At 54.6% G+C, this 69,861-nt stretch overlaps 1 protein-coding gene across 1 annotated transcript; it reads right to left on the bottom strand.

Annotated features, from left to right (window-relative positions):
* Window positions 1-5,987: 5,987 nt before the first annotated feature.
* Window positions 5,988-42,452, bottom strand: LOC147111371 (hyaluronidase-Ba-like). The gene is made up of 3 exons (XM_086002194.1): window positions 41,240-42,452; window positions 16,282-16,371; window positions 5,988-7,933 (listed from the first exon to the last, which is right to left on the bottom strand). The coding sequence occupies exons 1-3, from the start codon at window positions 42,221-42,223 to the stop codon at window positions 7,538-7,540; spliced, it is 1,470 nt and encodes a 489-aa protein (XP_085858320.1). The 5' UTR covers window positions 42,224-42,452; the 3' UTR covers window positions 5,988-7,537.
* Window positions 42,453-69,861: the final 27,409 nt, after the last annotated feature.

Genomic DNA, 69,861 nt, shown 5'->3' on the forward strand with positions numbered 1-69,861 from the left:
CAGGGCAGGTACAGCACGGGTTAGATACAGAGTAAAGCTCCCTCTACACTGTCCCATCAAACACTCCCAGGGCAGGTACAGCACGGGTTAGATACAGAGTAAAGCTCCCTCTACACTGTCCCATCAAACACTCACAGGGCAGGTACAGCACGGGATAGATACAGAGTAAAGCTCCCTCTACACTGTCCCATCAAACACTCCCAGGGCAGTTACAGCACGGGTTAGATACAGAGTAAAGCTCCCTCTACACTGTCCCGTCAAACACTCCCAGGGCAGGTACAGCACGGGTTAGAGACAGAGTAAAGCTCCCTCTACACTGTCCCATCAAACACTCCCAGGGCAGGTACAGCACGGGTTAGATACAGAGTAAAGCTCCCTCTACACTGCCCCATCAAACACTCCCAGGGCAGGTACAGCACGGGTTAGATACAGAGTAAAGCTCCCTCTACACTGTCCCATCAAACACTCCCAGGGCAGGTACAGCACGGTAGCAAAATACTGCAGATGCTGGAAATCCAAAATAACGACAGAAAATGCTGGAAAAACTCAGCAGGTCAGCCAACATCTGTGGAGAGAAATTAGAGTCAATGTTTCGGGTCGAAACCCTTTTTCAAAACCGGAAAGGAAATAAAATAGATCGAAGGCAGGGCTGCAATAGAACAAAAGAGGTAAAGAGGTATTCAAAACCAGACGAGATGGTGATAGGACAGTGGAGACAAAAGACGGCTCAGATTAGGTGTGAAGTGTACTGGCAGGATGAGAGACAGCTGCCGTGTGGGAGAGAGAAAAAAAAGGAGGGGGGGGAAGGGAAGACCCAAAAACAAAGGGGTGGAAAAAAAATATAAGTAAAAATGTAATAGGGGCCGAGGTTATGATCTGAAATTGTTGAACTCGATATTAAGTCCGGAAGGCTGCAGAGTGCCTAATCGGAAGATGAGGTGCTGTTCCTCGAGTTTACGTTGAGCTCCGTGGAACAATGCAAGAGGCCAAGGACGGTGAGGTCCGAGTGGGAATGGAGCGCTGAATTAAAATGACAGGCGACCGGAAGCTCGGGGTCACCCTTACGGACTGAACGGAGGTGTTCCGCAAAGCGGTCACCCAATCTGCGTTTGGTCTCCCCAATGTAGAGGAGACCGCATCGTGAGCAGCGAATACAGTATACTAGATTGCAAGAAGTACAAGTAAATCGCTGTTTCACCTGGAAGGGGTGTTTGGGGCCCTGGACAGTGGGAAAGGGGGAGGTATAGGGACAGGTGTTACATCTCCTCCGCTTGCATGGGAAGGTGCCAGGCGAAGGGGAAGGGCTGTTGGGGGTGATAGAGGAGTGGACTAGGGTGTCTCAGAGGGAGCGGTCCCTACGGAATGCTGAAAGGGGAGGGGAGGGGAAGATGCATTTGGTGGTGGGATCACTTTGGAGGTAGCGGAAATGGCGGAGGATGATCCGTTGAATGTGGAGGCTGGTGGGGTGAAAGGTGAGGACAAGGGGAACCCTATCGTGGTTCCGGGAGGGAGGGGCAGGGGTGAGGGCAGAAGTGTGGGAGATAGAACGGACACGGTCGAGGGCCGTGTCAACCACGGTAGAGGGGAATCCTCGGTTGCGGAAAAAGGAAGACATGTCGGAAGCACTGGTGTGGAAGGTGGCATCGTCGGAGCAGATACGGCGGAGACGGAGAAACTGGGAGAATGGAATAGAGTCCTTACAGGGGGCTGGGTGGGAGGAAGTGTAGTCCAGGTAGCTGTGGGAGTCAGTGGGCTTGTAGTGAATATTGGTCGATAACGTAGCCCCAGAGATGGAGACGGAGAAGTCGAGGAAGGGAAGGGAAGAGTCAGAGATGGACCATGTGAAGGTGAGGGAAGGGTGGAAATTGGAGGCAAAGTGAATGAAATTGTCTAGTTCGGGGCGAGAGTATGGGAAAAAGAGGTGAGGGAGGGGACCTGAGTAGGACTGGAACAAAGAGTGTTCCACATATCCCACGATAAGGCAGGCATACCTAGAACCCATGCGGGTACCCATAGCAACACCTTTGATTAAAGCTCCCTCTACACTGACCCATGAAACACTCCCAGGGTAGGTACAGCACGGGTTAGATACAGAGTAAAGCTCCATCTACACTGTCCCATCAAACACTCCCAGGGCAGGTATAGCCCAGGTTAGATACAGAGTAAAGCTCCCTCTACACTGTCCCCATCAAACACTCCCAGGGCAGGTACAGCACGGGTTAGATACAGAGTACAGCTCCCTCTGCACTGTCCCATCAAACACTCCCAGGGCAGGTACAGCACGGGTTAGATACAGAGTACAGCTCCCTCTACACTGTCCCATCAAACACTCCCAGGGCAGGTACAGCACGGATTAGATACAGAGTAAAGCTCCCTCTGCACTGTCCCATCAAACACTCCCAGGGCAGGTACAGCACGGATTAGATACAGAGTAAAGCTCCCTCTACACTGTCCCCATCAAACACATGGGAGTACGATATTGTTGCTATCACGGAGACATGGTTGAGGGAGGGTCAGGACTGGCAGCTCAATATTCCGGGGTATAGAATCTTCAGGCGAGACAGAGGGGGGTGTAAAAGGGGAGGGGGTGTTGCAATATTAATTAAGGAGTCAATTACTGCTGTAAGGAGGGATGATATATTAGCGGGTTCCTCTAATGAGGCCATATGGGTAGAACTTAAAAACAAAAAGGGGGCAAGCACTTTGCTGGGAGTGTACTATAGGCCCCCAAACAGTCAGGGGGAGATAGAGGAACAGATATGTAGGCAAATCTCAGAAAAGTGCGAAAATAATAGGGTAATAATAGTGGGGGATTTCAACTTCCCCAATATAAATTGGGATAGTCAGGGTGTGAAAGGCTTAGAGGGTGCAGAATTCTTAAAGTGCATCCAGGAGAGCTTTTTGAGCCAACATGTAGAAAGTCCTACAAGAGAGGGGGCGGTACTGGACCTAATTCTAGGGAATGTAGCCGGGCAAGTGGTGGAAGTGTCAGTAGGAGAGCATTTTGGCGACAGTGACCATAATTCGGTGAGATTTAAGCTGGTCATGGAAAAGGACAAAGACGGCCCGGAAATAAGGGTTCTAAATTGGGGGAAGGCCGATTTTAATATGATAAGGCAGGATCTGGCCAAAGTGGACTGGGAGCAGCTACTTATAGGAAAATCCACATCAAAACAGTGGGAGACTTTCAGAAGGGAAATAGAGAGAGTACAACGCCAACATGTTCCTGTAAAGGTCAAGGGTGGGACCAACAAGCAAAGGGAACCTTGGATGACAAGGGATATACAAAAATGCATTAGGAATAAAAGGGGGGCTTTTGGCAGTTACAAAAGACTAAAGACGGAAGAAGCCCTAGAGGAGTATAAAAAGTGCAGGGGCGTACTTAAAAAAGAAATTAGGAGGGCGAGGAGGGGCCATGAAATAACACTGGCGAGCACAATAAAGGAAAATCCTAAGATGTTTTATAAGTATATTAAGGGCAAGAGGATAACCAGGGAAAGGGTAGGGCCCATTAGGGACCAAAGTGGCAATCTGTGTGTAGAGCCAGATGAGGTAGGCGGGGTTTTAAATGAATTTTTTGCATCTGTGTTCACTATGGAGAAAGACGATGCAGACATCGAAATCGGGCAAGGGGACTGTGACATACTTGAACATATTAGCATCGAGAGGGAGGAGGTGCTAGCGGTTTTAGCAGGCCAAAAAGTGGATAAATCCCCAGGCCCGGACGAGATGTATCCCAGGCTGCTGTGGGAGGCAAAGGAGGAGATTGCAGGGGCTCTGACACAAATTTTCAGAACCTCTCTGGCCACAGGGGATGTACCAGAGGACTGGAGAACAGCTAACGTAGTACCATTATTCAAGAAGGGTAGCAGGGATAAACCAGGGAATTACAGGCCAGTGAGCCTAACATCTGTGGTCGGGAAATTATTGGAAAAAATTCTGAGGGACAAAATTAGTCTCCACTTGGAGAGGCAAGGATTAATCGGGGATGGTCAGCATGGCTTTGTCAAGGGTAAATCATGTCTGACAAATCTGATTGAATTTTTTGAGGGGGTGACTAGGGGGGTGGATGAGGGAAATGCTGTGGATGTGGTTTACATGGACTTCAGTAAAGCTTTTGACAAAGTCCCGCATAGGAGACTGGTCAAGAAGGTAAGAGCCCATGGGATCCAGGGTGCCTTGGCGCGTTGGATCCTAAACTGGCTGAGTGGCAGGAGGCAGAGGGTGATGGTCGAAGGTTGCTTTTGTGACTGGAAGCCTGTGTCCAGTGGGGTACCTCAGGGATCGGTGCTGGGTCCCTTGTTGTTTGTGATCTACATAAATGATTTGGATGAGAATGTAAAAGGTATGATCAGTAAGTTCGCAGATGACACGAAAATTGGTGGGGTGGTAAATTGCGAGGAGGAAAGCCTCAGGCTACAGGACGATATAAACGGGTTGGTCAGATGGGCGGAAAAGTGGCAAATGGAATTTAACCCTGAAAAGTGCGAGGTGATGCATTTTGGACGGACAAATAAGGCAAGGGAATACACAATGAGTGGTAGGACCCTAGGAAGTACAGAGGCTCAGAGGGGCCTTGGTGTACATGTACATAGATCCCTGAAGGCAGCGGAACAGGTAGATAAAGTGGTTAAAAAGGCATATGGGATACTTGCCTTCATTAGCCGAGGCATAGAATATAAGAGCAGGGAGGTTATGATGGAGCTGCACAAAACGCTGGTGAGGCCACAGCTGGAGTACTGTGTGCAGTTCTGGTCGCCTCACTATAGGAAGGATGTGATTGCTTTGGAGAGGGTGCAGAGAAGATTCACCAGGATGTTACCTGGGATGGAGCGCCTCAGCTATGAAGAGAGGCTGGACAGGCTGGGGTTGTTTTCCTTGGAGCAAAGAAGGCTGAGGGGGGACCTGATTGAGGTGTACAAAATGATGAGGGGCATAGATAGGGTAGATAAAGAGGAACTTTTCCCCTTAGTAGGGGGGTCAATAACAAGGGGGCATAGATTCAGGGTAAGGGGCAGGAGATTTAGAGGGGATTTGAGGAGGAACTTTTTCACCCAGAGGGTGGTTGGAATGTGGAACTCAATGCCTGAAAGGGTGGTAGAGGCAGGAACCCTCACAACATTCAAGAAGCATTTGGATGAGCACTTGAAATGCCATTGCATACAAGGCTATGGACCAAATGCTGGAAAATGGGATTAGACTGGACAGGGATGGATGGGCAGCGCAGACACGATGGGCCGAAGGGCCTCTTTCTGTGCTGTAAAACTCTATGACTCTATGACTGAACACTCCCAGAGCAGGTACAGCACGGGTTAGATACAGAGTAAAGCTCCCTCTACACTGTCCCGTCAAACACTCCCAGAGCAGGTACAGCACGGGTTAGATACAGAGTAAAGCTCCCTCTTCACTGTCCCATCAAACACTCCCAGGGCAGGTACAGCACGGGTTAGATACAGAATAAAGCTCCCTCTACACTGTCCCCATCAAACACTCCCAGGGCAGGTACAGCACGGGTTAGATACAGAGTACAGCTCCCTCTACACTGTCCCATCAAACACTCCCAGGGCAGGTACAGCACGGATTAGATACAGAGTAAAGCTCCCTCTGCACTGTCCCATCAAACACTCCCAGGGTAGGTACAGCACGGGTTAGATACAGAGTAAAGCTCCCTCTCCACTGTCCCATCAAACACTCCCAGGGCAGGTATAGCCCGGGTTAGATACAGAGTAAAGCTCCCTCTACACTGTCCCATCAAACACTCCCAGGGCAGGTACAGCACGGGTTAGATACAGAATAAAGCTCCCTCTACACTGTCCCCATCAAACACTCCCAGGGCAGGTACAGCACGGATTAGATACAGAGTAAAGCTCCCTCTACACTGTCCTACCAAACACTCCCAGGGCAGGTACAGCACGGGTTAGATACAGAATAAAGCTCCCTCTACACTGTCCCATCAAACACTCCCAGGGCAGGTACAGCACGGTACAGCACAGGTTAGATACAGAATAAAGCTCCCTCTGCACTGTCCCATCAGACACTCCCAGGGCAGGTACAGCACGGCCCAGTCCTCAATGAGTCTCATTGGCCAGGAGGAAGAAAATGGAACTTTGGTTTAAAGCAGGAATGAGTCGGTGAGGTTTGGGGATATTATCGAGCACCCAGGGACAGAGCAGGGAGGAAGCACTCGATGGAACAAGGCTCTCCTGTCTTAAGCATCTTGCACCAGTATTTAAAGTTTCTGTAAATTCCCCACTATCCAAAGCCCCTCCCCTGAAGGTGTTGAATCTTGCTGCGCTCCAGTCCCACAAGCCTCCAGTGTCAAACGCTGTTCGTGTTCAGACAGGGAGTCTCGGTCCAGTCCTCACATCGCAGCAGCAGTCACTGGATGCCGATCAGCAGCAGGCTTGACTCGCCCCTCCTGACCCACAACAGACAGCAAGGGCTGAATGGGCTCCTGCCCTCTGGGCCTCGGTGGTTCCAGTGCAGTCCAGGCAGCGTCGAGCTGTCTGTGGTTCGATACAAAGCTTGTTGTAAATGTCCTGGCCGCGCCAGCGGGGTCCAGTCGCAGCGATTGGACTCGGCGTGTCTGGGTGTCGAAGTCCCACTCGGCAGGAACCAACACAAACCGCTCCGGGACCAAACCACTGCCATTTTCCTGCTTAAACTGGTGATGGGCTCTTCGCCCAAGTTGGAAAGTAGCTGTGTGCTGGGACCGGGGTCTCTCCGCTCGTTCAGTGACCCCAGCCATAACTTGTACAAATCACAATGAATATGATCCACGGGATTCTCCCCGTCTCAGGCCGGCTGAGATTTCGTTAAATTCCATGACTAAAAATGGAATTCCGACTTTATTTATTGAGTAATTGCCCCAGCCTCACTCACTACTGTTCATTCAAGTGATTTACTTGGAGATAGTCTAACTAAGTTTAACTAGGTCTAAATTTCCGAGCGTGTCCTGTCCATTCCCATGTGCTCGGCTTGTGAACTCGCAGATAATGTAATCTACGATTCAATGTGATTTACAGCAGCTCAGAATCCCCCACAACAGTTCGATACTGTCTGGATCTGATTTACACGGTGCAGTGTACCCGCCATTATCTGGGGACTGTCCTCTCGGTGACTCACTGCCAATCGCCTTTTAACTGCTGCAATTAATTTACATTTTGAATCATGGAATTACAGTACCACCAAACACAACAAGAAAACCTTTCATCTTGTTCAGGTGTCCCACCTGCTATTCAGTCCAAACCCCAGGCACTGTTGTAAGCCCTGTGTGTAACACTAAACCACTCGCCCAGTCACACACAATCACCTTTAAAAGGCAGCAACTTAAAACCAGACAACGTCTATCCGATTTCCTATCAGGTTTTCCGGGCGAAAAGCTAGAAACCGAATCCAGGTCAAAACCTGACATTTGGTCCCATCTCCACTGGCGCGGTCTCATTCAGCCTCAGTCGCTGGTGTGTGTGCCGACACACTCAGGGTGAGTTTTTCAAGTTTCAGGAAAGTGCACTTCATTGTGTAAAGTTTTCACGTGTCAGGAGAGGAACCACATTACCAGCAAGGAGAGAGCAGCGATGAACAGGGTGCTTTCTCCCCGACACACTGGCCCGGTGCTTTTCGCCTTATTGCAGTATTTCCCCCTCCAGCCCTTGTAACACTGACAAACAAATTCTTCTTTCAATCGGCGCTTGTCCAGATAGCTTAACTGGCCTTTCGTGAACACCCTGAATATCCCGCGATCGGTCCGTGTGATTATCCGAAAGGACCTTTTGCTCAAGTGTAAGTAAGTGTTATCCTCAGGATGCTTGCGGTAACATCGACCACGTTTGCTGCACAGGTATTGACTGCAGCTCTGAGCAGCCATGGTGACATTGACAACATACGGCCCCAGGATTCGCTTCACGTAATCCCTCACATGTAGGCAGTTATCCTGCAGAGAGAGAGAGAGAGAGGAAGAAATAGAGCGCGTTACTTACAGGGAAGGCAAGGTCCCGGCAATTGTACCAACATTAGGAGCAGGGGGAGGCCATTCAGCCCCTCGAGCCTGCTCCCCATTGGCCCCATTATACGGGGAGCGAATGCACTTCTCCCGATAGTCTCTGCATCAGTCGCCCCCTGCGGTAAAACATTCGCTGCTCTAATAAAACATTTCTTCTACCTTCCCCCTTTAGGAATATTAGGAACAGGAGAAGCCATTCAGCCCCTCGATCTGCACCTCAACCCCATTTACCCGCCTTTGCCCCGTGCCCCTCCATACTCTTAACCAACAAAAATCCATCAATCTCAGATTTGACATTTTCAATTGACCCCCAGCTTCTACAGCTTTTTTGGGGAGACAGTTCCAGATTCCCACCCCACTTTGTGTGAAGAAGTGCTTCCTGACATCACCCCTGAACGGCCTGGCTCTAATTTTAAGGTTCTGCCCCCTTGTTCTGGACTCCCCCCACCAGAGGAAATAGTTTCTCTCTATCCACCCGATCAACTCCTTTAATCATCTTAAACACCTCGATTAGACCATCCCTTAATCTTCTAAACTCGAGGGAACACAAGCCCAGTCTGCAACCTGTCCTCGTAATTTAACCCTTTCAGCCCCGTCCCATTCTGGTGAATCTCCGCAGCTCCCTCAGAACTTTGCTGTTCATCAATTGTCAGCCATGGCTCAGTGGGTTGCACTTTCACCTCAGAGCCAGAAGGTCATGGGTTCAAGTCCAGCACTGCACTGTCGGAGGGGCAGTACTGAGGGAGCGCTGCACTGTCGGAGGGGCAGTACTGAGGGAGTGCTGCACTGTCGGAGGGCAGTACTGAGAGAGCGCTGCACTGTCGGAGGGGCAGTACTGAGGGAGCGCCGCACTGTCGGAGGGGCAGTACTGAGGGAGCGCCGCACTGTCGGAGGGGCAGTACTGAGGGAGAGCTGCACTGTCGGAGGGGCAGTACTGAGGGAGCGCTGCACTGTCGGAGGGGCAGTACTGAGGGAGTGCTGCTTTGTCAGAGGGGCAGTACTGAGGGAGTGCTGCACTGTTAGAGGGGCAGTACTGAGGGAGAGCTGCACTGTCAGAGGGGCAGTACTGAAGGAGCGCTGCACTGTCGGAGGGTCAGTACTGAGGGAGTGTTGCACTGTCGGAGGGGCAGTACTGAGGGAGCGCTGCACTGTCGGAGGGGCAGTATTGAGGGAGAGCTGCACTGTCTGATGGGCAATACTGAGGGAGTGCTGCGCTGTCGGAGGGACAGTACTGAGGGAGCGCCGCACTGTCGGAGGGGCAGTACTGACGGAGCGCCGCCCTGTCGGAGGGTCAGTACTGAGGGAGCGCCGCCCTGTCGCAGGGAAGTACTGAGGGAGCACCGCCCTGTCGCAGGGGAAGTACTGAGGGAGTGCCGCCCTGTCGCAGGGGAAGTACTGCGGGAGCGCCGCACTATCAGAGAGGCAATACTGAGGGAGTGCCGCACTGTCAGAGGGGCAGTACTGAGGGAGCGCCGCACTGTCGGAGGGGCAGTACTGACGGAGCGCTGCACTGTTGGTGGGGCAGTACTGAGGGGGCGCTGCACTGTCGGAGAGGCAGTACTGAGGGAGCGCTGCACTGTCGGAGGGTCAGTACTGAGGGAGCGCTGCACTGTCGGAGGGGCAGTATTGAGGGAGAGCTGCACTGTCTGATGGGCAATACTGAGGGAGTGCTGCACTGTCGGAGGGGCAGTATTGAGGGGGCACTGTACTGTCGATGGGGCTGTAATGAGGGGGCGCTGCACAGTTGTAGCATTGCACTGTTGGAGGGGCAGTACTGAGGGAGCGCTGCACTGTCGGTGGGTCAGTACTGAGGGAGTGCTGCACTGTCGGAGGGGCAGTACTGAGGGAGCACCGCCCTGTCGCAGGGGAAGTACTGAGGGAGCGCTGCCCTGTCGCAGGGGAAGTACTGAGGGAGTGCTGCACTTTCAGAGGGGCAGTACTGAGGGAGTGCCGCACTGTCGGAGGGGCAGTACTGAAGGAGCGCTGCACTGTCGGAGGGGCAGTACTGAGGGAGCGCCGCACTGTCGGAGGGGCAGTACTGAGGGAGCGCTGCACTATCGGAGGGGCAGTACTGAGGGAGCGCTGCACTGTCAGATGGGCAGTACTGAGGGAGTGCTGCACTGTCGGAGGGGCAGTACTGAGGGAGCGCTGCACTGTCGGAGGGTCAGTACTGAGGGAGTACTGAGGGAGTGCTGCACTGTCGGAGGGGCAGTACTGAGGGAGCGCTGCACTGTTGGAGGGGCAGTATTGAGGGAGAGCTGCACTGTCTGATGGGCAATCCTGAGGGAGTGCTGCACTGTCGGAGGGGCAGTATTGAGGGGGCGCTGTACTGTCGATGGGGCTGTAATGAGGGGGCGCTGCACTGTTGTAGCATTGCACTGTTGGAGGGGCAGTACTGAGGGAGTGCTGCACTGTCGGAGGGGCAGTATTGAGGGAGTGCTGCACTGTCGGAGGGGCAGTACTGAGGGAGTGCTGCACTGTCGGAGGGGCAGTACTGAGGGAGTGCTGCACTGTCAGTGGGCAATGCTGAGGGAGTGCTGCACTGTCGGAGGGGCAGTACTGAGGGAGTGCTGCACTGTCGGAGGGGCAGTACTGAGGGAGTGCTGCACTGTCAGTGGGCAATGCTGAGGGAGTGCTGCACTGTTGGAGGGGCAGTACTGAGGGAGCGCTGCACTGTCGGAGGGGCAGTACTGAGGGAGTGCTGCACTGTCAGTGGGCAATGCTGAGGGAGCGCTGCACTGTCGGAGGGGCAGTACTGAGGATGCTGTGCAATGTCACGGGTGGTTTTAAACCGAGGGCCCATCTGCCCTCTGAGTTGGACATAACACGGTCACTATTCTGAAGAAGAGCAGGGGAGTTCTCCCTGGTGTCCTGGTCAATATTTATCCCTCAACTAACATCACTAAAACAGATTATCTGGTCATTTATCTCATTGCTGGAATCTTGCTGTGCGCTAATTGGCTATTGTGTTTCTCCTTAAAACAAAAGACTACACTTCAGAATAATTAATTGGCTGTAAAGCACTTTGGGGCGTCCTGATGTTGTGACAGGTGCTATATAAATGGAAATCCTTCCGTTCTCTAAAGATAATCCTCAGTCTTGTTCCAATTCATGAACCAATTGAAACACGCTTTCACTCTTTACCCTCTCGAAACCTTTCAAAAAGCTTTACTAAATCCTCGCTGTATTGACACTTCGACAAGCAACAGATATCCGCAACCAGCTCCTGTCACATTGAAGTACTGTAACCTGCTGGGCTGCGGACCAAGAGCTGGACAGTGGGATTAGGCCGGACAGTGGGATTAGGCCGGTCAGTGGAATTAGGCTGGTCAGTGAGATTAGGCCGGACTGTGGGATTAGGATGGTCAGTGGGATTAGGCCGGACAGTGGGATTAGGCCGGACAGTGGGATTAAGCCGGACAGTGGGATTAGGCCGGACAGTGGGATTAGGCCGGACAGTGGAATTAGGCCGGACAGTGGGATTAGGCCGGGCAGTGGGATTAGGCCGGTCAGTGAGATTAGGCCGGACTGTGGGATTAGGATGGTCAGTGGGATTAGGCCGGACAGTGGGATTAGGCCGGACAGTGGGATTAGGCCGGACAGTGGGATTAGGCCGGACAGTGGGATTAGGCCGGACAGTGGGATTAGGCCGGGCAGTGGGATTAGGCCGGGCAGTGGGATTAGGCCGGTCAGTGGGATTAGGCCGGACAGTGGGATTAGGCTGGACAGTGGGATTAGGCCAGTTAGTGGGATTAGGCTGGACAGTGTGATTAGGCCGGTCAGTGGGATTAGGCTGGTCAGTGGGATTAGGCCGGTTAGTAGGATTAGGCCGGTCAGTGGGATTAGGCCGGACAGTGGGATTAGGCCGGACAGTGGGATTAGGCCGGTCAGTGGGATTAGGCTGGACAGTGGGATTAGGCCGGTCAGTGGGATTAGGCCGGTCAGTGGGATTAGGCCGGTCAGTGGGATTAGGCCGGTCAGTGGGATTAGGCTGGACAGTGGGATTAGGCCGGTCTGTGGGATTAGGCCGGTCAGTGGGATTAGGCCGGTCAGTGGGATTAGGCCGGTCAGTGGGATTAGGCTGGACAGTGGGATTAGGCCGGTCTGTGGGATTAGGCCGGTCTGTGGGATTAGGCCGGTCAGTGGGATTAGGCCGGTCAGTGGGATTAGGCCAGTTAGTGGGATTAGGCTGGACAGTGGGATTAGGCCGGTCAGTGGGATTAGGCCGGTCAGTGGGATTAGGCCGGTCAGTGGGATTAGGCCAGTCAGTGGGATTAGGCCAGTCAGTGGGATTAGGCCGGTCAGTGGGATTAGGCCGGTCAGTGGGATTAGGCCGGACAGTGGGATTAGGCTGGACAGTGGGATTAGGCCGGTCAGTGGGATTAGGCCGGTCAGTGGAATGAGGTCGGTCAGTGGAATTAGGTCGGTCAGTGAGATTAGGCCGGTCAGTGGGATTAGGCCGGTCAGTGGGATTAGGCCGGTCAGTGGGATTAGGCCGGTCAGTGGAATGAGGTCGGTCAGTGGGATTAGGCCGGTCAGTGGAATGAGGTCGGTTAGTGGGATTAGGCCGGTCAGTGGGATTAGGCCAGTCAGTGTGATTAGGCTGGACAGTGGGATTAGGCCGGTCAGTGGGATTAGGCCGGTCAGTGGGATTAGGCCGGACAGTGGGATTAGGCTGGACAGTGGGATTAGGCCGGTCAGTGGGATTAGGCCGGTCAGTGGGATTAGGCCGGTCAGTGGGATTAGGCCAGTTAGTGGGATTAGGCCGGTCAGTGGGATTAGGCTGGACAGTGGGATTAGGCCGGTCAGTGGGATTAGGCCGGTCAGTGGGATTAGGCCGGTCAGTGGGATTAGGCCGGTCAGTGGGATTAGGCCGGTCAGTGGGATTAGGCCGGTCAGTGGGATTAGGCCGGTCAGTGGGATTAGGCCGGTCAGTGGGATTAGGCCGGTCAGTGGGATTAGGCCGGACAGTGGGATTAGGCCGGACAGTGGGATTAGGCCGGTCAGTGGGATTAGGCCGGTCAGTGGGATTAGGCCGGTCAGTGGGATTAGGCCGGTCAGTGGGATTAGGCCAGTCAGTGGGATTAGGCCAGTCAGTGGGATTAGGCCAGTCAGTGGGATTAGGCCGGTCAGTGGGATTAGGCTGGACAGTGGGATTAGGCCGGTCAGTGGGATTAGGCCAGTCAGTGGGATTAGGCCGGTCAGTGGGATTAGGCTGGACAGTGGGATTAGGCTGGACAGTGGGATTAGGCCGGTCAGTGGGATTAGGCCGGTCAGTGGGATTAGGCCAGTTAGTGGGATTAGGCCGGTCAGTGGGATTAGGCTGGACAGTGGGATTAGGCCGGTCAGTGGGATTAAGCCGGTCAGTGGGATTAGGCCAGTCAGTGGGATTAGGCCGGTCAGTGGGATTAGGCCGGTCAGTGGGATTAGGCCGGTCAGTGGGATTAGGCTGGACAGTGGGATTAGGCTGCTCAGTGGGATTAGGCCAGTCAGTGGGATTAGGCTGGACAGTGGGATTAGGCCGGTCAGTGGGATTAGGCCAGTCAGTGGGATTAGGCTGGACAGTGGGATTAGGCCGGTCAGTGGGATTAGGCCACTCAGTGGGATTAGGCTGGACAGTGGGATTAGGCCGGTCAGTGGGATTAGGCTGGACAGTGTGATTAGGCCGGTCAGTGGGATTAGGCTGGACAGTGGGATTAGGCTGGACAGTGGGATTAGGCTGGACAGTGGGATTAGGCCGGTCAGTGGGATTAGGCCGGTCAGTGGGATTAGGCCCAACAGTGTGATTAGGCCGGTCAGTGGGATTAGGCTGGACAGTGGGATTAGGCCAGTCAGTGGGATTAGGCCAGTCAGTGTGATTAGGCCGGTCAGTGGGATTAGGCTGGACAGTGTGATTAGGCTGGACAGTGGGATTAGGCCGGTCAGTGGGATTAGGCCAGTCAGTGGGATTAGGCTGGACAGTGGGATTAGGCCAGTCAGTGGGATTAGGCCAGTCAGTGGGATTAGGCTGGACAGTGGGATTAGGCCGGTCAGTGGGATTAGGCCAGTCAGTGTGATTAGGCCGGTCAGTGGGATTAGGCCAGTCAGTGGGATTAGGCTGGACAGTGGGATTAGGCTGGTCAGTGGGATTAGGCCGGTCAGTGGGATTAGGCCAGTCAGTGGGATTAGGCCGGACAGTGGGATTAGGCCGGACAGTGGGATTAGGCTGGACAGTGGGATTAGGCTGGACAGTGGGATTAGGCTGGACAGTGGGATTAGGCTGGACAGTGGGATTAGGCCAGTCAGTGGGATTAGGCCGATCAGTGGGATTAGGCCGGTCAGTGGGATTAGGCCGGACAGTGGGATTAGGCCGGACAGTGGGATTAGGCCAGTCAGTGGGATTAGGCCAGTCAGTGGGATTAGGCCGGACAGTGGGATTAGGCCAGTCAGTGGGATTAGGCTGGACAGTGGGATTAGGCCAGTCAGTGGGATTAGGCCGGACCGTGGGATTAGGCCAGTCAGTGGGATTAGGCCGGTCAGTGGGATTAGGCCGGACAGTGGGATTAGGCCGGTCAGTGGGATTAGGCCAGTCAGTGGGATTAGGCTGGACAGTGGGATTAGGCCGGTCAGTGGGATTAGGCCGGTCAGTGGGATTAGGCCGGACAGTGGGATTAGACCGGTCAGTGGGATTAGGCTGGAGAGTGGGATTAGGCCGGTCAGTGGGATTAGGCCGGTCAGTGGGATTAGGCTGGACAGTGGGATTAGGCCGGTCAGTGGGATTAGGCTGGACAGTGGGATTAGGCCGGTCAGTGGGATTAGGCCGGACAGTGGGATTAGGCCGGTCAGTGGGATTAGGCCGGACAGTGGGATTAGGCCGGTCAGTGGGATTAGGCCAGTCAGTGGGATTAGGCTGGACAGTGGGATTAGGCCGGATAGCACATTGTCGGCCGGTCAGTGGGATTAGGCCGGTCAGTGGGATTAGGGTGGACAGTGGGATTAGGCCAGTCAGTGGGATTAGGCCGGTCAGTGGGATTAGGCTGGACAGTGGGATTAGGCCGGTCAGTGGGATTAGGCCGGTCAGTGGGATTAGGCCGGTCAGTGGGATTAGGCTGGTCAGTGAGATTAGGCCGGTCAGTGGGATTAGGCTGGACAGTGGGATTAGGCCGGACAGTGGGATTAGGCTGGACAGTGGGATTAGGCCGGTCAGTGGGATTAGGCCAGTCAGTGGGATTAGGCTGGACAGTGGGATTAGGCCAGTCAGTGGGATTAGGCCGGTCAGTGGGATTAGGCTGGACAGTGGGATTAGGCCGGTCAGTGGGATTAGGCCGGTCAGTGGGATTAGGCCGGTCAGTGGGATTAGGCCGGTCAGTGGGATTAGGCTGGTCAGTGGGATTAGGCCGGACAGTGGGATTAGGCCGGTCAGTGGGATTAGGCCGGTCAGTGGGATTAGGCTGGACAGTGGGTTTAGGCCGGACAGTGGGATTAGGCTGGACAGTGGGATTAGGCCGGTCAGTGGGATTAGGCCAGTCAGTGGGATTAGGCTGGACAGTGGGATTAGGCCGGACAGTGGGATTAGGCCGGACAGTGGGATTAGGCCAGACAGTGGGATTAGGCCGGACAGTGTGATTAGGCTGGACAGTGGGATTAGGCCGGTCAGTGGGATTAGGCCGGACAGTGGGATTAGGCTGGACAGTGGGATTAGGCCGGTCAGTGGGATTAGGCTGGACAGTGGGATTAGGCTGGACAGTGGGATTAGGCTGGACAGTGGGATTAGGCTGGACAGTGGGATTAGGCCGGTCAGTGGGATTAGGCCGGTCAGTGGGATTAGGCCGGTCAGTGGGATTAGGCCGGACAGTGGGATTAGGCCGGACAGTGGGATTAGGCCGGACAGTGGGATTAGGCCGGACAGTGGGATTAGGCTGGACAGTGGGATTAGGCCGGACAGTGGGATTAGGCCGGTCAGTGGGATTAGGCTGGACAGTGGGATTAGGCCGGACAGTGGGATTAGGCCGGTCAGTGGGATTAGGCTGGACAGTGGGATTAGGCCGGACAGTGGGATTAGGCCGGTCAGTGGGATTAGGCTGGACAGTGGGATTAGGCCGGACAGTGGGATTAGGCCGGTCAGTGGGATTAGGCCGGACAGTGGGATTAGGCCGGTCAGCACATTGTCGGCCGGCGCGGAAAGATGGGCCGAATGGCCTCCTTCTGTGACGTAAATTTCTATGATTCTGTGACAAGTGAGTTTCAGACTGGATAAAGGATGTGTAAGCGAGTGATTGTGAACAGTGGGCGTGTCTTACCTTGGTGCGCGAGAACTCAACGCTTCCCCACAGAATGACTCCGCTGGCTCCCAGGGCCGCACTTTCCCCAATTGTGTAGATTAAATCTTTCTGGAATGGAAGCGCAGTCAATGAGTAAATGAGCAGGTTATCTCGGAGCCGCTCTGAGGGAGAGGGGCAGGTTGTGGGGCAATTCTCCGCCTATTGTGGGGGTTTAATGATGCTGTTCCACAACGAGTGGCAAACACTCCCTTACCTCAGTATGGGCCCTACTTTGTCATTGGGTAAAACCATGAGGACAACTTCAGGCATCCTCGAGAGTGCAGGCAGCACGAGTGAATCACCAGAGGGCCTGTTCAAATCAATCCACGCGGCCGGCAAACACACACAGCTCTGACGAAAGGTCTTCGACCTGAAACGTTAACTCTCTTCACGGAGGCTGCCTGACCTGCTGAGTTTCTCCAGCATTTTCTGTTTTTATTTCAGATTTCCAGCATCTTTTTGTATTAGTGTTTAAACACATACACTGCCTGAGACAGATCTTAGCCGAGGTGTGGATTGCTTTTAAATCGTTTCCCGGTCAACCTATTTACAAAGAAGCAATGGCCCCAGCGAGGGCTGATTCTGGGGGCTCAGGGCAGGTCTGTGCCCAGCACGGAGCAGTGAGGAGTATGATCAGTTTGAAGAATAGACAGGTGGTCGTGTGTACATTTCCCCAGAATACCAACCATGCCTTCTTCCTATGACAGCATCCCACGTTTCCCCAATCAGCCCAGAGACTGGCCTCAGCAAGCAGCTCATCCCAACTGTTCATCTCCCGGGTGTGAAGGTGTCTTTCCTGAACTCGGCCCAAACTTGCAACTTGTCCCATTGCACTGCACCGATTCTGGCTCGACTATCTCCACCCCCGGGTCTCTCTCCACCCCCCGGGTCTCTCTCCACCCCCCCGGGTCTCCCCGCCCCCCGGGTCTCTCTCCACCCCCCCGGGTCTCCCCACCCCCCGGGTCTCTCTCCACCCCCCGGGTCATAAGAACATAAGAACATAAGAAATAGGAGCAGGAGTAGGCCATACGGCCCCTCGGGCCTGCTCTGCCATTCAATAGGATCATGGCTGATCTGAATCTAGACTCACGTCCACTTCCCTGCCCTCTCCCTGTAACCCCTAATTCCCTTATCAGCTAGGAAACTGTCTATCTCCGTTTAAAATTTATTTAATGTTGCAGCTTCCACAGCTCTCTGGGGTAGCAAATTCCATAGATTTACTACCCTCTGAGTGAAGAAGTTTCTCCTCATCTCAGTTTTGAAAGGGCAGCCCCTTATTCTAAGATTATGCCCCCTAGTTCTAGTCTCACCCATCAGTGGAAACATCCTCACCGCATCCACCCGATCAAGCCCCCTCACAATCTTATATGTTTCGATAAGATCGCCTCTCATTCTTCTGAACTCCAATGAGTAGAGTCCCAACCTACTCAACCTTTCCTCATACGTCAACCCCCTCATCTCCAGAATCAACCGAGTGAACCTTCTCTGAACCGCCTCGAGAGCAAGTATATCTTTTCTTAAATATGGAAACCAAAACTGCACGCAGTATTCCAGGTGTGGCCTCACCAATACCCTGTATAACTGAAGCAAGACTTCCCTGTTTTTATACTCCATCCCCCTTGCAATAAAAGCCAAGATTCCATTGGCCTTCCTGATCACCTGCTGCACCTGCATACTAACTTCTGTGTTTCATGCACCAGGACCCCCAGATCCCTTTGTACTGTAGCACTTTGCAGTTTCTCTCCATTTAGATAATAACTTGCTCTTTGATTTTTTCTGACAAAGTGCATAACCTCACACTTTCCAATATTATATTGCATCTGCCAAATCTCTGCCCACTCACTTAGCCTGTCTATGTCCTTTTGCAGGTTTTTTATGTCCTCCTCACTCACTACTTTCCCTCCCATCTTTGTATCGTCAGCAAACTTGGATATGTTGCACTCGGTCCCTTCCTCCAAATCGTTAATATAGATTGTAAAGAGTTGGGGTCCCAGCACTGACCCCTGCGGAACACCACTAGTTACTAATTGCCAGCCCGAGAATGAACCATTTATCCCAACTCTTTGTTTTCTGTTAGATAGCCAATCTTCCACCCATGCCAGTATATTACCCCCAATCCCGTGATTTTTTTATCTTGATCAGTAACCTTTTGTGTGGAACCTTGTCAAATGCCTTTTGGAAGTCCAAATACACTACATCCACTGGTTCCCCTTTATCCACCCTGTATGTTACGTCCTCAAAGAATTCGAGCAAATTTGTCAAACATGACTTCCCCTTCATAAAACCATGCTGACTCTATCCTATTAAATTATGTTTATCCAAATGCTCTGTTACTGTTTCCTTAATAATGGACTCCAACATTTTGCCAACCACAGATGTTAGGCTAACTGGTCTATAGTTTCCAGCTTTTTGTCTACTTCCCTTCTTAAATAAGGGTGTTACATTAGCAGTTTTCCAATCTGCCGGGACCTTTCCTGAGTCCAGGGAGTTCTGGAAAATAATCACCAATGCATCCACAATCCCTACCGCCACTTCTCTCAAGACCCTAGGATGTAGGCCATCAGGTCTGGGGGATTTATCCGCCTTAAGTCCCATTATTTTACCGAGTACCATCTCCTTAGTGATTTTAATCGTGTTGAGCTCCTCCCCCCCATTGCCCCCTGTTTGTCCAGTGTTGGGATATTTTTAGTGTCCTCTACTGTAAAGACTGATACAAAATATTTGTTCAGCGTCTTTGCCATCTCCATGTTCCCCACCACTAGTTTCCCGGTCTCATCCTCTAAGGGACCAACGTTCACTTTAGCCACCCTTTTTCTTTTTATATAGCTGTAGAAACTCTTGCTATCTGTTTTTATATTTTTTGCTAGTTTACTTTCATAATCTATCTTCCCTTTCTTAATTAATCTTTTAGTTATTGTTTGCTGGCTTTTAAATGCTTCCCAATCTTCTATCCTCCCACTAGATTTGGCTACTTTATATGCCCTTGTTTTCAGTCGGATACTATCCTTTATTACTTTACTAAGCCACGGATGGCTGTCTTTTCTTTTACTCCCCTTTTTCCTCAGTGGAATATATTTATCTTGAAAGATGTGAAATATCTTCTTGAATGTAGACCACTGCTCTTGTACCGTCTTACACTTTAATCTGTTTTCCCAGTCCACTTTAGTCAATTCTACTCTCATACCTTCATAGTCTCCTTTATTTAAGCTCAGTATGCTGGTTTGAGATCCAACTCTCTCACCCTCAAACTGAATTTGGAATTCAACCATATTATGGTCACTCATTCCAAGGGGATCCTTTACTAGGACATTTTTTATTAATCCTGTCTCATTACACAGGACCAGATCTAAGATTGCCTGCCCCCTGGTTGGTTCAGTTACATACTGCTCAAGGAACCTGTCCCTAATACACTCTATGAACTCTTCCTCAAGGCTGCCATGCCCAATTTGATTAGTCCAGTCAATATGAAAGTTAAAATCCCCCATGATTATAGCTGTTCCCTTATTACAAGCCCCAACTATTTCCTGATTTATGCTCCGACCAACAGAGTTGCAACTGTTAGGAGGCCTATAGACTATGCCCACTAGTGACTTTTTCCCCTTATTATTCCTTATCTCCACCCAAACTGTTTCACTATCCTGATCCTTTGACCCAATATCATTTCTGACTATTGCAGTGATTCCATCCTTGATTAACATAGCAACCCCACCTCCCTTTCCTTCCTGTCTGTCCTTCCTAATTGTCAAATACCCTTACCCTTGTATGTTTAGTTCCCAGTCATGATCATCTTGCAGCCATGTTTCCATAATAGCCACCAGATCATACCCATGTGTAGTTATTTGTACCGTCAACTCGTCTATTTTGTTACGAATGCTGCGTGCATTCAGATAAAGAACTTTCAAATATGTTTTCTGACAATTTATTCCTGCTTTTACCCCTTTTACTACTTTACCTTTATCATTATACATTCTGTCCCTTCCTGACATGCTCTGGTTTTTAATTCCCCCACTGCTACCTTGCCCTATTGCCTTCTCCGCTGTCATTTTTATTTTTCGCTCTCTTAAAACTTCCCCCCCACTAATTAGTTTAAAGCCCTCTCTACAGCCCTAGTTATTCGATTCGCCAGGATTCTAGTCCCAGCACTGGCCAAGTGAAGTCCGTCCCAATGGAACAGCTCTCTCCTGTCCCAGTACTGGTGCCAGTGTCCCAAGAAGCAAAACCCATTTCTCCCACACCAGTCTTTGAGCCACGCATTTAACTCTCTAATTTTATTTACCCTAGCCAAATTTGCACGTGGCTCAGGTAGTAATTCAGAGATTATTACCCTTGTGGTTCTGATTTTTAATTTGGCCCCTAGCTGCTCAAACTCCCTCAGCAGAACCTCTTTCCTTGTCCTATCTATGTCATTGGTACCAACATGGACCACAACAACTGGATCCTCTCCACCCCCCTGGGTCCCTCTCCCCTGGGTCTCTCTCCCCGGGTCTCTCTCCCCGGGTCTCTCTCTCCCCCCCGGGTCTCTCCCCCGGGTCTCTCTCCCCGGGTCTCTCTCCCCGGGTCGCTCTCTCCCCCCCGGGTCTCTCTCCCCCGGGTCTCTCTCTCCCCCCGGGTCTCTCTCCCCCGGGTCTCTCTCTCCCCGGGTCTCTCCCCGGGTCTCTCCCCCCGGGTCTCTCTCCCCGGGTCCCTCCCCCGGGTCTCTCTCCCCGGGTCTCTCTCTCCCCGGGTCTCTCTCTCCCCGGGTCTCTCTCCCTGGGTCTCTCCCCCCGGGTCTCTCTCCCCCCGGGTCTCTCTCCCTCGGGTCTCTCTCCCCGGGTCTCTCTCCCCGGGTCTCTCTCCCCCCGGGTCTCTCTCCCCGGGTCTCTCTCCCCGGGTCTCTCCCCGGGTCTCTCTCCCCGGGTCTCTCTCCCCGGGTCTCTCTCTCTCCCCGGGTCTCTCTCTCTCCCCGGGTCTCTCTCCCCCTGGGTCTCCCCCCGGGTCTCTCTCCCCGGGTCTCTCTCCCCCGGGTCTCTCCCCGGGTCTCTCTCCCCGGGTCTCTCTCCCCGGGTCTCTCCCCGGGTCTCTCTCCCCGGGTCTCTCTCCCCGGGTCTCTCTCTCTCCCCGGGTCTCTCTCTCTCTCCCGGGTGTCTCTCCCCCTGGGTCTCCCCCCGGGTCTCTCTCCCCGGGTCTCTCTCCCCGGGTCTCTCTCTCTCCCCGGGTCTCTCTCTCTCCCCGGGTCTCTCTCCCCCTGGGTCTCCCCCCGGGTCTCTCTCCCCGGGTCTCTCTCCCCGGGTCTCTCCCCGGGTCTCTCTCCCCGGGTCTCTCTCCCCGGGTCTCTCTCTCTCCCCGGGTCTCTCTCTCTCCCCGGGTCTCTCTCCCCCTGGGTCTCCCCCCGGGTCTCTCTCCCCGGGTCTCTCTCCCCCGGGTCTCTCCCCGGGTCTCTCTCCCCGGGTCTCTCTCCCCGGGTCTCTCTCCCCGGCTCTCTCTCCCTGGGTCTCTCCCCGGGTCTCTCTCCCCCGGGTCTCTCTCCCCCTGGGTCTCTCTCCCCGGGTCTCTCTCCCCGGGGTCTCTCTCCCTCGGGTCTCTCTCCCCGGGTCTCTCTTCCCCCGGGTCTCTCTCCCCGGGTCTCTCTCCCCGGGTCTCTCTCCCCGGGGTCTCTCTCCCTCGGCTCTCTCTCCCCGGGTCTCTCTCCCCCCGGGTCTCTCTCCCCGGGTCTCTCTCCCTGGGTCTCTCTCCCCCCGGGTCTCTCTCTCCCCGGGTCTCTCTCCCCCGGGTCTCTCCCCGGGTCTCTCTCCCCCGGGTCTCTCCCCGGGTCTCTCTCCCCGGGTCTCTCTCCCCGGGTCTCTCTCTCTCCCCGGGTCTCTCTCCCCCGGGTCTCTCTCCCCGGGTCTCTCTCCCCCCGGGTCTCTCTCCCCGAGTCTCTCTCCCCCGGGTCTCTCTCCCCCGGGTCTCTCTCCCCGGGTCTCTCTCCCCGGGACTCTCTCCCCGGGTCTCTCTCTCCCCCCGGGTCTCTCTCCCCGGGTCTCTCTCCCCGGGTCTCTCTCCCCGGGTCTCTCTCTCTCCCCCTGGGTCTCTCTCCCCGGGTCTCTCTCTCCCCGGGTCTCTCTCCCCGGGTCTCTCTCCCCCGGGTCTCTCCCCGGGCCTCTCTCCCCGGGTCTCTCTCTCCCCCCGGGTCTCTCTCCCCGGCTCTCTCTCCCTGGGTCTCTCTCTCTCCCCCGGTCTCTCCCCCTGGGTCTCCCCCCAGGTCTCTCTCCCCGGGTCTCTCTCCCCCGGGTCTCTCCCCCCGGGTCTGTCTCCCCGGGTCTCTCTCTCCCCCCCGGGTCTCTCTCCCCCGGGTCTCTCTCCCCGGGTCTCTCTCCCCCGGGTCTCTCTCCCCGGGTCTCTCTCCCCCGGGTCTCTCTCCCCCGGGTCTCTCTCCCCCGGGTCTCTCTCCCCCAGGTCTCTCCCCGGGTCTCTCTCCCCGGGCCTCTCTCCCCGGGTCTCTCTCTCCCCCCGGGTCTCTCTCCCCGGGTCTCTCTCCCCGGGTCTCTCTCTCTCCCCGGGTCTCTCTCCCCCTGGGTCTCTCTCCCCGGGTCTCTCTCTCCCCGGGTCTCTCTCCCCGGGTCTCTCTCCCCCGGGTCTCTCCCCGGGCCTCTCTCCCCGGGTCTCTCTCTCCCCCCGGGTCTCTCTCCCCGGGTCTCTCTCCCCGGGTCTCTCTCTCCCCCTGGGTCTCTCTCCCCGGCTCTCTCTCCCTGGATCTCTCTCTCTCCCCCGGTCTCTCCCCCTGGGTCTCCCCCCAGGTCTCTCTCCCCGGGTCTCTCTCCCCCGGGTCTCTCCCCCCGGGTCTGTCTCCCCGGGTCTCTCTCTCCCCCCCGGGTCTCTCTCCCCCGGGTCTCTCTCCCCGGGTCTCTCTCCCCCGGGTCTCTCCCCCGGGTCTCTCTCCCCGGGTCTCTCTCTCCCCGGGTCTCTCTCCCCGGGTCTCTCTCCCCCGGGTCTCTCTCCCTGGGTCTCTCTCTCCCCGGGTCTCTCTCTCCCCGGGTCTCTCCCCCCCGGGTCTCTCTCCCTCGGGTCTCTCTCCCCGGGTCTCTCTCCCCGGGTCTCTCTCCCCCGGGTCTCTCCCCGGGCCTCTCTCCCCGGGTCTCTCTCTCCCCCCGGGTCTCTCTCCCCGGGTCTCTCTCTCCCCCTGGGTCTCTCTCCCCGGCTCTCTCTCCCTGGGTCTCTCTCTCTCCCCCGGTCTCTCCCCCTGGGTCTCCCCCCAGGTCTCTCTCCCCGGGTCTCTCTCCCCCGGGTCTCTCCCCCCGGGTCTGTCTCCCCGGGTCTCTCTCTCCCCCCCGGGTCTCTCTCCCCCGGGTCTCTCTCCCCGGGTCTCTCTCCCCCGGGTCTCTCCCCCGGGTCTCTCTCCCCGGGTCTCTCTCTCCCCGGGTCTCTCTCCCCGGGTCTCTCTCCCCCGGGTCTCTCTCCCTGGGTCTCTCTCTCCCCGGGTCTCTCTCTCCCCGGGTCTCTCCCCCCCGGGTCTCTCTCCCTCCGGTCTCTCTCCCCGGGTCTCTCCCCCCCGGGTCTCTCTCCCTCCGGTCTCTCTCCCCGGGTCTCTCTCCCCGGGTCTCTCCCCGGGTCTCTCTCCCCGGGTCTCTCTCCCCGGGTCTCTCTCCCCGGGTCTCTCTCCCTGGGTCTCTCCCCGGGTCTCTCTCCCCCGGGTCTCTCTCCCCCTGGGTCTCTCTCCCCGGGTCTCTCTCCCCGGGGTCTCTCTCCCTCGGGTCTCTCTCCCCGGGTCTCTCTCCCCCCGGGTCTCTCTCCCCGGGTCTCTCTCCCCGGGTCTCTCTCCCCGGGGTCTCTCTCCCTCGGGTCTCTCTCCCCGGGTCTCTCTCCCCCCGGGTCTCTCTCCCCGGGTCTCTCTCCCTGGGTCTCTCTCCCCCCGGGTCTCTCTCCCCCCGGGTCTCTCTCCCCGGGTCTCTCTCCCCGGGTCTCTCTCCCCCGGGTCTCTCCCCGGGTCTCTCTCCCCCGGGTCTCTCCCCGGGTCTCTCTCCCCGGGTCTCTCTCCCCGGGTCTCTCTCCCCGGGTCTCTCTCCCCGGGTCTCTCTCTCTCCCCGGGTCTCTCTCCCCCGGGTCTCTCTCCCCGGGTCTCTCTCCCCCCGGGTCTCTCTCCCCGGGTCTCTCTACCCGGGTCTCTCTCCCCCGGGTCTCTCTCCCCCGGGTCTCTCTCCCCCGGGTCTCTCTCCCCGGGCCTCTCTCCCCGGGTCTCTCTCTCCCCCGGGTCTCTCTCCCCGGGTCTCTCTCCCCGGGTCTCTCTCCCCGGGTCTCTCTCTCTCCCCCTGGGTCTCTCTCCCCGGGTCTCTCTCTCCCCGGGTCTCTCTCCCCGGGTCTCTCTCCCCCGGGTCTCTCCCCGGGCCTCTCTCCCCGGGTCTCTCTCTCCCCCCGGGTCTCTCTCCCCGGCTCTCTCTCCCTGGGTCTCTCTCTCTCCCCCGGTCTCTCCCCCTGGGTCTCCCCCCAGGTCTCTCTCCCCGGGTCTCTCTCCCCCGGGTCTCTCCCCCCGGGTCTGTCTCCCCGGGTCTCTCTCTCCCCCCCGGGTCTCTCTCCCCCGGGTCTCTCTCCCCGGGTCTCTCTCCCCCGGGTCTCTCTCCCCGGGTCTCTCTCCCCCGGGTCTCTCTCCCCCGGGTCTCTCTCCCCCGGGTCTCTCTCCCCCAGGTCTCTCCCCGGGTCTCTCTCCCCGGGCCTCTCTCCCCGGGTCTCTCTCTCCCCCCGGGTCTCTCTCCCCGGGTCTCTCTCCCCGGGTCTCTCTCTCTCCCCGGGTCTCTCTCCCCCTGGGTCTCTCTCCCCGGGTCTCTCTCTCCCCGGGTCTCTCTCCCCGGGTCTCTCTCCCCCGGGTCTCTCCCCGGGCCTCTCTCCCCGGGTCTCTCTCTCCCCCCGGGTCTCTCTCCCCGGGTCTCTCTCCCCGGGTCTCTCTCTCCCCCTGGGTCTCTCTCCCCGGCTCTCTCTCCCTGGATCTCTCTCTCTCCCCCGGTCTCTCCCCCTGGGTCTCCCCCCAGGTCTCTCTCCCCGGGTCTCTCTCCCCCGGGTCTCTCCCCCCGGGTCTGTCTCCCCGGGTCTCTCTCTCCCCCCCGGGTCTCTCTCCCCCGGGTCTCTCTCCCCGGGTCTCTCTCCCCCGGGTCTCTCCCCCGGGTCTCTCTCCCCGGGTCTCTCTCTCCCCGGGTCTCTCTCCCCGGGTCTCTCTCCCCCGGGTCTCTCTCCCTGGGTCTCTCTCTCCCCGGGTCTCTCTCTCCCCGGGTCTCTCCCCCCCGGGTCTCTCTCCCTCGGGTCTCTCTCCCCGGGTCTCTCTCCCCGGGTCTCTCTCCCCCGGGTCTCTCCCCGGGCCTCTCTCCCCGGGTCTCTCTCTCCCCCCGGGTCTCTCTCCCCGGGTCTCTCTCTCCCCCTGGGTCTCTCTCCCCGGCTCTCTCTCCCTGGGTCTCTCTCTCTCCCCCGGTCTCTCCCCCTGGGTCTCCCCCCAGGTCTCTCTCCCCGGGTCTCTCTCCCCCGGGTCTCTCCCCCCGGGTCTGTCTCCCCGGGTCTCTCTCTCCCCCCCGGGTCTCTCTCCCCCGGGTCTCTCTCCCCGGGTCTCTCTCCCCCGGGTCTCTCCCCCGGGTCTCTCTCCCCGGGTCTCTCTCTCCCCGGGTCTCTCTCCCCGGGTCTCTCTCCCCCGGGTCTCTCTCCCTGGGTCTCTCTCTCCCCGGGTCTCTCTCTCCCCGGGTCTCTCCCCCCCGGGTCTCTCTCCCTCCGGTCTCTCTCCCCGGGTCTCTCTCCCTCGGGTCTCTCTCCCCGGGTCTCTCTCCCCGGGTCTCTCTCCCTCGGGTCTCTCTCCCCGGGTCTCTCTCTCCCTCGGGTCTCTCTCCCCGGGTCTCTCTCCCCGGGTCTCTCTCTCCCTGGGTCCCTCTCCCCGGGTCTCTCTCCCCCGGGTCTCTGTCCCCGGGTCTCTGTCCCCGGGTCTCTCCCCCCGGGTGTCTCTCCCCGGGTCTCTCTCTCCCCGGGTCTCTCTCCCCCGGGTCTCTCTCCCCGGGTCTCTCTCCCTCGGGTCTCTCTCCCCGGGTCTCTCTCTCCCTCGGGTCTCTCTCCCCGGGTCTCTCTCTCCCTGGGTCCCTCTCCCCGGGTCTCTCTCCCCCGGGTCTCTCTCCCCGGGTCTCTCTCCCCGGGTCTCTCTCTCCCCGGGTCTCTCTCTCCCCGGGTCTCTCCCCCCCGGGTCTCTCTCCCTCGGGTCTCTCTCCCTCGGGTCTCTCTCCCCGGGTCTCTCTCCCCGGGTCTCTCTCTCCCCGGGTCTCTCTCTCCCCGGGTCTCTCTCTCCCCGGGTCTCTCCCCCCCGGGTCTCTCTCCCTCGGGTCTCTCTCCCTCGGGTCTCTCTCCCCGGGTCTCTCTCCCCGGGTCTCTCTCCCTCGGGTCTCTCTCCCCGGGTCTCTCTCTCCCTCGGGTCTCTCTCCCCGGGTCTCTCTCCCCGGGTCTCTCTCTCCCTGGGTCCCTCTCCCCGGGTCTCTCTCCCCCGGGTCTCTGTCCCCGGGTCTCTGTCCCCGGGTCTCTCCCCCCGGGTCTCTCTCCCCGGGTCTCTCTCTCCCCGGGTCTCTCTCCCCCGGGTCTCTCTCCCCGGGTCTCTCTCCCTCGGGTCTCTCTCCCCGGGTCTCTCTCTCCCTCGGGTCTCTCTCCCCGGGTCTCTCTCTCCCTGGGTCCCTCTCCCCGGGTCTCTCTCCCCCGGGTCTCTCTCCCCGGGTCTCTCTCCCCGGGTCTCTCTCTCCCCGGGTCTCTCTCTCCCCGGGTCTCTCCCCCCCGGGTCTCTCTCCCTCGGGTCTCTCTCCCTCGGGTCTCTCTCCCCGGGTCTCTCTCTCCCCGGGTCTCTCTCTCCCCGGGTCTCTCTCTCCCCGGGTCTCTCTCTCCCCGGGTCTCTCCCCCCCGGGTCTCTCTCCCTCGGGTCTCTCTCCCTCGGGTCTCTCTCCCCGGGTCTCTCTCCCCGGGTCTCTCTCTCCCCGGGTCTCTCTCTCCCCGGGTCTCTCTCTCCCCGGGTCTCTCCCCCCCGGGTCTCTCTCCCTCGGGTCTCTCTCCCTCGGGTCTCTCTCCCCGGGTCTCTCTCCCCGGGTCTCTCCCCCCGGGTCTGTCTCCCCGGGTCTCTCTCTCCCCCCCGGGTCTCTCTCCCCCGGGTCTCTCTCCCCGGGTCTCTCTCCCCCGGGTCTCTCTCCCCGGGTCTCTCTCCCCCGGGTCTCTCTCCCCCGGGTCTCTCTCCCCCGGGTCTCTCTCCCCCAGGTCTCTCCCCGGGTCTCTCTCCCCGGGCCTCTCTCCCCGGGTCTCTCTCTCCCCCCGGGTCTCTCTCCCCGGGTCTCTCTCCCCGGGTCTCTCTCTCTCCCCGGGTCTCTCTCCCCCTGGGTCTCTCTCCCCGGGTCTCTCTCTCCCCGGGTCTCTCTCCCCGGGTCTCTCTCCCCCGGGTCTCTCCCCGGGCCTCTCTCCCCGGGTCTCTCTCTCCCCCCGGGTCTCTCTCCCCGGGTCTCTCTCCCCGGGTCTCTCTCTCCCCCTGGGTCTCTCTCCCCGGCTCTCTCTCCCTGGATCTCTCTCTCTCCCCCGGTCTCTCCCCCTGGGTCTCCCCCCAGGTCTCTCTCCCCGGGTCTCTCTCCCCCGGGTCTCTCCCCCCGGGTCTGTCTCCCCGGGTCTCTCTCTCCCCCCCGGGTCTCTCTCCCCCGGGTCTCTCTCCCCGGGTCTCTCTCCCCCGGGTCTCTCCCCCGGGTCTCTCTCCCCGGGTCTCTCTCTCCCCGGGTCTCTCTCCCCGGGTCTCTCTCCCCCGGGTCTCTCTCCCTGGGTCTCTCTCTCCCCGGGTCTCTCTCTCCCCGGGTCTCTCCCCCCCGGGTCTCTCTCCCTCGGGTCTCTCTCCCCGGGTCTCTCTCCCCGGGTCTCTCTCCCCCGGGTCTCTCCCCGGGCCTCTCTCCCCGGGTCTCTCTCTCCCCCCGGGTCTCTCTCCCCGGGTCTCTCTCTCCCCCTGGGTCTCTCTCCCCGGCTCTCTCTCCCTGGGTCTCTCTCTCTCCCCCGGTCTCTCCCCCTGGGTCTCCCCCCAGGTCTCTCTCCCCGGGTCTCTCTCCCCCGGGTCTCTCCCCCCGGGTCTGTCTCCCCGGGTCTCTCTCTCCCCCCCGGGTCTCTCTCCCCCGGGTCTCTCTCCCCGGGTCTCTCTCCCCCGGGTCTCTCCCCCGGGTCTCTCTCCCCGGGTCTCTCTCTCCCCGGGTCTCTCTCCCCGGGTCTCTCTCCCCCGGGTCTCTCTCCCTGGGTCTCTCTCTCCCCGGGTCTCTCTCTCCCCGGGTCTCTCCCCCCCGGGTCTCTCTCCCTCCGGTCTCTCTCCCCGGGTCTCTCTCCCTCGGGTCTCTCTCCCCGGGTCTCTCTCCCCGGGTCTCTCTCCCTCGGGTCTCTCTCCCCGGGTCTCTCTCTCCCTCGGGTCTCTCTCCCCGGGTCTCTCTCCCCGGGTCTCTCTCTCCCTGGGTCCCTCTCCCCGGGTCTCTCTCCCCCGGGTCTCTGTCCCCGGGTCTCTGTCCCCGGGTCTCTCCCCCCGGGTCTCTCTCCCCGGGTCTCTCTCTCCCCGGGTCTCTCTCCCCCGGGTCTCTCTCCCCGGGTCTCTCTCCCTCGGGTCTCTCTCCCCGGGTCTCTCTCTCCCTCGGGTCTCTCTCCCCGGGTCTCTCTCTCCCTGGGTCCCTCTCCCCGGGTCTCTCTCCCCCGGGTCTCTCTCCCCGGGTCTCTCTCCCCGGGTCTCTCTCTCCCCGGGTCTCTCTCCCCGGGTCTCTCTCTCCCCGGGTCTCTCTCTCCCCGGGTCTCTCCCCCCCGGGTCTCTCTCCCTCGGGTCTCTCTCCCTCGGGTCTCTCTCCCCGGGTCTCTCTCCCCGGGTCTCTCTCCCTCGGGTCTCTCTCCCCGGGTCTCTCTCTCCCTCGGGTCTCTCTCCCCGGGTCTCTCTCCCCGGGTCTCTCTCTCCCTGGGTCCCTCTCCCCGGGTCTCTCTCCCCCGGGTCTCTGTCCCCGGGTCTCTGTCCCCGGGTCTCTCCCCCCGGGTCTCTCTCCCCGGGTCTCTCTCTCCCCGGGTCTCTCTCCCCCGGGTCTCTCTCCCCGGGTCTCTCTCCCTCGGGTCTCTCTCCCCGGGTCTCTCTCTCCCTCGGGTCTCTCTCCCCGGGTCTCTCTCTCCCTGGGTCCCTCTCCCCGGGTCTCTCTCCCCCGGGTCTCTCTCCCCGGGTCTCTCTCCCCGGGTCTCTCTCTCCCCGGGTCTCTCTCTCCCCGGGTCTCTCCCCCCCGGGTCTCTCTCCCTCGGGTCTCTCTCCCTCGGGTCTCTCTCCCCGGGTCTCTCTCTCCCCGGGTCTCTCTCTCCCCGGGTCTCTCTCTCCCCGGGTCTCTCTCTCCCCGGGTCTCTCCCCCCCGGGTCTCTCTCCCTCGGGTCTCTCTCCCTCGGGTCTCTCTCCCCGGGTCTCTCTCCCCGGGTCTCTCTCTCCCCGGGTCTCTCTCTCCCCGGGTCTCTCTCTCCCCGGGTCTCTCCCCCCCGGGTCTCTCTCCCTCGGGTCTCTCTCCCTCGGGTCTCTCTCCCCGGGTCTCTCTCCCCGGGTCTCTCCCCCCGGGTCTGTCTCCCCGGGTCTCTCTCTCCCCCCCGGGTCTCTCTCCCCCGGGTCTCTCTCCCCGGGTCTCTCTCCCCCGGGTCTCTCTCCCCGGGTCTCTCTCCCCCGGGTCTCTCTCCCCCGGGTCTCTCTCCCCCGGGTCTCTCTCCCCCAGGTCTCTCCCCGGGTCTCTCTCCCCGGGCCTCTCTCCCCGGGTCTCTCTCTCCCCCCGGGTCTCTCTCCCCGGGTCTCTCTCCCCGGGTCTCTCTCTCTCCCCGGGTCTCTCTCCCCCTGGGTCTCTCTCCCCGGGTCTCTCTCTCCCCGGGTCTCTCTCCCCGGGTCTCTCTCCCCCGGGTCTCTCCCCGGGCCTCTCTCCCCGGGTCTCTCTCTCCCCCCGGGTCTCTCTCCCCGGGTCTCTCTCCCCGGGTCTCTCTCTCCCCCTGGGTCTCTCTCCCCGGCTCTCTCTCCCTGGATCTCTCTCTCTCCCCCGGTCTCTCCCCCTGGGTCTCCCCCCAGGTCTCTCTCCCCGGGTCTCTCTCCCCCGGGTCTCTCCCCCCGGGTCTGTCTCCCCGGGTCTCTCTCTCCCCCCCGGGTCTCTCTCCCCCGGGTCTCTCTCCCCGGGTCTCTCTCCCCCGGGTCTCTCCCCCGGGTCTCTCTCCCCGGGTCTCTCTCTCCCCGGGTCTCTCTCCCCGGGTCTCTCTCCCCCGGGTCTCTCTCCCTGGGTCTCTCTCTCCCCGGGTCTCTCTCTCCCCGGGTCTCTCCCCCCCGGGTCTCTCTCCCTCGGGTCTCTCTCCCCGGGTCTCTCTCCCCGGGTCTCTCTCCCCCGGGTCTCTCCCCGGGCCTCTCTCCCCGGGTCTCTCTCTCCCCCCGGGTCTCTCTCCCCGGGTCTCTCTCTCCCCCTGGGTCTCTCTCCCCGGCTCTCTCTCCCTGGGTCTCTCTCTCTCCCCCGGTCTCTCCCCCTGGGTCTCCCCCCAGGTCTCTCTCCCCGGGTCTCTCTCCCCCGGGTCTCTCCCCCCGGGTCTGTCTCCCCGGGTCTCTCTCTCCCCCCCGGGTCTCTCTCCCCCGGGTCTCTCTCCCCGGGTCTCTCTCCCCCGGGTCTCTCCCCCGGGTCTCTCTCCCCGGGTCTCTCTCTCCCCGGGTCTCTCTCCCCGGGTCTCTCTCCCCCGGGTCTCTCTCCCTGGGTCTCTCTCTCCCCGGGTCTCTCTCTCCCCGGGTCTCTCCCCCCCGGGTCTCTCTCCCTCCGGTCTCTCTCCCCGGGTCTCTCTCCCTCGGGTCTCTCTCCCCGGGTCTCTCTCCCCGGGTCTCTCTCCCTCGGGTCTCTCTCCCCGGGTCTCTCTCTCCCTCGGGTCTCTCTCCCCGGGTCTCTCTCCCCGGGTCTCTCTCTCCCTGGGTCCCTCTCCCCGGGTCTCTCTCCCCCGGGTCTCTGTCCCCGGGTCTCTGTCCCCGGGTCTCTCCCCCCGGGTCTCTCTCCCCGGGTCTCTCTCTCCCCGGGTCTCTCTCCCCCGGGTCTCTCTCCCCGGGTCTCTCTCCCTCGGGTCTCTCTCCCCGGGTCTCTCTCTCCCTCGGGTCTCTCTCCCCGGGTCTCTCTCTCCCTGGGTCCCTCTCCCCGGGTCTCTCTCCCCCGGGTCTCTCTCCCCGGGTCTCTCTCCCCGGGTCTCTCTCTCCCCGGGTCTCTCTCTCCCCGGGTCTCTCCCCCCCGGGTCTCTCTCCCTCGGGTCTCTCTCCCTCGGGTCTCTCTCCCCGGGTCTCTCTCCCCGGGTCTCTCTCTCCCCGGGTCTCTCTCTCCCCGGGTCTCTCTCTCCCCGGGTCTCTCCCCCCCGGGTCTCTCTCCCTCGGGTCTCTCTCCCTCGGGTCTCTCTCCCCGGGTCTCTCTCCCCGGGTCTCTCTCCCTCGGGTCTCTCTCCCCGGGTCTCTCTCTCCCTCGGGTCTCTCTCCCCGGGTCTCTCTCCCCGGGTCTCTCTCTCCCTGGGTCCCTCTCCCCGGGTCTCTCTCCCCCGGGTCTCTGTCCCCGGGTCTCTGTCCCCGGGTCTCTCCCCCCGGGTCTCTCTCCCCGGGTCTCTCTCTCCCCGGGTCTCTCTCCCCCGGGTCTCTCTCCCCGGGTCTCTCTCCCTCGGGTCTCTCTCCCCGGGTCTCTCTCTCCCTCGGGTCTCTCTCCCCGGGTCTCTCTCTCCCTGGGTCCCTCTCCCCGGGTCTCTCTCCCCCGGGTCTCTCTCCCCGGGTCTCTCTCCCCGGGTCTCTCTCTCCCCGGGTCTCTCTCTCCCCGGGTCTCTCCCCCCCGGGTCTCTCTCCCTCGGGTCTCTCTCCCTCGGGTCTCTCTCCCCGGGTCTCTCTCCCCGGGTCTCTCTCTCCCCGGGTCTCTCTCTCCCCGGGTCTCTCTCTCCCCGGGTCTCTCTCTCCCCGGGTCTCTCTCTCCCCGGGTCTCTCCCCCCCGGGTCTCTCTCCCTCGGGTCTCTCTCTCCCCGGGTCTCTCTCTCCCCGGGTCTCTCCCCCCCGGGTCTCTCTCCCTCGGGTCTCTCTCCCTCGGGTCTCTCTCCCCGGGTCTCTTTCCCCGGGTCTCTCTCTCCCCGGGTCTCTCTCTCCCCGGGTCTCTCCCCCCCGGGTCTCTCTCCCTCGGGTCTCTCTCCCTCGGGTCTCTCTCCCTCGGGTCTCTCTCCCCGGGTCTCTCTCCCCGGGTCTCTCTCCCCGGGTCTCTCTCCCCGGGTCTCTCTCCCCGGGTCTCTCTCCCTCGGGTCTCTCTCCCCGGGTCTCTCTCTCCCTCGGGTCTCTCTCCCCGGGTCTCTCTCTCCCTCGGGTCTCTCTCCCCGGGTCTCTCTCCCCGGGTCTCTCTCTCCCTCGGGTCTCTCTCCCCGGGTCTCTCTCCCCGGGTCTCTCTCTCCCTGGGTCCCTCTCCCCGGGTCTCTCTCCCCCGGGTCTCTCTCCCCCGGGTCTCTCTCCCCGGGTCTCTCTCCCCGGGTCTCTCTCTCCCTGGGTCCCTCTCCCCGGGTCTCTCTCCCCCGGGTCTCTCTCCCCGGGTCTCTCTCCCTCGGGTCTCTCTCCCCGGGTCTCTCTCTCCCTCGGGTCTCTCTCCCCGGGTCTCTCTCTCCCTGGGTCCCTCTCCCCGGGTCTCTCTCCCCCGGGTCTCTCTCCCCGGGTCTCTCTCCCCGGGTCTCTCTCTCCCCGGGTCTCTCTCTCCCCGGGTCTCTCCCCCCCGGGTCTCTCTCCCTCGGGTCTCTCTCCCTCGGGTCTCTCTCCCCGGGTCTCTCTCCCCGGGTCTCTCTCTCCCCGGGTCTCTCTCTCCCCGGGTCTCTCTCTCCCCGGGTCTCTCTCTCCCCGGGTCTCTCCCCCCCGGGTCTCTCTCCCTCGGGTCTCTCTCTCCCCGGGTCTCTCTCTCCCCGGGTCTCTCCCCCCCGGGTCTCTCTCCCTCGGGTCTCTCTCCCTCGGGTCTCTCTCCCCGGGTCTCTCTCCCCGGGTCTCTCTCTCCCCGGGTCTCTCTCTCCCCGGGTCTCTCTCCCCCGGGTCTCTCTCCCCCGGGTCTCTCTCCCCGGGTCTCTCTCCCCGGGTCTCTCTCTCCCTGGGTCCCTCTCCCCGGGTCTCTCTCCCCCGGGTCTCTCTCCCCCGGGTCTCTCTCCCCCGGGTCTCTCTCCCCGGGTCTCTCTCCCCCGGGTCTCTCTCCCCGGGTCCCTCTCTCTCCCCGGGTCTCTCTCCCCGGGTCTCTCCCCCGGGTCTCTCTCCCCGGGTCTCTCTCCCCGGGCCTCTCCCCCGGGTCTCTCTCCCCGGGTCTCTCTCCCCCGGGTCTCTCTCCCCGGGTCTCTCTCCCTCGGGTCTCTCTCCCCGGGTCTCTCTCTCCCTCGGGTCTCTCTCCCCGGGTCTCTCTCTCCCTGGGTCCCTCTCCCCGGGTCTCTCTCCCCCGGGTCTCTCTCCCCGGGTCTCTCTCCCCGGGTCTCTCTCTCCCCGGGTCTCTCTCTCCCCGGGTCTCTCCCCCCCGGGTCTCTCTCCCTCGGGTCTCTCTCCCTCGGGTCTCTCTCCCCGGGTCTCTCTCCCCGGGTCTCTCTCTCCCCGGGTCTCTCTCTCCCCGGGTCTCTCTCTCCCCGGGTCTCTCTCTCCCCGGGTCTCTCCCCCCCGGGTCTCTCTCCCTCGGGTCTCTCTCTCCCCGGGTCTCTCTCTCCCCGGGTCTCTCCCCCCCGGGTCTCTCTCCCTCGGGTCTCTCTCCCTCGGGTCTCTCTCCCTCGGGTCTCTCTCCCCGGGTCTCTCTCCCCGGGTCTCTCTCCCCGGGTCTCTCTCCCCGGGTCTCTCTCCCTCGGGTCTCTCTCCCCGGGTCTCTCTCTCCCTCGGGTCTCTCTCCCCGGGTCTCTCTCCCCGGGTCTCTCTCTCCCTCGGGTCTCTCTCCCCGGGTCTCTCTCTCCCTCGGGTCTCTCTCCCCGGGTCTCTCTCCCCGGGTCTCTCTCTCCCTGGGTCCCTCTCCCCGGGTCTCTCTCCCCCGGGTCTCTCTCCCCCGGGTCTCTCTCCCCGGGTCTCTCTCCCCGGGTCTCTCTCTCCCTGGGTCCCTCTCCCCGGGTCTCTCTCCCCCGGGTCTCTCTCCCCCGGGTCTCTCTCCCCCGGGTCTCTCTCCCCGGGTCTCTCTCCCCCGGGTCTCTCTCCCCGGGTCCCTCTCTCTCCCCGGGTCTCTCTCCCCGGGTCTCTCCCCCGGGTCTCTCTCCCCGGGTCTCTCTCCCCGGGCCTCTCCCCCGGGTCTCTCTCCCCGGGTCTCTCCCCCCCGGGTCTCTCTCCCCGGGGTCTCTCTCCCCGGGTCTCTCTCCCCGGGTCTCTCTCTCCCCCCCGGGTCTCTCTCCCCGGGTCTCTCTCCCCCCGGGTCTACTATCCGTATCAGGCTTCCTTGAACACATTCTTTGAGATTGGAAAGTTCCAGCCCGGAATCAGTGAATTTAATTTCAAGAAGATGAAAGGTCCAGATCGTGGGATCGGTGGTATTTCGGCCAGAATATTGAGAGAGGCCGGGCGGGGGGGGGGGGTGGGGGGGAGATTTGTGGAGCACTGACAGTTAATAAGAGGGCATCAATAGGCATGGGGAGGTAGCAGCCGACTGGAAACAGGTTAATGTGGTGCCCATCTTCAAAAGGGGACCCATCAGGCAAATACAGACCCTTCAGTCTCACTTCAATTCACTGTGTCTTTTTGATTGGTGCTTAAACAAATAGACTGTAACTAAAATAACTTTAAATGAACCTTAACAAATTAAATTAAAATTGTGTTGGCCGGGGTGATTTCAATTCAGTGTGGAAATGAGAATCTGGACGACAATAACCCGGAAACATGGATTCAGAAAGGCAAGATTCTGATTGGCCAACCTCCAAGGAAGTGACAATCTGAGTGGATTGTGGAAAATGCTTCAATCCATTGCCTTAAATTCCAAAAGGCTTTTAATAAAGTTCCACATGAAAAGAAAGACTTGCATTTCTATAGCGCCTTTCACAACCTCAGGACGTCAAAAAGCGCCTCACTGCCAACGAAGTATATTTGGAGTGTAGTCACTGTTATAATGTAGGAAATGCGGCAGGCAATTTGTGCACAGCAAGCTCCCACAAACAGCAATGTGATAATGGCCAGATAATCTGTTTTAGTGATGTTCATTGAGGTATAAATATTGGCCCCAGGACTCCGGGGAGAACGCCCTGGCTCTTCTTTGAAATAGTGCCACGGGATCTTTTAAGTCCGCCTGAGAGAGCAGACGGGGCCTCGGTTTAACATCTCATCATAAAGACGACACCTCCAACAGCACAGCGCTCCCTCAGTACTGCCTCTCCAACAGTGCAGCGCTCCCTCAGTACTGCCTCTCCAACAGCACAGCGCTCCCTCAGTACTGCCTCTCCGACAGTGCGGCGCTCCCTCAGTACTGCTGCTCCGACAGTGCAGCGCTCCCTCAGTACTGCCGCTCCGACAGTGCGGCGCTCCCTCAGTACTGCCCCTCCGACAGTGCAGCGCTCCCTCAGTACTGCCGCTCCGACAGTGCGGCGCTCCCTCAGTACTGCCCCTCCGACAGTGCGGCGCTCCCTCAGTACTGCGTCTCCGACAGTGCGGCGCTCCCTCAGTACTGCCGCTCCGACAGTGCTGTGCTCCCTCAGTACTGCCCCTCCGACAGTGCGGCGCTCCCTCAGTACTGCCCCTCCGACAGTGCAGCGCTCCCTCAGTACTGCCTCTCCGACAGTGCGGCGCTCCCTCAGTACTGCCTCTCCAACAGTGCGGCGCTCCCTCATACTGCCGCTCCGACAGTGCGGCGCTCCCTCAGTACTGCCCCTCCGACAGTGCGGCACTCCCTCAGTACTGACCCTCCGACAGTGCGGCGCTCCCTCAGTACTGCCCTACCTTTCCCCATCTAGCCTCTCCAAGCCCGTCATAATCTTGTACACCTCTATCAAATCACCCCTCAACATCCTTTGCTCTAATGAAAACAAATCCAGCTTCTCCAACCTGTCCTTGTAGCTAAGATCCCCCATCCCTGGAAGCATTCTGGTAAATCTCCTCTGCACCCTCTCAAGGGCCTTCACATCCTTCCTAAAGTGAGATGACCAGAACTAGATGCAATATTCCAGTTGTAACCTAACCAACGTTTTATAAAGATTCAGCATAACTTCTCTACTTTTGTACTCAATACCTCTATTTATGAAGCCCAAGATCCCATATGCTTTGCTAACCACTCTCTCAATATGTCCCGCCACCTTCAGGGACCTATGCACATTAACTCCCAAGTCCCCCTGTCCCTGCACACTCTTTATAACTGTGCCATTAAGTGTATATTGCCTCTCCTTGTTCATTTTGCCAAAATGCATCACCTCACACTTCTCTGATTTAAATTCCATCTGCCACTTGTCTGCCCATTCTGCTAGCCTTTCTATGTCCTGTTACAGTCAATTAGTATCATCCTCACTGTTTGCCACAACCCAAATTTGGTGTCATTGGCAAATTTAGAAATTCTACTCTGTATTCCAATACCCAGGTCATTTATATATATCAGAAAAAGCAGTGGCCCCAGCACTGACCCTTGGGGAACACCACTGTCTACCATCCTCCAGTCTGAAAAACAGCCATTTACCACAACTCGCTGTTTTCTGTCCTTAAGCCAATTCCTTATCCAAGTTGCCACTGACCCACCTATTCCATGAGCCTCAATTTTGTTCTTAGAGTGTATATGGGATGGTTTCCTGGACCAATATGTCGAGGAACCATCTTAGACTGGGTATTATGTAATGACAAAGGATTAATTAGCAATCTTGTTGTGCGAGGACCCTTGGGGATGAGTGATCATAATATGAAAGAATTCTTCATTAAGATGGAGAGTGAAGTATTTGACTCAGAGACTAGGGTCCTGAATTTAAATAAAGGAAACTACGATGGTATGAGGCGCGAGTTGGCTCGGATGGATTGGGGAATGTTACTTAAAGGGTTGACGGTGGATAGGCAATGGCAAACATTTAAAGATCGCATGGATGAACTATAGAATTTGCTCATCCCTGTTTGGCATAAAAATAAAACAAAAAAGGTGACTCAACCATGGCTAACAAGGCGAATTAGGGATAGCATAAGATCTTAGGAGAGGACATATAAATTGGCCAGAAAAAGCAGCAAACCTGATGATTTGGGAGCAGTTGAGGAATCAGCAAAGGAGGACAAAGGGATTAATTAAGAGCAGGAAAATAGAGTATGAGAGTAAGCTTGCTGGGAACATAAAAACTGACTGTAAAAGCTTCTACAGATATGTGAAGAGAATAAGATTGGTGAAGTCAAGCGTAGGTCCCTTGCAGTCAGAATCAGGGGAACAAAGAAATGGCAGACCAATTAAATACATATTTTGGTTCTGTCTTCACAAAGGAGGACACAAATAACCTCCCAGAGATGTCGGGGAACATAGGGTCTAATGAGAGGGAGGAACTGAATGAAATCAGTATTTGTAGGGAAATGGTGTTAGGGAAATTGACGGGATTGAAGGCCAATAAATCCCCAGGGCCTGATAATCTACATCCTACGGTACTTAAGAAAAAGGCCCTAGAAATAGTAGATGCATTGCTGGTCATCTTCCAAAATTCTATAGACTCTGGAACAGTTCCCATGGATTGGAGGATAGCTAATGTTACCCCACTATTTAAAAAAGGTGGTAGAGAGAAAACGGGGAAGTATAGACCGGTAAGCCTGACATCGGTAGTAGGGAAAATGCTAGAGTCCATTATAAAAGATGTAATAGCAGAGCACTTGGAAAACAGTGACAGGATTGGACAAAGTGCAGCACGGTGGCATAGTGGTTAGCACTGTTGCCTCACAGCGCCAGGGACCCGGGTTCGAATCCGGCCTCGGGTGACTGTCTGTGTGGAGTTTGCACATTCTCCCTGTGTTTGTGTGGGTTTACTCCGGGTGCTCCGGTTTCCTCCCACAGTCCAAAAATGTGCGGGTTAGGTTGATTGGCTATGATAAATTGACCCTTAGTGTTAGGGGGATTAAATACGTGGGGTTACGGGGATAGGGTGGGATATGTGTTGGTGTAGGGGTTACGGGGATCAGGTGGGACATGTGTCAGTGCAGGCTCGATGGGCCGAAATGGCCTCTATCTGCACTGTGGGGTTTCTGTGATTCTGTGAAAGTCAACATGGATTTACAAAAGGTAAATCGTGCTTGACTAATCTACTGGAATTTTTTGAGGATGTAACTGGTAGAATAGATAAGGGAGAACCAGTGGATGTGGTGTATTTGGACTTTCAGAAGGCTTTCGATAAGGTCCCGCATAAGAGATTAGCATGCAAAGTTAAAGCACATGGGATTGGGGGTAAGGTACTGACTTGGATAGAGAACCGGTTGGCAGACAGGAAGCAGAGAGTTGGAATAAACGGCTCTTTTTCCGAGTGGCAGGCAGTGACCAGTGACTAGTGGGGTACCACAGGGATCGGTGCTAGGACCCCAGTTATTCACAATATGTATTAATGATCTAGACGAGGGAACTAGATGTAAAATCTCCAAGTTTGCAGACGACACAAAGCTGGGTGGGTGTGTGTACTGTGAGGAGGATGCAGAGAAACTCCAGTATGATTTGGACAGGTTGGGTGATTGGGCAAATGCATGGCAGATGCAGTATAATGTGGATAAATGCGAGTTTATCCACTTTGGTGGCAAAAACAGGAAGGCAGATTATTATCTGAACGGCAATAGATTGGGAAAAGGGGAAGTGCAACGAGAGTTGGGTGTCCTTGTGCACCAGTCGCTGAAGGTAAGCATGCAGGTGCAGCAGGCGGTTAAGAAGACAAATGGTATGTTGGCCTTCATAGCGAGAGGATTCGAGTACAGGAGCAAGGATGTCTTGCTGCAGTTGTACAGGGCCTTGGTGAAACCGCACCTTGAGTATTGTGTGCAGTTTTGGTCGCCTTATCTGAGGAAGGATATTCTTGCAATGGAGGGAGTGTAGCGAATATTCACCAGACTGATACCTGGGATGGCAGGAATGATGTATGAGGAGAGATTGGGTCGATTGGGCTTATACTCGCTGGAGTTTAGAAGAATGAGAGGGGATCTCATTGAAACTTATAAAATTCTAACAGGACTAGACAGACTAGATGCAGGAAGGATGTTCCCGATGGCGGGGGAGTCCAGAACCAGGGGTCACAGTCTAAGGATAAGGGGTAGGCTATTTAGGACTGAGATGAGGAGGAATTTCTTCACCCAGAGAGTGGTGAACCTGTGGAATTCTCTACCACAGAAGGCAGTTGAAGTCAAATCATTAAATATATTCAAGAAGGAGTTAGATATAGTTCTTAAGGCTAAAGGCATCAAGGGATATGGCGAGAAAGCAGGGACAGGGTACTGAATTTGGATGATCAGCCATTGAATGGCGGAGCAGGCTTGAAGGGCCGAATGGCCTACTCCTGCTCCTATCTTCTATGTTTCTATGTCTATGACCCTGGGGGTGTCTAGTTTATGAGACTCAATGCTACAGTCCCCAGTCCCTCTACTCAATGCTACAGCCCTCAGTCCCTCTACTCAATGCTACAGCCCTCAGTCCCTCTACTCAATGCTACAGTCCCCAGTCCCTCTACTCAATGCTACAGTCCCCAGTCCCTCTACTCAATGCTACAGTCCCCAGTCTGTCTACTCAATGCTACAGTCCTCAGTCCCTCTACTCAATGCTACAGTCCCCAGTCCCTCTACTCAATGCTAGTCTCCAGTCCCTCTACTCAATGCTACAGTCCCCAGCCCCTCTACTCAATGCTACAGTCCCCAGTCCCTCTACTCAATGCTACAGTCCCCAGTCCCTCTACTGAATGCTACAGTCCCCAGTCCGTCTACTCAATGCTACAGTCCCCAGTCCCTCTACTCAATGCTACAGTCCCCAGTCCCTCTACTCAATGCTACAGTCCCCAGTCCTTCTACTCAATGCTATTGTCCCCAGTCCCTCTACTCAATGCTACAGTCCCCAGTCCTTCTACTCAATGCTACAGTCCCCAGTCCCTCGACTCAATGCTACAGTCCCCAGTCCCTCTACTCAATGCTACAGTCCCCAGTCCTTCTACTCAATGCTACAGTCCCCAGTCCCTCGACTCAATGCTACAGTCCCCAGTCCCTCTACTCAATGCTACAGTCCCCAGTCCCTCTACTCAATGCTACAGTCCCCAGTCTCTCTACTGAATGCTACACCCCCAGTCCCTCTACTCAATGCTACAGTCCCCAGTCCCTCTACTGAATGCTACAGTCCCCAGTCCGTCTACTCAATGCTACAGTCCCCAGTCCCTCTACTCAATGCTACAGTCCCCAGTCCCTCTACTCAATGCTACAGTCCCCAGTCCCTCTACTCAATGCTACAGTCCCCAGTCCCTCTACTCAATGCTACAGTCCCCAGTCCCTCTACTGAATGCTACAGTCCCCAGTCCGTCTACTCAATGCTACAGTCCCCAGTCCCTCTACTCAATGCTACAGTCCCCAGTCCCTCTACTCAATGCTACAGTCCCCAGTCCGTCTACTCAATGCTACAGTCCCCAGTCTGTCTACTCAATGCTACAGTCCCCAGTCCCTCTACTCAATGCTACAGTCCCCAGTCCCTCTACTGAATGCTACAGTCCCCAGTCCGTCTACTCAATGCTACAGTCCCCAGTCCCTCTACTCAATGCTACAGCCCTCAGTCCCTCTACTCAATGCTACAGTCCCCAGTCCCTCTACTCAATGCTACAGTCCCCAGTCCCTCTACTCAATGCTACAGCCCTCAGTCCCTCTACTCAATCAAGGCCTCTCCATGAGGATAGATTCTGCAAACTAAGTAAAATCTTTGTCTGACCTCAGGCTCAAGGACATTTCTCCTTGACGGGTTCTGGTTACTAATCGGACTCTGGTCCCAGCAGCTGGAGAAGTGCCGGTTTATGATATGAATAAACCGTTAGTTACCGGACAAGTTGCTTCATTTCACCGTGTCACACCTACCTGTGACATCGGTGTGAAGGTGTAAGCGTAGTGTGAGCGGGAGTACACAAACACCGGCAGTGCGTACTTTGAGTCCGTCATCAATGCCACGCGCATGGCCTCTTGCACCCGCGCTCTCACAAAGCGCCGTCCTTGTTCCGATGATTTTAAGACTTCCTCCATGTAAATGGACGGGTACAGAGCGTTGCTGTGAGACCAGAGCCACATCAGTTGATTATTGCGTTCAAACTCAATATCAGGGCAGTGCCCATCAAACTTGGAGAAGTTGGTGTTGTAATGGTAATTGTAACAGTCCGGGAAGAGGTAGAAACCCCACAAAGCTTGGGGCCTGAGCATCTGGCCCACCCTCAGAGTCTGGCTCATCAACTTGTTTGCGGCCGTGTCAAACTCCCACTGGGCCTGCTTCAGGACACGAGCAGGCAACCAGCCAGGGTTTTTGGCTTGGACCAGTTCCTGCGACTTCTCACGGTAGATTGATTTACTGCCCCAGTTACGTACCCACTGGGGCCTCCACTCCTCCCAGTCGATGATTGCCAAACCCTTGTAGGATCTGGAGGGCATGTACCTCTGGATGTCGGCCTCCATCGTATTCGTGTGCTCGATAATGCTTATGTTTTGGGGACAGCCCCCATTGATTGCGTGGCCGTCTTCATAGTAGGGATATTTCCCCAACTGGTCGATGTAAAATATCGTGATATTCCCTCCCATAAAAGCTTCGTTCTCATTAGTCACTATATTAAAGTCGTTTAGGTGGAGATTGACTCCTCGGTTAATCCTACAATTCGCAGTCGGAATGTTCCAGATGACCAGAAAGGGCTGGTTCTGCATTAAAGGGGGCATGTCTTGTTTGATGGAGTGACACTGGGCACAGCTGAGTATCAGCACCAGGCACAGGGCTGTGCTGAAGATGAAGATAGTGGCTGGAGGGAGAGATGAACTGGTCTGACGACTCTGCCAATCTGGTCCATACCAGCTAACGTCCATCGGTCACTCGTCCAACCTGCGACAACCAGCAAAGTTGTTAGTTTGTGTCTCGGCAACAAGCAACTAGTGACAGGTAACCAAGTAATAAAGCTGCAACTGCATGACTCCTTCAGTTACCATGGTTACACACAGTGGAGCTCTCAATTGCTGGGATTGCGAACAGGATTTGTTCTGCTTGGGCCTCATGAGATTTTCACCACAATATTAAAAATAAAAAAACGTGAGCAGTGAGCAGATTGGGTGCGACTGAGATTGACCAACTTGCTCCAGTGCCAGCACCGACCAATAGACCCTGAGCTCCCAAACCTTTGGAGCAATTCTTCAAACCTGCTGACCCTTATTTTATTTCTCTCAAATGATGCAGTTTCTCAAATGCTCTCTTGGAGTGGTGACCAGCCAATGACCAGACAATGACCAACCGGTGACCAGCCAATGAGCAGCCGGTGATCAGCCAGTGACCAGCCGGTGACCAGCCAATGGCTAGCCGGTGACCGGTCTTGGTGCCAGGCTGTCCAGGCTCTGCGGAGGAGTGTAAACCAATGCTCACCAGGCCCCAGGGATGAACCCATTGCACTTGGTCAAACCTCACACCAGGACTCGAGCACAGAATCGAGGTCGACATTTCAGTGCGGAGGGAGTCAGCGAATGTTAAAAACCAAGGCCCAGTCTGCCTGTAAACTAAAAGCTGCAAATACTGGAATAATGAAATAAAAATAGGAAATGTCGGAAATACGTGGCACGTCAATCAGCATCTAGCTATGATATTTCAGGTGTGTCTCTTGACCCATTGACCCCATTGACTCCATTGATCCCTTGACCAGTCTTGAATGAGTCATAATTTCCTCCAGCTGAACATTAGGAAGACCGACGCCATTGTCTTCATCCCCCACCACACACTCCGCTTCCTCGTCACTGACTCCATCGCCCCATCGATGTTCCAGACCGAAGCACAACCTCTTCAATATTGACTGAGCTGTGCTTCAAACCCCATTTCCTAGCTGTTACCAGGACTGCTTCCCACCATCTCACCCCTACCCAGCCCCGCCCCTAACTTCAGCCCCGCCCCTAACTTCAGCCCCGCCCACAACTTCAGCCCCGCCCCCTCAGACCCGCCCCTAACTTCAGCCCCGCCCACCCTGCCCCCAAATTCAGCCCCGCCCCCAACTTCAGCCCCGCCCCTAACTTCACCCCCACCCCCAACTTAAGCCCCGCCCCTCATCCCCGCCCCTAACTTCAGCCCCGCCCCCAACTTCAGCCCCGCCCACCCCGCCCCAACTTCAGCCCCGCCCCTAACTTCAGCCCACCCCATTTCCGCCCCTAACTTTAGCCCCGCCCCCAATGTCAGCCCCGCCCATCCCCGCCCCGAACTTCACCCCTACCCAGCCCCGCCCCTAACTTCAGCCCCGCTCCCAACTTCAGCCCCGCCTCAACCCCGCCCCTAACTTCACCCCTACCCAGCCCCACCCCTAATTTCAGCCACGCCCATCCCCGCCCCCAACTTCAGCCCCGCCCCTCAGCCCCGCCCCTAACTTCAGCCCCGCCCCAACCCTTAGCCCCACCCCTCAGCCCTGCCCCGAACCAGCCCCGCCCATCCCCGCCCCCATCTTCAGCCCCTGCCAACCCTCAGCCCCGCCCCAGCTCCGCCTCTCAGCCCCACCCCATCCCTCCGCTAACTTCAGCCCCGCCCTTCAGCCCCCTACCCAGCCCCGCCCCTACTCGCAGCCCCGCCCCATTCCCGCCCCTACTCGCAGCCCCGCCCTAACCCTCAGCCCCACTTCAACGCCATTTCCGCCCCGCCTGTGAGTCGGGGAGAGGATCCTGTGAGATGGGGAGACAGGGATCACTGGCAGTTGATAGAGGAGAGGAGATAATGGGAGCTGAATGTAAAAGTTGGCCTGCTTCAGTTGTGTCGAGTTCAGATGTTGTTTAATGAACGTGATCGGTCTCTGAACTTTCCTGACCTTAGCGTCCCTGCAATTACTGCTTGAGCTTGTCTCTGCTGCCAAGCCCTCAGCTCCGCTCCTCACCACCCAACCATCCCACCACCCCAGCTCCCCACCAATCCCCCCACCTCCCCACACCCCCACCCCAGCTCCCCACCACCCTCCTCTCCCCACCCTCCTCCTCCCCCCACCCCAACCCCCACCATCCCCCTCCCCACCAACCCCCCGCCCCACCACCACCCAATTCACAATTCACAATTCAAATCGCTTTATTGGCATGATAAGTTACATCTTATGTTGCCAAAGCATCAAAATACATTTATGGTTTAGCACATAAACGCAGTTCTATTCATACAGTGTATAAACAGGTATATCCCTGAGTGTATAAATATACATTCGCATTGTTTATATATATTCTTTTCTTAGTTTACTGGTTGTCCCTCTGTTCATGGCAAGCTGTAACATAGTGTGCCGCCAGTGTTACACAGCTTCTCTCCTCTCCCAGTAGGAATGGGAGTTTTTGGTTGTCATTCAGATTTCTGAAATCAGGGCATATTTGTGAGAATTTTTGGCAGAAATTCTCCCTGATGCCCTGATATTTTCCACAAGCTGTGAGGAAGTGCATCTCTGTCTCCACCACTCCCTGACTGCAGTGAGAGCATATCCTGTCCTCTCTTGGCAGCCTGGTCTGCCTGTGTCTGCCTTTTTCGATCGCTAGGCTATGTTCGCTAAGTCTGTACCTTGTCAAGGTTCTTCTCAGTTTGTTATCCTTTACCATGGTCAGGTAATCAGCTATGTTGTATTGTCTGTTTAGGGCCAAGTAGCAATTGAGTTTGCTTTGGGTTTTTGTTGTTTCTGCCCAATATGTCAGATATTTTTCCTTTTGCTTAGCGACGATTGTGTTGGGTCGAATTCTTTGTGTTACCCTGTCACTGTCCTGGGGCTGGTTATTGTTAGTATTGTTAGTAGTTACTTCACTGAGTCCCAGGACTAGTTGACTGAGGGTATTCTTCTTTATGGTCAGTTCTTGGCATTTCAGGGCGTCGTAGTGATAGCATTGGGGATTGCTCATTTGTAGGTGTTTCCAAAATTTGGTGGCTCTTTTTTGGATAGTGATTATTAATGGATATTGGCCTAGTTCCGCCCTGCATGCATTGTTTACTGTTTTCCTTTGAGTCTGGAGGATACTTTTACAGAATTCTGCATGTAGGATCTCAATTGGGTGTTTGTCCCATTTTGCAAATTCTTGTTGAGTTAGCGGTCCCCATACCTCACTGCCATAGAGTGCAATTGGTTCAATTACTGATTTGAAAATTTTGAGCCAAATGCAAATTGGGATTTCTATTTGGATTGATTTTTTGACCCACCTCCCCACCACCCCACCCCCCACCTCCCACCTCCCCACCTCCCACGAGTACAAAGGGCCAGTGTAGAGTCCAAGTGAAAATCATTGGATTTGAAAATATTATTCAGCTGTGGTTTGAGGCTCTCCCAGTGACCGGCCTCGCTGCTTCCGCCTGGTTCAATCGGCCCCGTGACTCCAGCCCACCGATACGGAAATCCGCTCAGAGTGGCAACAGGCGGTGATTGTGCGAGGGATTGGATTAATCCGCAGCTCTCCGTGTCCTCCAGCACTCTTAGGATCAGCGGATTACAGCCAATCTCCCAACAGGCGGAAACAACACCAGCTTTGGGTCTCCACAACACACGACTCTGACATTTAGAAATGAAAGTTAGGAGTGTTAGTAAATGATCGGATAAAAGGTCATTGTTCCCACACGTCCAGTTATTCCACTGTGTGCAGGAGGCAAATTCAGCCTCAATCTACACAAAGACTGTTTAAAGGGGCACAGCACTTACCTGGCTCACATCTGACCAGGAATTTCCCAGATTCCATGGAACGCATGGAACTGTACCCCAGTGAGAGTCAGTGTCTGCAGAACTGTACCCCAGTGAGAGTCAGTGTCTGTGGAACTGTACCCCAGTGAGAGTCAGTGTCTGTGGAACTGTACCCCAGTGAGAGTCAGTGTCTGTGGAACTGTACCCCAGTGAGAGTCAGTGTCTGTGGAACTGTACCCCAGTGAGAGTCAGTGTCTGTGGAACTGTACCCCAGTGAGAGTCAGTGTCTGTGGAACTGTACCCCAGTGAGAGTCAGTGTCTGTGGAACTGTACCCCAGTGAGAGTCAGTGCCTGTGGAACTGTACCCCAGTGAGAGTCAGTGTCTGTGGAACTGTACCCCAGTGAGAGTCAGTGTCTGTGGAACTGTACCCCAGTGAGAGTCAGTGTCTGTGGAACTGTACCCCAGTGAGAGTCAGTGCCTGTGGAACTGTACCCCAGTGAGAATCAGTGTCTGTGGAACTGTACCCCAGTGAGAGTCAGTGTCTGTGCAACTGTACCCCAGTGAGAGTCAGTGTCTGTGGAACTGTACCCCAGTGAGAGTCAGTGTCTGTGGAACTGTACCCCAGTGAGAGTCAGTGCCTGGAACTGTACCCCAGAGAGAGTCAGTGTCTGTGGAACTGTACCCCAGTGAGAGTCAGTGTCTGTGGAACTGTACCCCAGTGAGAGTCAGTGTCTGTGGAACTGTACTCCAGTGAGAATCAGTGTCTGTGCAACTGTACCCCAGTGAGAGTCAGTGTCTGTGGAACTGTACCCCAGTGAGAGTCAGTGTCTGTGGAACTGTACCCCAGTGACAGTCAGTGTCTGTGGAACTGTACTCCAGTGAGAATCAGTGCCTGTGGAACTGTACCCCAGTGAGAATCAGTGTCTGTGGAACTGTACCCCAGTGAGAGTCAGTGTCTGTGCAACTGTACCCCAGTGAGAGTCAGTGTCTGTGGAACTGTACCCCAGTGAGAGTCAGTGTCTGTGGAACTGTACCCCAGTGAGAGTCAGTGCCTGGAACTGTACCCCAGAGAGAGTCAGTGTCTGTGGAACTGTACCCCAGTGAGAGTCAGTGTCTGTGGAACTGTACCCCAGTGAGAGTCAGTGTCTGTGGAACTGTACTCCAGTGAGAATCAGTGTCTGTGCAACTGTACCCCAGTGAGAGTCAGTGTCTGTGGAACTGTACCCCAGTGAGAGTCAGTGTCTGTGGAACTGTACCCCAGTGACAGTCAGTGTCTGTGGAACTGTACTCCAGTGAGAATCAGTGTCTGTGGAACTGTACCCCAGTGAGAGTCAGTGTCTGTGGAACTGTACTCCAGTGAGAATCAGTGTCTGTGGAACTGTACCTCAGTGAGAGTCAGTGTCTGTGGAACTGTACCCCAGTGAGAATCAGTGTCTGTGGAACTGTACCCCAGTGAGAGTCAGTGTCTGTGGAACTGTACCCCAGTGAGAGTCAGTGTCTGTGGAACTGTACCCCAGTGAGAATCAGTGCCTGTGGAACTGTTCCCCAGTGAGTCAGTGTCTGTGGAACTGTACCCCAGTGAGAGTCAGTGTCTGTGGAACTGTACCCCAGTGAGAGTCAGTGTCTGTCGAACTGTACCCCAATGAGAGTCAGTGTCTGTGGAACTGTACCCCAGTGAGAGTCAGTGTCTGTGGAACTGTACCCCAGTGAGAGTCAGTGTCTGTGGAACTGTTCCCCAGTGAGAGTCAGTGTCTCTGGAACTGTGCCCATGTGAGAGTCAGTGTCTGTGGAACTGTACCCCAGTGAGAGTCAGTGTCTGTGGAACTGTACCCCAGTGAGAGTCAGTGTCTGTGTATTTGTACCCCAGTGAGAGTCAGTGTCTGTGGAACTGTACCCCAGTGAGAGTCAGTGTCTGTGGAACTGTACCCCAGTGAGAGTCAGTGTCTGTGGAACTGTACCCCAGTGAGAGTCAGTGTCTGTGGAACTGTTCCCCAGTGAGAGTCAGTGTCTGTGGAACTGTACCCCAGTGAGAGTCAGTGTCTGTCGAACTGTACCCCAGTGAGAGTCAGTGTCTCACACTCTCCAGTCTCCTGTGTCTCCGTGTTGCACAGGATGGACTTCACAACCTCGATCCATACCCTGAGGTATCTCCAAGGCTTCGCTCTTTTTAACCTCTGTGATTTACTCATTCCCCCGACACCAGCCTTAGAATCATAGAATGGTTACAGCACGGAAGGAGGCCATTTGGCATGTCGAGACTGTGCCGGCTCTCTGCAAGAAAATTTCTGCTAGTCCCACTCCTTTGCCCTTTGTGCAGCAGGCAGTTAAGAAGACAAATGGTATGTTGGCCTTCGTAGCGAGAGGGTTCGAGTACAGGAGCAAGGATGTCTTGCTGCAGTTGTACAGGGCCTTGGTGAGACCACACCTTGAGTATTGTGTGCAGTTTTGGTCGCCTTATCTGAGGAAGGATGTTCTTGCCATGGAGGGAGTGCAGCGAAGATTCACCAGACTGATACCTGGGATGGCAGGAATGACGTATGAGGAGAGATTGAGTCGATTGGGCTTATACTCGCTGGAGTTTAGAAGAATGAGAGGGGATCTCATTGAAACTTATAAAATTCTAACAGGACTAGACAGACTAGATGCAGGAAGGATGTTTCCGATGGTGGGGGAGTCCAGAACCAGGGGTCACAGTCTAAGGATAAGGGGTAAGCCATTTGGGACAGAGATGAGGAGGAATTTCTTCACCCAGAAAGTGGTGAACCTGTGGAATTCTCTACCACAGAAGGCAGTAGAGGCCAATTCATTAAATATATTCAAGAAAGAGTTGGATATATTTCTTAAGGCTAAAGGGATCAAGGGATATGGGGAGAAAGCAGGGACAGGGTACTGAGTTTGGATGATCAGCCATGATCTCATTGAATGGCGGAGCAGGCTCGAGGGGCCGAATGGCCTACTCCTGCTCCTATCTTCTATGTTTCTATGCTAACCAGGGACAGTCAGCATGGATTTGTCAAGGGAAGGTCGTGTCTGATTAAATTGATTGAATTTTTTGAGGGGGCAACAAGGAGGGTCGATGAGGGTAGTGCGTTTGACGTAGTCTCTATGGATTTTAGCAAGGCTTTTGATAAGGTCCTGCATGGCAGACTGGACATGAAAGTAAAAGCCCATGGGATCCAAGGCAAAGTGGCAAGTTGGATCCAAAATTGGCTCAGTGGCAGGAAACAAAGGTTAATGGTCGAAGGGTGTTTCTGTGACTGGAAGGCTGTTTCTAGTGGGGTTCAGTACTGGGCCCTCTGCATTTTGTGGTATATATCAATGATTTGGACTTGAATGTAGGAAGTATGATTGAGAAGTTTGCAAATAAGGGAGTGAAGGGTTATGGGGAGCGGGCAGGGAAGTGGCTTTGAGCCCAAGATCAGCCATGATCTTATTGAATGGCGGAGCAGGCTCAAGGGGCCAAGTGGCCTATTCCTGCTCCTATTTCTTATGTTCTTATGTTCTTAGATGTTACAAAAATGGGCCGTGTGAAGAAAAAGGCTGCAGACTGCAGGCAGATATCAAGGAACTAGTCAGGTGGGCAGAACAGTGGCAAATGGAATTCAATCTGGATGTGCGGGTTAGGTTGATTGGCTATGATAAATTGACCCTTAGTGTTAGGGGGATTAAATACGTGGGGTTACGGGGATAGGGTGGGATATGTGTTGGCGTTGGTGTAGGGGTTACGGGGATCGGGTGGGATATGTGTCAGTGCAGGCTCGATGGGCCGAAATGGCCTCTATCTGCACTATGGGGTTTCTGTGATTCTGTGAAGTGTGAGGTAATGCATTTGGGGAGGGCTAACAAGGCAAGGGAATACACAATAAATGGTAGGACACTGAGAAGTGCAAAAGATCAGAGGGACCTTGGAGTGCATGTCCACAGATCCCTGAAGGTAGCAGGACAGGTAGATAAGCTGGTTAAGAAGGCATACGGGATACTTGCCTTTATTAGCCGAGGCATAGAATATAAGAGCAGGGAGGTTATTCTAGAACTGTATAAAACACTAGTTAGGCCACAGCTAGAATACTGCGTGCAGTTCTGGTCACATTACAGGAAGGATGTGATTGCGCTAGAGAGGGTACAGAGGAGATTTACGAGGATGTTGCCTGGGCTGGGGAATTTTAGCTATGAGGAAAGATTTCGATAGGCTGGGGTTGTTTTCTTTGGAACAGAGGAGGCTGAGGGGAGACTTGATTGAGGTGTATAAAATTATGAGGGGCCTAGATAGAATAGATAGGAAGGACCTATTCCCCCTAGCAGAGAGGTCAATAACCAGGGGCCATAGATTTAAAGTAATTGGTCCGAGGTTTAGAGGGGATTTGAGGAGAAATCTTTTCACCCAGAAGGTGGTGGGGGTCTGGAACTCACTGCCTGAAAGGGTGGTCGAGGCAGAGACCCTCATTCCATTAAAAAAGTACTTGGATACGCACTTGAAGTACCGGAACCTACAAGGCTACGGACCAAGAGCTGGAAAGTGGGGTTAGGCTGGAGAGCTCTTTGTCGGCCGACGCGGACACGATGGGCCAAATGGCCACCTTCTGTGCTGTAAATTTCTATGATTCTATGATTCTAACCTGTGCTGTACCTGCCCTGGGAATGTTTAGAAACATAGAAACATAGAAGATAGGAGCAGGAGTCGGCCATTCGCCCCCTCGAGTCTGCTCCGCCATTTAATGAGATCCTGGCTGATCTGACCTTGGGCTCAGCTCCATTTCCCTGCCCGCTCTCCATAACCCATCACTCCCTTATTGTTCAAAAATCTGTCTATCTCCACCTTAATTATATTCAATGACTCAGCCTCCACAGCTCTCTGGGGCAGAGAATTCCACAGATTTACGGCCCTCTGAGAGAAGAAATTTCTCCTCATCTCAGTTTAAAATGGGTGCCCTCTTATTCTGAAACTATGCCCCCTAGTTCTAGATTCCCCCACGAGGGGAAACATCTTCTCTGCATCCACCTTGTCGAGTCCCCAGTATCTCATATGTTTCAATAAGATCACCTCTCATTTTTCTAAACTCCAGTGAGTATAGGCCCAACCTGCTCAGCCTTTCTTCATAAGTCAACCCTTCATCTCAGGAATCAACCTCGTGAACCTTCTCTGAACTGCCTCCAATGCAAGTATATCCCTCCTTAAATAAGGAGACCAAAACTGTACGCAGTACTCCAGGTGTGGTCTCACCAGCGCCCTGTACAGTTGTAGCAGGACCTCCCTGCTTTTATACTCCAACCCCCTTTCAATAAAGGCCAACATTCCATTTGCCTTCCTGATTACTTGCTGTACCTGCACGCTAGCTTTTTGTGTTTCATGCAGAAGAACCCCCAGGTCCCTCAGCATTTTGTAATCTCTCCCCATTTAAATAATAATTTGCTTTTTTATTTTTCTTACCAAAGTGGATAACCTCACACTTTCCCACATTAGTCATAGAGTCATACAGCACAGAAAGAGGCCCATCGTGTCTGCGTCGGCCATCAAGCCCTGTCTATTCTAAACCCATTTTCCAGCACTTGGTCCGTAGCCTTGTATGCTGTGGCATTTCAAGTGCTCATCTAAATGCTTCTTGAATGTTGTGAGGGTTCCTGCCTCTACCACCCTTTCAGGCAGTGAGTTCTAGATTCCAACCACCCTCTGGGTGAAAAAGTTTTTCCTCAAATCCCCTCTAAACCTCCTACCCCTTACCTTGAAATTATGCCCCCTGGTTATTGACCCCTCTACTAAGGGGAAATGTTCCTTTCTATCTACCCTATCTATGCCCCTCATAATTTTGTACACCTCAATCAGGTCCCCCCTCAGCCTTCTCTGCTCTAAGGAAAACAACCCCAACCTGTCCAGTCTCCCTTCATAGCTGAAGCACTCCAGCCCAGGTAACATCCTAGTGACTCTCCTCTGCACCCGCTCCAATGCAATCACATCCTTCCTATAGTGTGGCGACCAGAACTGCACACAGTATTCCAGCTGTGGCCTATAACTAGCGTTTTGTACAGCTCCATCATAACCTCCCTGCTCTTATATTCTATGCCTCGGCTAATGAAGGCAAGTATCCCATATGCCTTTTTAACCACCTTATCTACCTGTCCTGCTGCCTTCAGGGATCTATATACATGCACACCAAGGTCCTTCTGATCCTCTGTCCTTCCTGGGGTCCTACCATTCATTGTGTATTCCCTTGCCTTGTTAGTCCTCCCAAAATGCATCACCTCACACTTTTCAGGGTTAAATTCCATTTGCCACTGTTCTGCCCATCTAACCAACCCATCTATATCATCCTGTAGCCTGAAGCTTCCCTCCTCGCTATTTACCACTCCACCAATTTTCGTGTCATCTGCGAACTTACTGATCATACCTCCTACATTCATATCTAAATCATTAATGTACACTACAAACAGCAAAGGACCCATGACCACCTTAAATCTCACTGAATTATGGTCACTGTCACCAAAATGCTCTCCTACTGACACTTCTACCACTTGCCCGGCTACATTGCCTATAATTAGTGCCGCCCCCTCTCTTGTAGGACTATCTACATGCTGGCTCAAAAAGCTCTCCTGGATGCACTTTAAGAATTCCGCACCTGTGGTACACCACTGGACACAGGCTTCCAGTCACAAAAACAACCTTCGACCATCACCTCCTGCCACTAAGCCTATTTTGGATCCAATGTGCCAAATTCCCCTGGATCCCATGGGCTCTTACCTTCTTGACCAGTCTCCCATGTGAGACTTTGTCAAAAGCCTTACTGAAGTCCATGTAGACTACATCAACTGCACTACCCTCACCACACACCTAGTCACCCCCTTGAAAAATTCAATCAAATTGGTTAGACATGATCTTCCCCTGACAAAGCCATGCTGACTATCCTTGAGTAATCCTTGCCTCTCCAAGTGAAAACTAATTCTGTCCCTCAGAATTTTTTCCAATAATTTCCCTACCACTGATGTTAGGCTCACTGGCCTGTAATTCCCTGGTTTATCCCTACTACCCTTCTTGAATAATGATACTACGTTAGCTGTCCTCCAGTCCTCTGGCACCTCCCCTGTGGCCAGAGAGGTTCTGAAAATTTGTGTCAGAGCCCCTGCAATCTCCTCCCTTGCCTCACACAGCAACCTGGGATACATCTCGTTAGGGCCTGGGGATTTATCCACTTTTAAACCCGCTAAAACCGCTAGAACCTCCTCCCTCTCAATACTCATTTGTTCAAGTATATCACAATCCCCCTGCCTGATTTCTATGCCTACATCATCCTTCTCCATAGTGAACACAGATGCAAAATATTCATTTAAAACCTCACCTACATCTTCCGGCTCTACACACAGATTGCCACTTTGGTCCCTAATGGGCCCTACTTTTTCCCTGGTTATCCTCTTGCCCTTAATATACTTATAAAACACTGTGGGATTTTCCTTTATTTTGCCCAGCAGTGTTTTTTCATGCCCCCTCTTCACTCTCCTAATTTCTTTTTTAATTACCCCCCTGCACTTTCTATACTCTTCTAGGGCTTCCACTGTTTTTAGTCTTTTGTATCTGCCAAAAGCCTCCCTTTTTTTCCTAATCCATTCTTGTATATCCCTTGACATCCAGGGATCCCTGGGCTTGTTGGTCCCACCCTTGACCTTTACGGGAACATGTTGGCGTTGTACTCTCTCTATTTCCTTTTTGAAAGACTCCCACTGCTCTGATGTGGATTTTCCTACAAGTAGCTGATCCTAGTCCACTTTGACCAGATCCTGTCTTATCATATTAAAATCGGCCTTCCCCCAATTTAGAACCTTTATTTACAGTCCATCTTTGTCCTTTTCCATGACTACCTTAAATCTCACTGAATTATGGTCACTGTCACCAAAATGCTCTCCTACTGACACTTCTACCACTTGCCCGGCTACATTGCCTATAATTAGTACCGCCCCCTCTCTTGTAGGACTATCTACATGCTGGCTCAAAAAGCTCTCCTGGATGCACTTTAAGAATTCCGCACCTTCTAAGCCTTTCACACTCTGACTATCCCAGGTAATATTGGGAAAGTTGAAATCCCCTACTATTATTATCCTATTATTTCTACACTCCTCTGAGGTTTGCCTACATACCTGTTCCTCTATCTCCCCCTGACTGTTTGGGGGCCTAGAGTACACTCACAGCAAAGTGCTTGCCCCCTTTTTGTTTTTAAGTTCTACCCATATGGCCTCATTACAGGAACCTGCTAAGATATCATCCCTCCTTACAGCAGTAATTGACTCCTTGATTAATATTGCGACACCCCTTCCTCTTTTACACTCCCCTCTGTCTCGCCTAAAGATTCTATACCCCGGAATATTGAGCTGCCAGTCCTGCCCCTCCTTCAACCATGTCTTTGTTGCTGAAGGTAAGCATGCAGGTGCAGCAGGCGGTTAAGAAGACAAATGGTATGTTGGCCTTCGTAGCGAGAGGGTTTGAGTACAGGAACAAGGATGTCTTGCTGCAGTTGTACAGGGCCTTGGTGAGACCACATCTTGAGTATTGTGTGCAGTTTTGGTCACCTTATCTGAGGAAGGATGTTCTTGCCATGGAAGGAGTTCAGCGAAGATTCACCAGGCTGATACCTGGGATGGCAGGAATGACGTATGCGGAGAGATTGGGTCGATTGGGCTTATACTCGCTGGAGTTTAGAAGAATGAGAGGGGATCTCATTGAAACTTATAAAATTCTGACAGGGCTGGACAGACTAGATGCAGGAAGAATGTTCCCGATGGTCGGGGAGTCCAGAACCAGGGGTCACAGTCTAAGGATAAGGGGTAGGCCATTTAGGACATAAATGAGGAGGAATTTCTTCACCCAGAGACTGGTGAACCTGTGGAATTCTCTACCACAGAAGGCAGTAGAGGCCAATTCATTAAATATATTCAAGAAGGAGTTGGATATATTTCTCAAGGCTAAAGGGATCAAGGGATATGGGGAGAAAGCAGGGACAGGGTACTGAGTTTGGATGATCAGCCATGACCGCATTGAATGGCGGAGCAGGCTCGAGGGGCCGAATGGCCTACTCCTGCTCCTATCTTCTATGTTTCTATGTGATAGCAACAATATCATACTCCCATGTGTTCATCAACACCTTCAATTCATCTGCCTTACTCGTAAGACTCCTTGCATTAAAATAAATGCCATCCAGCCTTGCCATACTCCCTTGTGCTGTTACATATTTGCTCTGCCTTCCAGGCTGACTTGTTTTTTTCCCTCTATATTTGGCTGTACATCACCCCCTACTATAGCTCCAGTCCGTATCCCATCCCCCTGCCAAGTTAGTTTAAACCCCCCGCAACAGTACTAGCAAACCTCCCCGCAAGGATGTTAGTCCCGTTCCGGTTCAGGTGCAACCCGTCCGACTTGTACAAGTCCCACCTTCCCCAGAGGCAGACCCAGTGATCCAGGAAACTAAAGCCCTCCCTCCTGCACCAACTCTTTAGCCACGCATTCATCCTCCTATTCCTATACCCACTAGCACGTGGCACCGGGAGTAATCCAGAGATTACAACCTTTGAGGTTCTGCTTTTTAATCTGCTACCTAGCTCCCTAAATTCTTGTTGCAGGACCTCATCCCTCTTTCTACCCATGCCGTTGGTACCAATGTGAGCCACGACCTCTGACTGTTCGCCCTCCCCCTTCAGAATGCCCTGCAGCCGTTCAGTGACATCCTTGACCCTGGCACCAGGGAGGCAACATACCATCCTGGAGCCACGTCTGCGGCCACAGAAACGCCTATCTGTTCCGCTTATGATAGAATCCCCTATCACTATTGCTCTCCCACTCTTTTTCCTCCCCTCCTGTGCAGCTGAGCCACTCGTAGTGCCACGGACTGGGCTCTTGCTGCATTCCCCTGAGAAACGGAAAATCTGTTGGAGAGGGAGATGGACCCAGGGGACTCCTGCACTATCTTTGTAGTTCTTTTACTCTGTCTGGTGGTCACCCATTTCCTGTCTGCCTGTGCACTCTTTACCTGCGGTGTGACCACCTCATTAAACGCACTATCCACGAAGATCTCAGCTTCGCGGATGCTCCACAGTGACTCAAGCCGCAGCTCCAGCTCCGAAACGCGTATTTCGAGTAGCTGCAGCTGGAGACACTTCCTGCACACGTGTTCACTCTGGACACCTAAAGTGTCCCTGACTTCCCACATAACACAGGAGGAGCACTCCACGCTGTCGAGCTGCCCTGCCATGTCCTACCCTTAATTTACTCCCATTACTTCCTTTAAATTAAAGAATATTAAATACACTAGGAACGTTACTTCCCTTTAAACACTACTTACTCTAAACTAGAGACCTTACTTTTACTTTAACGACTGGACATTATACTCCATCTGCAAAATGTTTGCCCACTCACTTAGCCTGTCTATATCACTTTGAAGATGCTTTGTGTCCACTTCACAACTTGCTTTCCCACCTATCTTTGTATCATCAGCAAATTTGGCTACATTACACTCGGGCCCTTCATCCAAGTCATTAATATAGATTGTAAATAGTTGAGGCCCCAGCATTGATCTCTGTGGCACCCCAGTAATTACTGTTTGCCAACCGGAAAATGACCCATTTATCCCGACTCTCTGCTTTCTGTTAGTTAGCCAATCCTCTATCCATGCTAATATATCACCCCCAACACCGTGCAGTGACGTTTTAAGTGCCATCTTATCGAATGCCTTCTGGAAATCCAAATACACCACATTCACTGGTTCACCTTTATCCAGCCTACTCGTCACATCCTCAAAGAACTCCAGCAAATTTGTCAAACATGATTTCCCTTTCATAAAACCATGCTGACTCTGCTTGACTGTATTATGATTTTCTAAATCTCCTGCTACTGCTTCCTGAAGAATGGACTCCAGCATTTTCTCAATGACAGATTTTAGGCTAACTGGTCTAAAGTTTCCTGCTTTCTGTCTCCCTCCCTACTTAAATGGGGGAGTTACATTTGTGGTTTTCCAATCCGCTGGGACCTCTCCAGATACCAGAGAATTTTGGTAGATTGCAACCAATACATCCACAATCTCTGCAGCCACTTATTTTAAGACTCTAGGATACAGGCCATCAGGTCCATGGGGCTTGTCCACCTTTAGTCCCATTATTTTATCGAGTACTTTTTCTTTAGTGATAGGAGATTTGTTTTGTGGGTAACCCGTGTGGTACCTGCCCTGGGAGTGTTTGATGGGACAGTGTAGAAGGAGCTTTACTCTGTATCTAACCCGTGCTGTACCTGCCCTGGGAGTGTTTGATGGGACAGTGTAGAAGGAGCTTTACTCTGTATCTAACCTGTGCTGTATCTGCCCTGGGAGTGCTTGATGGGAGAGTGTAGAGGGAGATTTACTCTATATCTAACCCGTGCTGTACCTGCACTGGGAGTGTTTGATGGGGCAAATTAGAGGGAGCTTTACTCTGTATCTAACCCGTGCTGTATCTGCACTGGGAGTGTTTGATGGGGCAGTGTAGAGGGAGATTAACTCTGTATCTAACCCGTGCTGTACCTGCCCTGGGAGTGTTTGATGCAACATTGTAGACGGAGCTTTCCTCTGTAGCTAACCATTGCTGTACCTGCCCAGGGTGTGTTTGATGGGACAGTGCAGAGGGAGCTTTAATCTGTATCTAACCCGAGCTGTCCCTGCCCTGGGAGTGTTTGATGGGAAAGAGTAGAGGGAGCTTTACTCTATCTCTAACTCATGTTGTACCTGCACTGGGAGTGTTTGATGGGGCAGTGTAGAGGGAGATTAACTCTGTATCTAACCCGTGCTGTACCTGCCCTGGGAGTATTTGATGCAATATTGTAGACGGAGCTTTCCTCTGCAGCTAACCATTGCTGTACCTGCCCAGGGTGTGTTTGATGGGACAGTGTAGAGAGAGCTTTAATCAGTATCTAACCCAAGCTGTCCCTGCCCTGGGAGTGTTTGATGGGACAGTGTAGAGGGAGCCTTACTCTGTATCTAACCCGTGCTGTACCTGCCCTGGGATTGTTTGATGGGACAGTGTAGAGGGAGATTTACTCTATATCTAGCCCGTGCTGTACCTGCACTGGGAGTGTTTGATGGGACATTGATGAGGGAGTTTTACTCCATATCTAACCCCGTGCTGTACCTGCCCTGGGAGTGTTTCTTGGGACATTGTAGAGGAAGATTTACTCTGTATCTACCCCGTGATGTACCTGCCCTGGGAGGGTTTGATGGGACAGCGTGGAAGGAGCTTTACGATGGATTTAACCCGTGCTGTACCTGCCCTGGGAGTGTTTGATGGGACAGTGTAGAGGGAGCTTTACTCTATATCTAACCCGTGCTGTACCTGCCCTGGGAGTATTTGACAGGACAGTGTAGAGGGAGCTTTACTCTGGATCTAACTCAGGCTGTACCTGCCCTGGGAGTGTTTGATGGGACAGTGCAGAGGCAGCTTTACTCTGTATCTAACCCGTGCAGTACCTGCCCTGGGAGTGTTTCTTGAGACATTGTAGAGGAAGATTTACTCTGTATCTACCCCGTGATGTACCTGCCCTGGGAGGGTTTGATGGGACAGCGTGGAAGGAGCTTTACGATGGATCTAACCCGTGCTGTACCTGCCCTGGGAGTGTTTGATGGGACAGTGTAGAGGGAGATTTACTCTATATCTAACCCGTGCTGTACCTGCCCTGGGAGTATTTGACAGGACAGTGTAGAGGGAGCTTTACTCTGGATCTAACCCAGGCTGTACCTGCCCTGGGAGTGTTTGATGGGACAGTGTAGAGGCAGCTTTACTCTGTATCTAACCTGTGCTGTACCTGCCCTGGGAGTGTTTGATGGGACAGAGTAGAGGGAGCTTTACTCTGTAGCTAACCCGTGCTGTACCTGCCCTGGGAGTGTTTGATGGGACAGTGTAGAGGGAGCTTTACTCTGTATCTAACCTGTGCTGTACCTGCACTGGGAGTGTTTGATGGGACAGTGTAGGGGGAGCTTTACTCTGTATCTAACCCATGCTGTACCTGCCCTGGGAGTGTTTGACGGGACAGTGTAGAGGGAGCTTTACTCTATATCGAACCCGTGCTGTACCTGCCCTGGGAGTGTTTGATGGGGCAGAGTAGAGGGAGCTTTACTCTACATCAAACTCATGCTGTACCCACCCTGGAAGTGGTTGATGCAACATTGTAGACGGAGCTTTACTCTGTATCTAACCCAAGCTGTCCCTGCCCTGGGAGTGTTTGATGGGAGAGTGTAGAGGGAGCTTTGCTCTGTATCTAACCCATGCTGTAACTGCCCTGGGAGTGTTTGATGGGACAGTGTAGAGGGAGCTTTACTCTGTATCTAACCCGTGCTGTACCTGCCCTGGGAGTGTTTGATGGGACATTGTAGAGGAAGATTTACTCTGTATCTACCCCCATGCTGTACCTGCCCTGGGAGTGTTTGATGAGACTGTGTAGAGGGAGATTAACTCTCTATTTAACCCGTACTGTACCTGCCCTGGGAGTGTTTGATGGAATCGTGAAGAGGGAGATTTACTCTGTTTCTAACCCGATGCTGTAGCTGCCGTGGGGGTGTTTGACGGGACAGTGTAGAGGGCGCTTTACTCAGTATCTAACCCGTGCTGTACCTGCCCTGGGACTGTTTGATGGGACAGCTTTGAAGGAGCTTTACTCTGTATCTAATCCATTTTGTACCAGCCCTGGGTGTCTTTGATTTGACAGAGTAGAGGGAGCTTTACTCTGTATCTAACCCGTGCTGTACCTGCCCTGGGAGTGTTTGACCGGACAATGTAGACGGTGCTTTACTCAGTATTTAACCCGTGCTGTACCTGCCCCGGGAGTGTTTGATGGGACAGTGCAGAGTGAGCATTACTCTGTATCTAACCCGAGCTGTCCCTGCGCTGGGAGTGTTTGATGGGACAGTGTAATGGGAGCTCTACTCTGTAACTGACCCATGCTCTACCTGCCCGGGGAGTGTTTGATGGGACAGAGTAGAGGAAGATTTACTCTGAATCTAACCCCGCGCTGCACCTGCCCTGGGGGTGTTTGACGGGACAGTGTAGAGGGAGATTTACTCGGTATCTAATCAATGCTGTACCAGCCCTGGGCGTGTTTGATGGGCCAGTGTAGAGGGAGCTTTACTCTGTGACTAACCGTTGCTGCACCTCCCCAGGGAGTGTTTGATGGGACAGTGTAGAGGGAGTTCTACTCTGTATCTAACCCATGCTGTAACCGCCCTGGGAGTGTTTGATGGGACAGAGTAGAGGGAGCTTTACTCTGTATCTAAACCGCGCTGTCCCTGCCCTGGGAGTGTTTGATGGGACAGTGTAGAGGGAGTTCTACTCTGTATCTAACCCATGCTGTACCTGCCCTGGGAGTGTTTGGTGGGAAAGTGTAGAGGGAGCTTTGCTCTGTATCTAACCCGTGCTGTACCTGCCCTGGGAGTGTTTGATGGGGCAGTGTAGAGGGAGCTTTACTCTGTATCTAACCCGCGCTGTACCTGCCCTGGGAGTGTTTGATGGGACAGTGTAGAGGGAGCTTTACTCTGTATCTAACCCGTGTTGTACCTGCCCTGGGAGTGTTTGATGGGACAGTGTAGAGGGGGCTTTACTCCGTATCTAACCCGTGCTGCACCTGCCCTGGGAGTGTTTGATGGGACAGTGTAGAGGAAGCTTTACTCTGTGTCTAACCCGTGCTGTACCTGCTCTGGGAGTGTTTGATGGGACAGTGTAACATAGAAACATAGAAACATAGAAGATAGGAGCAGGAGTAGGCCATTCGGCCCTTCGAGCCTGCTCCGCCACTCAATGCGATCATGGCTGATCATCCAAACTCAGTACCCTGTTCCTGCCTTCTCTCCATATCCCTTGATCACTTTACCCTTAAGAAATATATCCAACTCCTTCTTGACTATATTTAATGAAATAGCCTCTACTGCCTTCTGTGGTAGAGAATTCCACAGGTTCACCACTCTCTGGGTGAAGAAATTCCTCTTCATCTCTGTCTTAAATGGCTTACCCCTTATCCTTAGTCTGTGACCCCTGGTTCAGGACTCCCCCGCCATCGGGAATATCCTTCCTGCATCTAGTCTGTCCAGTCCTGTTAGAATGTTATAAGTTTCAATGAGATCCCCTCTCATTCTTCTAAACTCCAGCGAGTATGAGCCCAATCGACCCAATCTCTCCTCATATGTCATTCCTGCCATCCCAGGTATCAGCGTGGTGAATCTTCGCTGCACTCCCTCCATGGCAAGAACATCCTTCCTCAGATAAGGCGACCAAAACTGCAAACAATACTCAAGATGTGGTCTCACCAAGGCCCTGTACAACTGCAGCAAGACATCCTTGTTCCTGCACTCAAACCCTCTCGCTACGAAGGCCAACATACCATTTGCCTTCTTAACCGCCTGCTGCACCTGCATGCTTACCTTCAGCGACTGGTGCACAAGGACACCCAGGACTCGTTGCACTTCCCCTTCTCCCAATCTATTGCCATTCAGATAATAATCTGCCTTCCTGTTTTTGACACCAAAGTGGATAACTTCACATTTATTCACATTATATTGCATCTGCCATGCTTCTGCCCAATCACCCAACCTGTCTAAATCATACATCTGTATCTAAACCGCGCTGTCCCTGCCCTGGGAGTGTTTGATGGGACAGTGTAGAGGGACCTTTACTCTGTATCTAACCTGTGCTGTATCTACCCTGGGAGTGTTTGATGGGAAAGCATAGAAGAAGCTTTAATCTGTATCTAATCGGTGCTGTACCTGTCCTGGGTGTGTTTTTTGTGGCAATATAGATGGTGCTTTACTCTGTATCTAACCCGTGCTGCACCTGCCCTGGGAGTGTTTGATGCGACAGTGTAGAGGGAGCTTTACTCTGCATCTAACCCATGCTGTACTTGCCCTGGCCGTGTTTGATGGGACAGTGTAGAGGGAGATTTACTCTTTATCTAACCCGTGCAGTACTTGCCCTGGGAGTATTTGATGGGACAGTGTAGAGGGAGATTTAGTCTGTATCTAACCCGTGCTGTACCTGCTCTGGGTGTGTTTGATGGGTCAGTGTAGAGGAGGATTTTCTTGGTATGTAACCCGTGTTGAACGTGCCCTGGGATTGTTTGATGGGACAGTGTAGAGGGAGCTTTACTCTGTATCTAACCCTGTGCTGTACTTGTCCTGGGAGTGTTTGATGCGACAGTGTAGAGGGAGCTTTACTCTGTATCTAACCCAGTGCTGTACCTGCCCTGGGTGGGTTTGATGGGACAGTGTAGAGGGAGCTTTACTCTGTATCTAACCCTGTGCTGTACTTGTCCTGGGAGTGTTTGATGGGACAGTGTAGAAGGAGCATTACTCTGTATCTAACCCCGTGCTGTACCTGCCCTGGGAGTGTTTGATGGGACAGTGTAGAGGGAGATTTACTCTGTATCTAACCGGTGCTGTACCTGTCCTGGGAGTGTTTGATGGGACAGCATAGAAGTAACATGACTCTGTATCTAACCCTTGCTACACCTGCCCTGGGAGTGTTTGTTTGGACATTGTAGAGGAAGATTTACGTTGTATCTAACCCCGTGCTGTACCTGCCCTGGGAGTGTTTGATGGGGACAGTGTAGAGGAAGATTTTCTCGGCATCTAACCCATGCTGTACCTGCCCTGGGAGTGTTTGATGAGACAGTGTAGAGGAAGATTTTCTCTGTAGCTAACCTTCTGTACCTGCCCTAGATGTGTTTGATGGGTCATTGTAGAAGAAGATTTACTCTGTATCTAACCTGTGCTGTACCTGCCGTGGGAGTGTTTGATGGGACAGCGTAGAAGGAGATTTAATCTGTATCTAACCCGTGCTGTGCCTGCCCTGAGAATGTTTGATGGGACAGTGTAGAGGATGATATTCTCGGTATCTAACCCGTGCTGTGCCTGCCCTGGGATGTTGGATGGGTCATTGTAGAGGAAGATTTTCTCTGTATCTAACCCCGTGCTGTACCTGCCCTGGGAGTGTTTGATGGGACAGTGCAGAGGGAGCTTTATTCTGTATCTAACCCGTGCTGTACCTGCCCTGGGAGTACTTGATGGGACGGTGTAGAGGGAGATTTACTCTATATCTAACTCCATGCTGTACCTGTCCTGGGAGTGTTTGATGGGACATTGTAGAGGGAGCTTCACTCTGTATATAACCCGTGACATACCTGCGCTGGGGGTGTTTGATGGGACAGTGTAGAGGGAGCTATCCTTTGTATCTAACCTGTGCTGTACCTTTACTGGGAGTGTTTGATGGGACAGTGTAGAGGAAGATTTACTCTGTATCTAACCCGTGCTGTACCTGCCGTGGGAGTGTTTGATGGGACAGCGTAGAAGGAGATTTAATCTGTATCTAACCCATGCTGTACCTGCGTTGGGAGTGTTTGATCAGACAGTGTAGAGGGCGCCTTACTCTGTATCTAACCCGTGCTGTGCCTGCTCTGGGAGTGTTTGATGGGGCTGTGTAGAGGAAGATTTTCTCGGCATCTAACCAGTGCCATATCTGCCCTGGGAGTGTTTGATGGGACAGTGTAGAGGGGGCTTCACTCTGCATCTAACCCGTGCTGTTCCTGCCCTGGGAGTATTTGATGGTTAAGTGTAGAGGAAGATTTTCTTGGTAGCTAACCCATGCTGTACCTGCCCTGGGAGTGTTTGATGGGACAGTGTAGAGGGAGATTTACTCTGTATCTAACCGGTGCTGTACCTGTCCTGGGAGTGTTTGATTGGACAGCGTAGAGGGAGCTTAACTCTGTATCTAACCCGTGCTGTTCCTGCCCTGGGAGTGTTTGATGGGTCAGTGTTGAGGAAGATTTTCTCAGTATCTAATCCGTGCTGTACCTGACCTTGGAGTGTTTGATGGGACAGCGCAGAGGGAGATTTACTCTCTATCTAACCGCTGCTGTACCTGCCCTGTGAGTGTTTGGTGGGGCAGCTTGGAGGGAGCTTTACTCTGTATCCAACCTGTGCTGCAACTGCCCTGGGAGTGTTTTTTTGGGGCAGTATAGAAGGAGCTTTACTCTGTACCTAACCCGTGCTGTATCTGCCCTGGGAGTGTTTGATGGGTCAGTGTAGAGTAAGATTTTCTCGGTATCTAACCTGTGCTGTACCTACCCTGGGAGTGTTTGATAGGACAGGGAGCTTTACCCTGTATTGAACCCGTGCTGTACCTGCCCTGGTAGTGTTTGATGGGACAGTGTAGAGGGAGCTTTACCCATTACCTAACCCCAATCTGTACCTACCCTGGGAGTGTTTGATGGAGACAGTGTAGAGGGAGTTTTACTCTGTACCTAACCTGTGCTGTACCTGCCCTGGCAGTGTTTGGAGGGACAGTGTAGAGGGAGCTTTACTCATTACCTAACCCCAATCTGTACCTGCCCTGGGAGTGTTTGATGGGACACTGTAGAGGAAGATTTACTCTGTATCTAACCCCATGCTGTACCTGCCCTGGGAGTGTCTGATGGGACAGTGAAGAGGGAGATTTACTCTGTATGTAACCCCGTGCTGTACCTGCCCTGGGAGTGTTTGATGGGACAGCGTAGAAGGAGCTTTAATCTGTATATAACCCGTGCTGTCCCTGTCCTGGGTGTGTTTGATGGGACAGTGTAGAGGGTGCTTTACGCTGTATCTAACCCGTGCTGTACCTGCCATGTTAGTGTTTGAAGGGTCTGTGTAGAGGGAGTTTTACTCTGTATCTAACCGGTGCTGTACCTGCCCTGGGAGTCTGGGAGTGTTTGATGGGAGACTGTAGAGGGAGCTTTACTCTTTATCTAACACCGTGCTGTACCTGCCCTGGGAGTGTTTCATGGGACAGTGTTTCAGGGAGCTTTACTCCGTATCTAACCCATGCTGTACCTGCCCTGGGAGTGTTTGTTGGGATAGCGTAGAGGGAGCTTTACTCTTTATTTAACCCGTGCTGTACCTGCCCTGGGATTATTTGATGGGACAGCCTAGAGGAAGCTTTACTCTGTATCTAACCTGTGCTGTACCTGACCTTGGAGTGTTTGATGGGGCAGCGCAGAGGGAGATTTACTCTGTATCTTACCCGTGCTGTACCTGCCCTGTGAGTGTTTGATGTGGCAGTGTAGTGGGAGCTTTACTCTGTATCTCACCTGTGCTGTACCTACCCTGGGAGTGTTTGATGGGAAAGCGTAGAAGGAGCTTTAATCTGTATCTAAACCGTGCTGTACCTCTCCTGGGAGTGTTTGATGCCACAGTGTAGAGGGAGATTTACTCTGTATCTAACTTGTGCTGTACCTGCCCTGGGAGTGTTTTTTGGGGCAGATTAGAGGGAGCTTTACTCTGTATCTAACTCGTGCTGTACCTGCCCTGGGAGTGTTTGATGGGACAGATTAGAGGGAGCTTTACTCTATATCTAACCCGTGCTGTTCCTGCCCTGGGAGTGTTTGATGGTTCAGTGTAGAGTAAGATTTTCTCGGTATCTATCCCGTGCTGTACCTGCCCTGGGAGTGTTTGATGGGACAGTGTAGAGTAAGATTTTCTCGGTGTCCAATCCGTGCTGTACCTGCTCTGGGAGTGTTTGATGGGACATAAGAACATAAGAAATAGGAGCAGGAGTAGGCCAATCGGCCCCTCGAGCCTGCTCCGCCATTCAATAAGATCATGGCTGATCTGATCCTAACCGCCAATCTATTACAGGTAGACTACCCTTTATCCGGACTTCCGAAAACCGAAACCCTCTAAAAACGGAAGGTTTTTTCGTTCAGCGTAAGTCGTGCATACGACTTACGCTGAACGAAAAAACCTTCGGTTTTTAGAGGGTTCCGGTTGCGGAAGTTCGGATAAAGGGTAAGTCGTGCGCACGACCCCCCGCCGACCCCCCTGCGGACCCCGCCGGCCCCGACAACCGCCGACCCCGCCAGCCCCGACAACCGCCGACCCCGCCAGCCCCGACAACCGCCGACCCCGCCAGCCCCGACAACCGCCGACCCCGCCAGCCCCGACAACCGCCGACCCCGCCAGCCCCGACAACCGCCGACCCCCCCGCGGACCCCGACAACCGCCGACCCTGCCGGCCCCGACAACCGCCGATCCCCCCCCGCCGACCCCCCCGCGTACCCCGCCAGCCCCGACAACCGCCGACCCCGCCGGCCCCGACAACCGCCGACCCCCCCGCGGACCCTGCCGGCCCCGACAACCGCCGACCCCCCCGCGTACCCCGCCGGCCCCGACCCCCGCCGACCCCGACTGACTTACACTGAGTGTCAGCGTAAGTCGTGCGCACGACCCCCCGCCGACCCACCTTCCGAAATCCAAAATTCTCCTTTATCCGAAACTCGGCTGGTCCCGAGGTTTTCGGATAAAGGATAGTCTACCTGTATCTCAGAACCATCTCCTGAATCTAACAGAATTAGACACACGAAATAGGAGCAGGATCAGGCTACACAGCCCCTGGGCCCGCTCCGCTACCCACAGGGCCATGTCCGATCCGAACCTAGACTCATGTCCAAATTCCTGCCCGCTCCCCATAACCCTTAATTCCCTTTACTTCTAGGAAACTGTCTATTTCTGTTTTAAATTTATGTAATGATGTAGCTTCTACAGCTTTTTGGGGCAGCATATTCCATGGACCTACCACCCTCTGAGTGAAGTAGTTCCTCCTCATCTCAGTTTTGAAAGAGCAGCCCCTTATTCTAAGACTATGCCCCCTAGTTCTAGTTTCACCCATCATCGGGAACATCCTCCCCACATCCACCCGATCCAACCCCTTCACAATCTTATATGTTCCAATAAGATCGCCTCTCATTCTTCTGAACTCTGTATCTAACCCATGCTGTACTTGCCCTGGGAGTGTTTGATGGAACAGTGTAGAGGGAGCTTTACTCTGTATCTAACCCCATGCTGTACCTGCCCTGGGAGTGTTTGATGGGACAGTGTAGAGGCTGATTTACTCTCTCTCTAACCCCGTGCTGTACCTGCCCTGGGTGTGTTTGATGGGACAGCGTAGAAGGATCTTTAATCTGTATATAACCCATGCTGTACCTGTCCTGGGAGTGTTTGATGAGGAGGTGTAGAGGGTGCTCTACGCTGTATCTAACCCTTGCTGTACCTTTCCTGGGAGTGTTTGATGGGACAGTGTAGAGGGAGCTTTACGCTGTGTCTAACCCGTGCTGTACCTGCCATGGTAGTATTTGAAGGCACTAAAGCATGGCGGAGAAGCACTGCTGGCGCAAATTCATGAACTAATTTCTCTTATCTGGGAGGAGGAGAGCATGCCAGGGGATTTCAGAGACACCGTAATTGTGACCATCTTCAAGAAAAGTGACAAGTCTGATTGCGGTAATTACAGAGGAGTTTCCCTGCTGTCTGCCACAGGGAAAGTCATCACAAGAATCCTCCTCAATCGCCTTCTCCCAGTGGCCGAAGAGCTCCTCTCAGAGTCGCAATGCGGATTCCGCCCACTAAAGGGCACAATGGACATGACCTTCACTGCACGTCAATTACAAGAGAAATGCAGGGAACAGCACCAACCACTGTACATGGCCTTCTTTGATCTCACAAAGGCCTTCGACACTGTCAACTGTGAGGGATTATGGAATGTCCTCCTCAAATTTGGCTGCCGTCAAAAGTTTGTCACCATCCTCCGCCTGCTTCATGACGACATGCAAGCCGTGATCCTGACCAATGGTTCCACCACAGACCCAATTCACGTCCGAACCGGGGTCAAGCAAGGCTGTGTCATCGCACCAACGCTCTTCTCGATCTTCCTTGCTGCAATGCTCCACCTCACCCTCAGTAAGCTCCCCACTGGAGTGGAGCTAATTTACAGAACAAACGGGAAACTGTTCAACCTCTGTCACCTCCAGTCCAGATCCAAGGTTGTCCCATCCTCTATCGTCGAATTACAGGATGCAGACGACGCTTGCGTCTGCGCTCACTCGGAGATCGAACTCCAAACCATCGTCAACACCTTCACCGAAGCGTACGAGAGCATAGGCCTTACACTAAACATCCGTAAGACAAAGGTCCTCTACCAACCTGCCCCCGCCACACAGTACTGCCCCTCGATTATCAAAATCCACGACAAGGCCTTGGACAACGTGGACCACTTTCCATACCTCGGGAGCCTACTGTCAACAAGGGCAGACATCGATGACGAAGTCCAACACCGCCTTCAGTGTGCCAGTGCAGCCTTCGGTCACCTGAGGAAGAGAGTGTTTGAAGACCAGGACCTCAAACCCGGCACCAAGCTCATGGTCTACAGAGCAGCAGTGATACCTGCCCTGCTGTATGCCTCAGAGACATGGACCACGGTGGCATAGTGGTTAGCACTGTTGCTTCACAGCGCCAGGGACCCGGGTTCAAATCCGGCCTCGGGTGACTGTCTGTGTGGAGTTTGCACATTCTCCCCGTGTTTGCGTGGGTTTCCTCCGGGTGCTCCGGTTTCCTCCCACAGTCCAAAGATGTGCAGGTTAGGTTGATTTGGCTATGATAAATTGACCCTTAGTGTTAGGGGATTAAATACGTGGGGTTACGGGGATAGGGTGGGATATGTGTCGGTGCAGGCTCGATGGGCCGTAATGGCCTCTATCTGCACTGTAGATTCTGTGATTCTGTGATGTACAGCAGGCACCTCAAAGCACTGGAGAGGTACCACCAATGCTGCCTCCGCAAGACCCTGCAAATCCATTGCCAGGATAGGTGCACCAATGTCAGTGTTCTCGCTCAGGCCAACATCCCCAGCATCGAAGCTTTGACGACGCTCGATCAGCTCCGATGGACAGGTCACATCGTCCGCATGCCTGATGTGAGACTCTCAAAACAAGAGCACTACTCGGAGCTCCGGCACGGCAAGAGAGCCCCAGGTGGGCAGAGGAAACGTTTCAAGGACACCCTCAAAGCCTCCTTGAAAAAGTGTAACATCCCCATCGACACCTGGGAATCCCTGGCCCAAGACTACACAAAGTGGAGGAGAAGCATTCAGGAAGGCGCCGAACACCCTCGAGTCTCTTCGCCGGGAGCAAGCGGAAGCCAATCGCAAGGAGCGCACGTCAACCCAAGCACCCCTTCAACCACCGTCTGCCCCACCTGTGACAGAGTCTGTAGGTCCCGCATTGGACTCATCAGTCACCTGCTAACTCATTTTTAATGTGGAAGCAAGTCATCCTCGGCTCCGAGGGACTGCCTAAGAAGAAGAGTGTTTGAAGGGTCTGTGTAGAGGGAGTTTTACTCTGTATCTAACCCGTGCTGTACCTGCCCTGGGAGTGTTTGATGGGACAGTGTAGAGCGAGCTTTACTCTGTATCTAACCCATGCTGTACCTGCCCTGGGAGTGTTTGATGGGACAGTGCAGAGGGAGCTTTACTTTGTATCTAACCCATGTTGTACCTGCCCTGGGAGTGTTTGATGGGACAGTGTAGAGGGAGCTTTACTCTGTATCTAACCCATGCTGTACCTGCCCTGGGAGTGTTTGATGGGACAGTGCAGAGCGAACTTTACTCTGTATCTAACCCATGTTGTACCTGCCCTGGGAGTGTTTGATGGGACAGTGTAGAGGGAGCTTTACTCTGTGTCTAACCCGTGCTGTACCTGCCCTGGAAGTGTTTGGTGGGACAGTGTAGAGGGAGCTTTACTCTTTATCTAAACCGTGCTGTACCTGCCCTGGGAGTGTATGATGGGACAGTGTAGAGGGAGCTTTACTCTGTATCTAACCTGTGCTGTACCTGCCCTGGGCATGTTTGGTGGGACAGTGTAGAGGGAGCATTAATCTATATCTAACCCATGCTGTGCCTGCTGTGAGAGTGTTTGATCCGACAGCGTACAAGGAGCTTTACTCTGTATCTAACCCGTACTGTACCTGCCCTGGGAGTATTTGATGGGACAGTGTAGAGGGAGCTTTACTCTGTAG

The sequence above is a fragment of the Somniosus microcephalus genome, chromosome 11, assembly GCF_052327205.1.
Source record: "Somniosus microcephalus isolate GS21.2 chromosome 11, FLI_Smic_1.0, whole genome shotgun sequence".
Taxonomy (NCBI): Eukaryota; Metazoa; Chordata; class Chondrichthyes; order Squaliformes; family Somniosidae; genus Somniosus; species Somniosus microcephalus.

What these genes read in the sequence shown, in the direction of transcription:
- LOC147111371 (XM_086002194.1), bottom strand. Translation starts at nt 42,223, where the DNA reads ATGGACGTTAGCTGGTATGGACCAGATTGGCAGAGTCGTCAGACCAGT. An exon ending in CCTTCACACCGATGTCACAG is followed by an intron (nt 16,372 to 41,239) that starts GTAGGTGTGACA and finishes CTTCCATTCCAG; the next exon opens with AAAGATTTAATCTACACAAT. An exon ending in TTGAGTTCTCGCGCACCAAG is followed by an intron (nt 7,934 to 16,281) that starts GTAAGACACGCC and finishes CTCTCTCTGCAG; the next exon opens with GATAACTGCCTACATGTGAG.